We start from the raw sequence: 72,089 nt of genomic DNA, 5'->3' as shown, positions 1-72,089 counted from the left end.
ATACAGCCGGCACTTTGCCGAAATTTTGAAAAAAAATTTTATAACACCAGATTTTAATCGATGATTTAAATTGCACGAAATTGTTTTAAAATCCCTTGTAGTACATCTAATGGGTTATCGGTAGGCGAAGTACGGTAATTCATTAGGTGTACTACGGGATCATGTTACATCTTACAGAGGAGTAGGGTGTGACAAACATGCTTGATTTTATTCACTTATTTGTTAATTACAAGTGTAACTTAGCTACTTAAACATAAATTCAAAGAGAGAATGAAGGAAGAATACCAACCTTAAGTGAGCAGAATTTTTCTATCCAAATCTTCAAACTTTGCTTGATTTATTTACTCCCAACCTTCTTATCAAAGCTCAAACACAAGTTTTAGTTAAGGGATGTAGAGATTTCATGGCAAAATTTAGGGTTTAAGGGAGCTTTAGGTGGGCTTCAATGGAGATTTCTTGAAGGAAATGAAAGGGATGGGAGAGAGAGAGTGGACGGCATTGAAGATAAAGAAGAAGACCAAATTTTTTCTTTTCTCTTTTTGTCTTTTTAATTGTTAGAGATTATCCCAAAATTTCAATTTTTTAAAAATAAAAATTTATTGCATCATGCTTATGTCACCACATGATGTCATTACCTTCTCAACTTTTCTTTTTCTTTTTTTTATTTATTTTTCTATTAATTCTTTAATTTAATTCCCGACTCTGAAATTTTCTTTTCTTCGATTTTATTTGACAGTTAGGTCAGGAGTCAGCTCTCAGGGTCAATTGACCAAATTGCCCCTCGCCGTTTCAACCCAATTTGCAAATAATTCAATATATCTTCCGGCTCCCTGACCTAATTATTTGACTGACTTAACAATTCTTTTTCGTGATTTTCTCTTTTTCACTGTGTTCGTAATAGTCTTAAGGACCGCAGCGTCACATTTTATGGTTCGAAATTTGAGTTTAAATTGACTTCGCAGTTCTTCCTGAGAAGGTCACCCATCGTTGTGACTCTCGGCTCGTTTAACTTCTTATATTCTACTTTTCTTATTTATACTTAACTAATTGACAATTACTAATTATTTGTGTTTATGGCTTATCTACTTGTCTTAAGTGTGGTTCTAATCCCCTTAATTATCCGGACTGACTCCGATCACCGGAATAGTGAAATATACTAGGCTATGCAAATAGGGGTGTTACAATTCTCCCCCCCCCCCCTTAAATAAATTTCGTCTCGAAATTTTACCTGGTATCGATCTCTGAACAGCTGTGGGTGCTGTCTCCTCATGTCCTCCTCTCGTTCCCAAGTAGCCTCCTGGCCCAAATGATGGTTCCACAGCACTTTTACCAACGGTATGTGCTTGTTCCATAGCTGCTTCACCTCATAAGCCAGAATCTCTATGGGTTCTTCCTCATATGTGAGGTCTGGATTCACTTCAATTTCCTCTACTGGTAGTACATGAGATGGGTCTGTTCGATACCTCCTCAACATAGACACATGGAAAACGTTATGTATCTTCTCCAACTCTGGAGGTAGTGCCAAATGATATGCCAAAGGACCCACTCTTTCCAGAATCTCATATGGCCCAATGAAACGAGGACTCAGTTTCCCTTTCTTGCTGAATCTCATAATTCTCTTCCAAGGAGAAACCTTGAGGAATACTTTCTCACCCACTGCATACTCAATATCCCTTCTCTTCAGATCAATGTAGGACTTCTGACAGTCTAATGCAGTCTTAAGTCGATCTCTGATCACCCTGATTTTCTCTTTAGTTCGCTGAACAATTGCGGGTCCAATCATCTTTCTTTCACCCACGTCATCTCAACACAATGGGGTTCTACATTTTTTGCCATACAAAGCTTCATATGGAGGCATCCGAATGCTTGATTGGTAGCTATTGTTGTAGGCAAACTCAATCAAAGGCAAGTGTGTATCCAACTGCCCTCAAACTCAATCACACAAGCCCGTAGTGTAACACCCCTCACCCGACTACAGTGTAGCCGAGCAAGGCATGCTACAATCGGTGCCGAAGCACCTTATCTTATCTTATTTTATTCCTTTCATAATTTGATCTCGTTATATTTTAATATTAATTATTTTTCGACGGAGAAACCAACGGAGTTTCCCCTATTTTATTACCAGTTGACGTATTTTACTATTTACCTGTTTGAAAGTTTCAACAATATTTTCAGAATAAAGTCTTATCCATGCTAATCATAATTATCTCATCAATCATTCTCATAATTTTCTCATATTTCAAATCTCATTCATACATTTCAATTTCATAATCATTTCCATGCATACTCAATTCATATGTAAACATTCTCAAATTACATAAGCAAAATTTTCAAATTTCCTTAATTTACATAATTTACAAAATAATTACAAAATTTCATAATTTACATCATAATACAATATCTAGCATTTTATACAAAATACAAAATATGATCTATATGGGCCCTATCTACATGCATTGCTGAGGAGGTGACAACCTTGAATACTCCAGCCACTTCGCAGATCCGACTCTAAAAATCTTAGTCAAAGTACCTGCGCGAGGAAACAAATCCATCGCGCTAAGCATTGCTGCTTAGTGGTGCAATAATAGAATAAGAAAATAAAATATACAAATAAAGAAAGAACGAAGCATAATTTGAATATTTAATAATCAATTTAATTTAATACAATGTGTCTAATATTAATTATCTTTTGTTCTAATTTGTTCCGCTTTGGAAGCGTTTAATTCCGAAATTCACAGGGATAATGTACAACATACAGAATTAATAAAAATACTCAGTTTATATTTATATGGCAATAGAAGGTACATTTAAAATATTTAGTTAAGTTATACCTATTTTTGCAACTCTTTTATCATTTTACTTAACAATTTTTATGTGGTTTGGATCATTTCATAATTGTAACTAATTCTTTTGAAGTCTTATTAACTCATTTATTTGATTTCTAATATTTTTAATTACTAATAGTCTTAATTTATTTTAATAAATTACACTGCCCAAGTAACCTACGACAGGCTGACTAAATCGATAAACGGTCGTTGACTTGGACACCGCGTGCCTCGGGCCGTCATACCATGGGACGCAACGTCAACCACGATGCAAATGATGGCTAAAAAGCCATGATATCACATAATCGGGCATAAAAGCCATGAATACGGGCATAAAAGCCATGAATACGGGCATAGAGCTATGAATATAGGCATAAAGCCTTTTTGCAGTACTGCTAAAACAATACCCTATTGGCATGCCAAACTATCCAATCTGACACACATGTCTAGGCAATACAAGGGAACATAATATCATTAAATATTAATATATTGTATTTTATGACTTCATTATTTCATGATAAATTTCAATTATAATTCATACATTCATTTGATCATTTATATGATCACAATTCATATCAATTATCCTTTTATACCATTGTACTCAAAATACTTCTCCTCTCTACAATAATGAGAACTAATGTCTCATTCATTCATTAATATGGTTCATTTATTCATTCATTATGTTATTCATATTAATCACAATTCTAAACAATGGTTCACATGTACCATTGTATTCAAAACATTTTCCCTTTTCTCATTTATACATTCAAGAATCTACTTATGTAATTACAAATTTTATATTTCAAGTTGAATTATTAATATTTTATGAATTCCATTTGTGATGGGCATATAAGCCCTAACTATCTATTCATATCAATTAGGTGACTTATTTTCCATGTTTCAAGTAATCCATAAATATTTCATGGATTTCAAATTTATGGCCTTAATTTCTTTTTAACAATTTTGACTAGGATGCATAGTCCATATTTGTCATACAATTCTAAGCATTTAAACTTAGAATTGATTCTAGGTCTTCATCTTAATTTACTAATCGTTTTGATTACTATTCACCTTACTAGTCAACCAAAATATTGACTTTTTTATACTTAATGGATATATTAATTCTAATTACACCAAGATCCCACATTTTGAGTTTTACATTTGCTAGTATTAATTGCCAATTGCAATTTAAAGTCCCCTAAATGCATTTCTAATTTCACATTTGAATTTCAAGTTTTGGTATCACTATTCACCTCATTGGTCAACAAAAATGTTTACTTTTGGATAGAAAATAGGTACATTGGTTTTGACACTCCAAACATGCCACATTTTGCATTTAAAACTTGTTGGAAGTGATCACCATTACCATTTCTAAGCCTAACACTAAGTGGCAGAATTTTCAGTTTTTGTACCATAAGTTTACTGTTCTATTAGGGACTGTTACAGTGGAAATTTGAGGAAATGGTAAACATGAAAGTTGTTCCTTATTTTGTCTAGTTGAATTTCTTTTTTTGAATCACTCCATTTGGAGTTTTGTAGCTCCAGATATGGTCCAAAAACCACAGCTGGCCGGATTTCAATTCTCTGCGAATTACCAAATCTGATTCATGAACAAAGGATGTGACTGCCATTTTGATTAAGTTATGGTCATAATTTGGGGTTGCTATAAAAATTTCAGGTCAATTGACCATTTCTACAGTGAGTTATGGCCAACTGAACAGTTACTGTTCATTTGGTCATTTTGCATAATTGGCTTACAGGGTACCCGGATTGGGGCCAACTTTTGGTCCACTTGCTTTGGTCTTTTGGGCATGGTTTCTTCAGCAAAAATGTGCCATTATAAGTCTAGTTTCATGTCCAATTGGCCAAACACCAATTGAACCTACACAGCCAAAGTTATGGCTGTCCAAGTGGGCTGGAATCACAGCCACCCTGCTGCTGTCACTAGGCAGCCTATCAATTCAGTGTGTAACACTCTAATGCACTTCATTTTATGGTCAACTTCCCTCAAATGGTCATTAATTGACCATTAAAATGTTCACTCACCATTTCACAAGCAAAGTCCAAGTTCTCTCCAAAACCCTAACCCTAATTGACCAAGCCTCCAATTCATGCATCCCACTCTTAATTTGCTATACTAATCATATAATTTATAAGAGGGGCAGCAATATGTCACTTTAAACCAAAGATTTCTCCTAACCCTAACTCATGTCAAGGCTGCCAAAACTTCATGGAATATAACCATGCTTTATTAATTCAATTTTTGTCAAATTTTTAACTTAACTTAGCTCAAATTCATGATTAGAAAGATGTAAAAGCAAAGGTTATGGCACTAACCTCTTTGCTGATTTTCTAAGCTTGTTCACACCTCACTTTCTTCCACTTTCTCTTCTTCTAATTGCTGCCCAAGTCTTGCTCTAGTGGTAAGGGAAATTTTTAGTGAAGGGAGGACAAGGTTTTGAGGTGGTTTGAAGTGGGAAATGAAGCTTAAGGGAGCTTTAATGGTGGAACCTCTTCTCTCTCTCTCTCTCAACGTTTTTTAGGCTGCCCAAAGGTTGAAGATGCAGATTGGTTTTTCAAATTTTTGGTCACTTTTATCTCTTTTAATGAGTTTAACAAATTGTGATTGGTGGATAGGTTTTTAATGACATCATATGATGTCATTATTAGGTATTTTCTTTCATTTTCTTTTCTTTTCATCTCTACTCATTTTCAATTTAATTTTTAGTAATGTTTATTCATATTTTATGTCATAATAATTATTTACTCAACTGAACATTTACTTAACGGGTCAAAATTGTCTGTACCGATTGAAAAATTTTTCTAAATATTTTCTTGGCATTCTAATGCCATAGGAACCTCAATGAACATTCTCTGGAGTCCCAAAAATTATTTTATGAATTTTTCCCCGGGTCTAGGGCTCCTCGTTGTGAGAACCGCAACTTCCCTCTGGTTACCCATCGCTTGGGCACCGGCTCGTTTAACTTGGTTGTATTTTATTTCTAAAATTTTTCCTAAATTTTTCTTATTAATATTTGAGTTAATTATGGTTCCTGACTTTAGTCTAATTATTTTTCCAGACGTTCTAACTGTTCGGACTGTCACCGGTCACCAGAACAGTAGAATGTACAGAGTTGCTACCGGGAGGGTGTTACAAGTCTTTCCCTCTAATTTAAATTTCGTCCTCGAAATTTACTGGGTGTTTTAGGTTCTGAGATAATTCTTTTACCTTTCTATTACTCCATCTGTCTACTTCTTTTGTATATGTGGTACTATTTAATTTTTTTTTTTTTTTGAATCTATTAATATACACTTAGGCATATCATAAGGGAAAGATACTTTACCTCAAATTCACATTTGGGGCTTCTTGTTCCTCTCCGACTTGGGTGACATTACTGTTGTACTTGGTCCTTCCACGACCTCTGTCTGGGTCTGTGGTAAATTCCTCTTAGGACAATCTTTCAGATGATGGTCTATGGCCCCACATCTATAACAGGCTCCAGTCAATCCCCTACATTCACATTTATGCCACTTGTTACAATGGCCACATTTTCTTGCTAATCCTGGCGCACTCACTACTTGTGTTTCTGGTTGATCTCTTCTGGGTCTAGATCTCCTACTTTGATCAGATGTCTGACTTAACTGTTCTCTCGGCCTCTTATTACTAGATTGTCCAAATTTCCTCTTTTGCTGATCACCAGTCCTCTTCTGTTCCTCTTCATGAACACAGCTAATATATTTCTTTCTGAACTCTATCAGAAAGAATTCCCAAGTTACGTCGGTTGGTTGCACTGCCTTGGTTACAACATCCCACCATCGATATGCAGCTTCTTGTAACAATGAAACTGCACACTCCAAACTCTGTTCTGGTGTGCAATGGAGCTGCTGTAAGACTCTTTCAGTCCTTTCTAACCAATACTCAGCCGCTGCAGAATCGTCTTCCTTTCTACCATTGAAATCTACAGCTCTATATTTCCTAATTTTTCCTATAGGTGATTTCCGCTGAGGCAGTAGTGGAATAACCCCAGTCATCTGTTGAAAGAATTCAGTCATCTGCTCAAACAAGGCATGTTGGGGTTGTACAGGCACCTCTTGCACTGGTGGAGCAGGATTTCCCCGATTTCCAATATCACTCCCAGTCGGGATACGGCTTACTACTTCTTCTTCTATTGCCCTCTGCGATTCTGAGTCCATACCTTAACCTAAAATAACCACGAAAATAGATCTGCAATAGTGTCACCTCGACTCATGTGAATGCAATGCATGTCATGCACACAATCTTATTTTATCTATCTATGCCAAGGAACGCCTAAACCGCGCTCTGATACCAATAAATGTAACACCCTTCACCCGACTACAGTGTAGCCGAGCAAGGCGTGCTACAATCGGTGCCGAAGCACCTTATCTTATCTTATTTTATTCCTTTCATAATTTGATCTCGTTATATTTTAATATTAATTATTTTTCGACGGAGAAACCAACGGAGTTTCCCCTATTTTATTACCAGTTGACGTATTTTACTATTTACCTGTTTGAAAGTTTCAACAATATTTTCAGAATAAAGTCTTATCCATGCTAATCATAATTATCTCATCAATCATTCTCATAATTTTCTCATATTTCAAATCTCATTCATACATTTCAATTTCATAATCATTTCCATGCATACTCAATTCATATGTAAACATTCTCAAATTACATAAGCAAAATTTTCAAATTTCCTTAATTTACATAATTTACAAAATAATTACAAAATTTCATAATTTACATCATAATACAATATCTAGCATTTTATACAAAATACAAAATATGATCTATATGGGCCCTATCTACATGCATTGCTGAGGAGGTGACAACCTTGAATACTCCAGCCACTTCTGCAGATCTGGACTCCAAAAATCTTAGTCAAAGTACCTGCGCGAGAAAACAAATCCATCGCGCTAAGCATTGCTGCTTAGTGGTGCAATAATAGAACAAGAAAATAAAATATACAAATAAAGAAAGAACGAAGCATAATTTGAATATTTAAGAATCAATTTAATTTAATACAATGTGTCTAATATTAATTATCTTTTGTTCTAATTTGTTCCTCTTTGGAAGCGTTTAATTCCGAAATTCACAGGGATAATGTACAACATACAGAATTAATAAAAATACTCAGTTTATATTTATATGGCAATAGAAGGTACATTTAAAATATTTAGTTAAGTTATACCTATTTTTGCAACTCTTTTATCATTTTACTTAACAATTTTTATGTGGTTTGGATCATTTCATAATTGTAACTAATTCTTTTGAAGTCTTATTAACTCATTTATTTGATTTCTAATATTTTTAATTACTAATAGTCTTAATTTATTTTAATAAATTACACTGCCCAAGTAACCTACGACAGGCTGACTAAACTGGATAACGGGTCGTTGGCTCTGGACACCGCGGTGCCTCGGGCCGTCATACCATGGGACGCAGAACGTCAACCACGTATGCAGTCAGTATGGCTAAAAAGCCATGATATCACATAATCGGGCATAAAAGCCATGAATACGGGCATAAGAGCCATGAATACGGGCATAGAGCTATGAATATAGGCATAAAGCCTTTTGCAGTACTGCTAAAACAATACCCTATTGGCATGCCAAACTATCCAATCTGACACACATGTCTAGGCAATACAAGGGCACATAATATCATTAAATATTAATATATTGTATTTTATGACTTCATTATTTCATGATAAATTTCAATTATAATTCATACATTCATTTGATCATTTATATGATCACAATTCACATCAATTATCCTTTTATACCATTGTACTCAAAATACTTCTCCTCTCAACAATAATGAGAACTAATGTCTCATTCATACATTAATATGGTTCATTTATTCATTCATTATGTTATTCATATTAATCACAATTCTAAACAATGGTTCACATGTACCATTGTATTCAAAACATTTTCCCTTTTCTCATTTATACATTCAAGAATCTACTTATGTAATTACAAATTTTATATTTCAAGTTGAATTATTAATATTTTATAAATTCCATTTGTGATGGGCATATAAGCCCTAACTATCTATTCATATCAATTAGGTGACTTATTTTCCATGTTTCAAGTAATCCATAAATATTTTATGGATTTCAAATTTATGGCCTTAATTTCTTTTTAACAATTTTGACTAGGATGCATAGTCCACATTTGTCATACAATTCTAAGCATTTAAACTTAGAATTGGTTCTAGGTCTTCATCTTAATTTACTAATTATTTTAATTACTATTCACCTTACTAGTCAACCAAAATATTGACTTTTTTATACTTAATGGATATATTAATTCTAATTACACCAAGATCCCACATTTTGAGTTTTACATTTGCTAGTATTAATTGCCAATTGCAATTTAAAGTCCCCTAAATGCATTTCTAATTTCACATTTGAATTTCAAGTTTTGGTGTCACTATTCACCTCATTGGTCAACAAAAATGTTTACTTTTGGATAGAAAATAGGTACATTGGTTTTGACACTCCAAACATACCACATTTTGCATTTAAAACTTGTTGGAAGTGATCACCATTACCATTTCTAAGCCTAACACTAAGTGGCAAAATTTTTAGTTTTTGTACCATAAGTTTACTGTTCTATTAGGGACTGTTACAGTGGAAATTTGAGGAAATGGTAAACATGGAAGTTGTTCCTTATTTTGTCTAGTTGAATATCTTTTTTTGAATCACTCCATTTGGAGTTTTGTAGCTCCAGATATGGTCCAAAAACCACAGCTGGCCGGATTTCAATTCTGCAGAATTTACCAAATCTACAGTATCATGAACAGTGACTGTGACTGCCATTTTGATTAAGTTATGGTCTAATGCACTTCATTTTATGGTCAACTTCCCTCAAATGGTCATTAATTGAGCATTAAAATGTTCACTCACCATTTCACAAGCAAAGTCCAAGTTTCTCTCCAAAACCCTAACCCTAATTGACCAAGCCTCCAATTCATGCATCCCACTCTTAATTTGCTATACTAATCATATAATTTATAAGAGGGGCAGCAATATGTCACTTTAAACCAAAGATTTCTCCTAACCCTAACTCATGTCAAGGCTGCCAAAACTTCATGGAATATAACCATGCTTTATTAATTCAATTTTTGTCAAATTTTTAACTTAACTTAGCTCAAATTCATGATTAGAAAGATGTAAAAGCAAAGGTTATGGCACTAACATCTTTGCTAATTTTCTAAGCTTGTTCACACCTCACTTTCTTCCACTTTCTCTTCTTCTAATTGCTGCCCAAGTCTTGCTCTAGTGGTAAGGGAAATTTTTAGTGAAGGGAGGACAAGGTTTTGAGGTGGTTTGAAGTGGGAAATGAAGCTTAAGGGAGCTTTAATGGTGGAACCTCTTCTCTCTCTCTCTCTCAACGTTTTTTAGGCTACCCAAAGGTTGAAGATGCAGATTGGTTTTTCAAATTTTTGGTCACTTTTATCTCTTTTAATGAGTTTAACAAATTGTGATTGGTGGATAGGTTTTTAATGACATCATATGATGTCATTATTAGGTATTTTCTTTCATTTTCTTTTCTTTTCATCTCTACTCATTTTCAATTTAATTTTTAGTAATGTTTATTCATATTTTATGTCATAATAATTATTTACTCAACTGGACAAGTCGGCCAAAAATCACCTCTGAAGGCGAAATGACCAAAATGCCCTCCGTTTGGCTTAACAGGTCAAAATTGTCTGTACCAATTGAAAAATTTTTCTAAATATTTTCTTGGCATTATAATGCCATAGGAACCTCAATGACCCTTCTCTGGAGTTCCAAAAATTATTTTTTGAATTTTTCCCCGGGTCTAGGGCTCCTCGTTGTGAGAACCGCAACTTCCCTCTGGTTACCCATCGCTTGGGCACCGGCTCGTTTAACTTGGTTGTATTTTATTTCTAAAATTTTTCCTAAATTTTTCTTATTAATATTTGAGTTAATTATGGTTCCTGACTTTAGTCTAATTATTTTTCCAGACGTTCTAACTGTCCGGACCGTCACCGGTCACCGGAACAGTAGAATGTACGGAGTTGCTACCGGGAGGGTGTTACACGTAGCATGTCCTCCAAGATCTGAATTACCCTCTCAGACTGGCCATCTGTCTGTGGGTGGAATGCAGTACTGAAGTTCAATCTAATTCCTAGGGCTCTCTGAAGACTACCCCAGAATCTAGAAGTGAACCTAGGATCTCTGTCTGATACGATGGATGCTGGCACTCCATGCAGTCTCACAATCTCATCAATGTACAACTTGGCCAATCTTTCTAAACTGTAGTCCATTCGGACTGGCAGAAAATGAGCAGACTTGGTCAATCTGTCAACAATGACCCAAACTGCATCATGACTTTTCTGTGTCCTCGGAAGTCCCATTACAAAATCCATCGTTATTCTCTCCCATTTCCATTCTGGTACTGGTAGTGGATTTAACAACCCAGTGGGTACTTGATGCTCTACCTTCACTTACTGACAAGTTAGGCATTTGGAAATAAACTCTGCCACTTCTCGTTTTATACCCATCCACCAATAATGCTCCTTTAGCCCTCTATACATTTTTGTGCCACTAGGGTGCATGGCAAAAGGAGATTCATGTGCTTCCTTCAAAATGATCTGCCTCAAATCAACATTATTAGGAACACACATTCTGCCCTGGTGTAGCAATAGACCATCATCTGTTATTGAGAATTATGGTTTCTTGCCCTGCCGGACTTCTTCCAACAGGCTCTGATACTTCTGATCATTTTGAGCAGCCATTCTGATCTGATCAATCAACACTAGTTGCACATGCCATGCAACTGCTGTTTGCCCCTCATCATTAATCTCTAAGCTGGCATGTAACGATTTCAACTCATGTACCATAGACAAAGGAGTAACCCGTAGACTTGCCATAGTCTTGTGACTTAAGGTGTCAGCCACCACATTAGCTTTCCCTGGCTGATAGTCTATCAGACAATCATAGTCTTTTATCAACTCTAACCATCTTCTCTGTCTCAAATTCAACTCCTTCTGAGTGCCCAAATGCTTCAAACTCTTATGATCTGTGTAGATGTAGCACTTTTCCTCATACAAATAGTGTCTCCAGATCTTAAGAGCAAACACAATAGCTGCAAGCTCCAAATCATGTGTCAAATAATTCCTCTCATGTGGTTTCAGCTGGCGTGATGTATAGGCAATGACATTTTGATCTTGCATCAATACACAGCCTAACCCATTGTGAGAAGCATTACTATAAACTGTATATTCTTTACCGGTGTAGGTAAAGTCAGAACTGGAGCTTCAGTCAAACATTTCTTCAATTCATCAAAACTCTGTTGGCATTTATCCGTCCACTGAAATTTCACATCTTTTTTAAGTAGGTTGGTCAATAGAGATGCCAACATGGAGAATCCCTTCATAAATCGACGGTAGTATCCAGCTAAACCTAGAAAACTATGAATCTCTGTGATATTTCTGGGTGGCCTCCAATTAAGGACAGCTTCTATCTTACTTGGATCTACCTTGATGCCCTCTTCTAATAGTACATGAACCAAGAAAGATATTTCCTTCAGCCAAAATTCACATTTCGATAATTTGGCATATAGTTGTTTCTCCCTCAAAGTCTGTAGTACAATTCGCAGATGTCTATCATGCTCTTCTGCACTCCTGGAATAGACCAATATATCATCTATAAATACCACAACAAATTGGTCGAGGTATGGTTTGAAGATAGTGTTCATCAGATCTATAAAAGCAGCTGGAGCATTAGTTAACCTGAATGGCATAACCAAGATCTCATAATGACCATAGCGGGTTCTGAAGGCAGTTATAGAAATACTCTGCTCTTGTACTTTCAGCTGATAATAACCTGATCTCAGGTCAATTTTAGAGAACACAGTTGCACCCCTCAACTGATCAAACAAGTCATCAATGCGGGGCAATGGATATCTATTCTTTATTGTCACCTTATTCAACTGCCGATATTCAATACACAAGCGGAGAGTGCCATCCTTCTTCTTTACAAACAACACCGGTGCTCCCCAAGGTGACACACTAGGGCGGATAAAGCCCTTGTCAAGCAATTCTTGCAACTGTACTTTCAACTCTTTCAATTCTGTAGGTGCCATTCTATATGGTGCTATGGAGATTGGGTCCACACTAGGCATAACATCAATCTCAAACTGCACCTCTCTTTCTGGAGGTAATCCTGGCAATTCATCAGGAAATACATCCGGAAAGTCACATCTGATAGGGATGTCCTCGATCTTTGGACTCCCCACTTGGGTGTCTATCACATGTGCCAAGTATACTTCATACCCCTTTCTGATCATCCTTCTGGCTAGTGCAGCTGAAATGATGTTTGATGGCAGTAAATGCCTCTCCCTATGTATTACCACATCACTGTACAGAGGGAGACCAAAAGTGACTGTCTTCAGTCTACAGTCATTCATAGTGTGATGCCTGGCTAACCAATCCATGCCCAAGATAATATCATAATCTATGAAGGGCATTTCAATCAAATCTAACAGGAAAACATGTCCTTAGATCACCAAAGGACAGTCTCTATAAATTTTGTTGACCCGAACCTCTTGTCCTAACGGACTGGTTACTAGCACTTCAAAACCCATTTGGACACATGAAACAGCAAGTGAACTGACTATGCTAGCACTAACATATGAATGGGTTGAACCTGGATCAAACAACACAAATACTTCTTGATCAGAGATAGAAAATGTACCAGCTACAACATCAGAAGTCTCAGCCTCTTCTCGTTGTCTTATCGTGTAAACTCTGGCTGAAGCACTTCCTTGTGCTGACTGACCAACCGTACCCTGACTGCCAGAAGTAGTGCATCTACCTCTGCCTCTTCCTCTGCCAACAAGTTGTGAACCTCTGGGAGCAAGACTCTAAATAGATCCTTCTGCAGTCGTAGGAGCTAGACCGTATCTAGGAGCACTAGTGCAGTCTTTAGCAAGATGGCCCGTGCCTCCACAGTTAAAACAAGCTCCAGTGGCCCAATAGCATTCCCCCCCATGAATCTTGCCACAAGTCTCACAGTGAGGCAAAGATGAACCCCGCTCATTGCGACTGCACCAAAGGGGTCTCTGTCCAGAGAATTGGCCCCTTCCAAATCTTCCACCTTGACCTCTGCTAGGTCCACCAAATTTCTTTCTCTTCCCAGAAGTACCACCAGAACTTTGTTCAACTAATTTTTCCCCCTTGTCTTTCTCTGATTTTTCAACTTTTTCTAATTTTTCTTTTGTTGGGGTCACTTCTGATTCAATCCTTTCAAACTCAAGTGCTTGAGACATGAGTTCTGAAAAATTGTTGTGTCTGAATCCCACTACTTGCATTCTCAAACTGGGCTTCAAACCCGTCTCAAATCTCTTGCACCGTTGCTTGCTGGTAGAAAGGAGACTCCCAGCATAGTGGCTTAAGCAGGAGAACTCCCTCTCATATTCTGCCACTGATTTACTCCCTTGCTTCAGACTCAGAAATTGTTGCAACTTTTGATCCACATATGTGTCTGGGACGTATTTTTGTCTGAATTCTCTGATGAAGTCATCCCAAGTCAGTACTGGTGGTTCAGCTAAGCTGTGGGGGATGGTCTTCCACCAATCATACGCATCCCCTTGTAGTAGCGACACAGAATATTCAAACTTCAGTTCATCTTGGCAGTGCAGCTTCTTAAATACTCTATCCATCCTTTCAAGCCATTGCTCTGCCTCTAAAGGGTCCACTGTACCCTTAAATTCTGTAGCCCCATACTTCAATAACTTATCATACTGTCTGGCTGGAGGCAGTGGTTGTGCCACAGGTGTCTGGGGTGGAGCTTGAGCAGGCATACCCCCAGCCATTTGTTGAAATATCACAGCCATCTGCTGTGCAAACTATGTAAGGAACTGCGGTATTTGTGGGGCTGGTGCTACTGATCCACTAACATTCTGTAGAGCTGGGGCTTCCCCTTGTGTCTCAGCTTCAACAGATTGCTGGACTGAGAAATTCCCTTCTTCCATTTCAGTCTGAAGTTAGGGTATCTCCTGAACAAATAACACAAGGAGATTTCCCTCCGTTAGTTCATATTTATGATGTAATGCACTGTATGTAACAAATATGGATATTGAGCAGTTGTACTTAACAAGGAAAGACACAAATTCTCAAGTTAAAACATACTTCAAAAATTTGCTCTGATACCACAAAAACATGTCACACCTTACCCTTCTATAAGGCATAACATGATCTCGTAGAATACCTAATGAACTACCGAACTTCATCTACCAATAACTCATTAAGTACCCTACTAGGGATTTTAAAACAAATTTCTTACTTTTGATAAGTGGTGAGCATTTTCTAATAGGTATTAAAACATTTAATTAAAGTTAAAAACTAGTTAAAATTTTTGACCCATTTTATTTTTTCTCAAATTTTATAAAAATTTTGGCAGAGTGCCGTCTGTATTTTGAGAAAACAGTTCTTCAAATACCTGAAAAAAAGCACTTCAAATAATTTTTCTCAACAATTTCTTCAAATTCACAATCAATTCCAACCAATTTCTCAAGTTTCAAAATTCAACAATCTTCATTTCTCAATTTCCAAAAATTCAGTAATCATCAAATAACTATCAATCAATTTCATTCCAATTAAAATAAAATATTTCTATTCATATTTCATTAAAGACAAAATAATTTATATACATCATTACAAAAATTTACATTAAGAGAAATTTGAACTAAAATTTATTACAAACTTTATATAAGCTTTATACAAGCTGCTCAAGACCAATTTACATGTCCATACATTTATGTGCATTACATACATTAAAATAAATATTTACAGTCAAGGTATAAATTATACCTGATAACTTCAAGCAGGTAGCTCCTCTGTCCTCAGCAGCTCACTCTGCTGCTTTTCTAGTCTCTATATCTGTGATAGCAATAACAGCTATCGCTGAATACTAGGACTCAGTGGTGCACAACATACTAAAATAATCTTTATGTAGAATTTAAATCACATTTCTTCAAAAATTAGACTAAACATGAGAATTAAATACAAAACATGAATTATGAGATTTTAATTCAAACAAGTTCATTTCAAAGTGTCAAAACCAATTTCATAAAATCCACAGTTATATCATGCCATTCAAAACAAATATAATCTCAATAGCCAGAGGCTAAGGAGAAGTCACATCACAAGGCTAGCTAGCTCAAATATATGGATATCCATTCAATTTCTTCTTCTACTGGCACACACCTCAACACTTCAACCAGAGAATGAAACAAAATTCTCAACTGATTACCCCCACTAGTCATGCTAGTGAGGTGTTCAAATATATGGTCATGACACTGTGGTTTCAAAACTTATCTTAACAATTTACTAAACATTGCCATTCCAAATATACACAAATAACTTTCAACAATTTAAATCAAAAGCATCATAAAAACTTCATCATAGTAATGTCACAATTCAATATTTCAAATTATTCAAAACAATATGTAGAAGATAATTTACAAAAATTACACGTTGTGCACAAACCTTAAGCGAGTCGCCTCTTGGGCTTGACTTGATTCCTCGGGTTCTTTCCCAGTGTTCTTTTCCACTAAAACATACAGTTTCACTGTGTTTCAGTATCATAACTCATCATTAATCCAAAAATAAATTTACATTCACTTATACCTAGCTCTAATGTGCTAAACTTGATGTTCTTTAAATTTTGTGTTTCGGGGTTACTATTCACTATACTATTCAAGTCAATTTGTTGACTTTCTAAGGCTTAATAGGTATGAGAATCCCAACTTTACCCACATATCACATTTTGGTCACTAAATTTGTTGGTTTTGGTTGTTTACTCAAATTCTAAGACTTTTAGGCAAATTTACAAATTTTCAGTTTTGGTGTCTTAAGTTGCACTGTTCCATTGGTCATTTTCCTGTTAGAATTTGGCAAATCTTTCTTCATAGAAAATGTTCCCTATTGTCTTAACTTTACTCTTCTTTTTGGATCACTCTAATTGGAGTTTTGTAGCTCAAGTTATAGCCATTTGAACCATGGCTGCCGGATTAGACTTAACCCAGATTTCTGGGCAAATTCTGGTTCTGGCAATTTTAGGTTACCGAATTTGGGTGGCCAAATGACTTGGTTAATGGCATAATTTGGGTTTGTGTTCTTCAATGGAAGTTTTAGGTCTATATCTCAACTGTCCACTGGTAAAATTTCAAGTCATTTAGACCTGCTTAGCTCAAGTTATGGCCAAATGAACAAACACTATTCATTTGGTCATTTTGTACAGGTCAGACTGAGAAATCCGGATTTGGTCAATTTGTTCACTAGGTTTTGGTCACTTTTTGGGCATGATTCCTGAATAAAAAAATGTGTCATTTTGTGTCTATTTTCATTCCCAATTGGTCTCATACCAATTAGACTTGTAAATTTTCAGTTTTGGTCCCTCAAAGGGACCTTGGTCCTACTGCCTGCAGCATGACCACATTCAATCCGAATTTAATCTCAATTCCAACACTTCCAACACACTTCATTTGGTCACAAATGACCATGTCTCACCTCAAACTAGGTCAAACACATCACTTCACCATTTCTCCAAATTTTGTCTCCCAAACCCTAGGTCCAAAACCCTAACTTCCATGTTTAGCTCATTTGTTGAATTCTAAATTCATATTTATTATTTTTACACTCATTCACACTTAACTAATTCATAATTTGTATCAAAATTATCCATCCTCAAACCTAAACCCTAGCTGCCCAAATTTCCATTTGGTCCACCATGCTTGATTTTATTCACTTATTTGTTAATTATAAGTGTAACTTAGCTACTTAAACATAAATTCAAAGAGAGAATGAAGGAAGAATACCAACCTTAAGTGAGCAGAATTTTTCTCTCCAAATCTTTAAACTTTGCTTGATTTATTTACTCCCAACCTTCTTATCAAAGCTCAAACACAAGTTTTAGTTAAGGGATGTAGAGATTTCATGGCAAAATTTAGGGTTTAAGGGAGTTTTAGGTGGCCTTCAATGGAGGATTCATGAAGGAAATGAAAGGGATGGGAAAGAGAGAGTGGGCGGCAATGAAGATAAAGAAGAAGACCAAATTTTTTCTTTTCTCTTTTTGTCTTTTTAATTATTAGAAATTATCCCAAAATTTCAATTTTTTAAAAATAAAAATTTATTGCATCATGCTTATGTCACCACATGATGTCATTACCTTTTCAACTTTTTTTTTCTTTTTTTTTCATTTATTTTTCTATTAGTTCTTTAATTTAATTCCCGACTCTGAAATTTTCTTTTCTCCAATTTTATTTAACAGTTAGGTCAGGAGTCAGCTCTCGGGGCCAATTGACCAAATTGCCCCTCGCCGGTTCAACCTGGTTTGCAAATAATTCAATATTTCTTCTGGCTCCCTGACCTAATTATTTGACTAACTTAACAATTCTTTTTCGTGATTTTCTCTTTTTCACTGTTCGTAATAGTCTTAAGGACCGCGGCATCACATTCTACGATTCTAAATTTGAGTTTAAATCGACTTCGCAGTCCTTTCCGAGAAGGTCACCCATCGCTGTGACTCTCGACTCGTTTAACTTCTTATGTTCTGTTTTTCTTATTTATACTTAACTAATTGACAATTACTAATTATTTGTGTTTATGGCTTATCTACTTATCTTAAGTGTGGTTCTAATCTCCTTAATTGTCCGGACCGACTCCGGTCACCGAAATAGTGAAATATACTAGACTATGCAAATAGAGGTGTTACAATTATTCTGCCTCCAATGGGTCCACTGTACCCTTAAACTCTATTGCCTCATACTTCATTAACTTTTTATACTGTCTGGCTAAAGATGGTGGTTGCATTGGAGGTACTTGTACTGGAGCTTGGACTGGTATATTGCTAGCCTTTTGTTAAAATAGTGCAGCCATCTGCTGAGCGAACTGAGCAGAAAACTGCATGGGCGGGATGGGTGCAGCTGACCCACTGGCATTCTGAGGAGCTGGGGCCTCCCCCTATACCTCAGCTGCTACGGATTGCTCTACTGTGTGATCCCTCTCTTCCATACCGAAGCACAAAGAATTCTACTCCCTGGACAACCAACACAAGTAGATTTCCCTCCATTAGTCCATATTTATGATGTAATGCACTATATGTATCAATTAATAACAATTGAGCAGTTGTACTTATCAAAATTTTTCAAATATGCAATCTCAAAACATGTATGAAAACCAAAGCTCTTATACCACTAAAACATGTCACACCTCATCCCTTGTAACGCATGACATGTTCCCGTAGCATACCTAATGAATTACTGAACTACACCTACCAATAATCCATTAATTATGCCACAAGGGATTTTAAACAAATTATAACTTTTTATCTTATCAATTTTTTTGTGGAAAACTGCATGGGAATAGTTAAATTTCAATTACATATCAAGTAGACATTCATTAGAGGAAATAAACTTATTATTACAAAAGATACATTTTGCATAAGTCTCAAAATAAAATACAAATAGTTACAAACTCAAAATGTGATAGCAATGTAATGCTTTTAAATACAAACTACTCAATGTCCGTACATACATACATATAGGTACAAAATATATCAAAATGAAATTACAGGGATATACCTATGATATATACCCACAATCAAAACCAAAATGCTACTTCCAAGTCTCTCACTCGGCAGCCTTCTCCTTTCCCTTACCTGCGATAGTATAAATAAGCTATCGCTGAGTATATTACTTAGTGGTGCACAACTAATAACTTTAAAACTTAAAGTTAAGTGAAACTTGTCAAAGCATAATAAATCACATTTTTCTTAAGCATGAAAACTTCACAATAGTTCTAAGTCCATAAGAGCCATTTATTAGAATAACATTTCAAATGAGAAATTACACGTCATAAATCATAATTCACAAAGCATTAGTGTTGCCAACATCAACACACAATTCAGGCCATGACATAAAATTTCACGATGAGTGCTGTGTTGTACACCATGACAAAACAATCTCAACCTCACTAACCATTACTAATGAGGGAAGGGCTAGCTAGCTAATGAGTACTCATGTAGTCTTACCCCACTAACCGTTATTAATGGGAGACATAATCAATATTCATTATCAACCCCAAGTAGCCATTACTACTAAGGAGTTTCGAAAGGGACTGTCATGCTAACTGTGGTTTCAAAACAATTTTCAAAAGTTTTCCACTCAACAATCACATTTATAAACCAATGAACACATTCAAATCATCATAATATCCATATAGAGGTGACAACACCTATATTTCTCAAAGGCAAGAAAAAAACCATATTTCAGTCAAAATAACTTGTTCAAAGCAAACTCATTCAAATCGACACATTCCAAACAATTTACAAGTTTAAAAATGAAGAAAAGGTTAGTTGTGCACAAACCTTCAATATTTCTTCTTTCTCGTTACTTACTTCTCCTTGCCCATTCTAACTTTTTTTTCTACTGAAAACACACAAATAGAATACCTCAATACTCATCTCAATTGCTACCAAGTACTCATTACATGAATGTCTAATGCATCCTAAGTTAGCTTTGTAAATTTTAAAGAATTTTGGATTTTGGACAACTTAGTGCCCTAATCTTTGAAATCAATTTTTACCTAGTTCCAATCATAATTTGGTGAGATTTTCCTCATGAAAATTGTCCTTCTAGGTCTCATCTTTATTTCTCTTTTTGAATCACCTCATTTGGAGTTGTGTAGCCAAAGTTATAGTCAAATGAATTTTACTATTCACATGGGGCTGATTTTGGCAGGTTTGATGACTTAACTTTGGCTAACAATTTCATTGGGTTAAGTTTATAATTTGGCTTTAAGTTCTTCATATAAAATGTTCTAAAATATTTTTGATTTCCATCAGTTCAAGAATCAGCTAAATCGGAGTTTTTTAGAGAGAGTTATTGCCATTTAAAGTTTACTATTTTTGTTACTGTTCATGTGATGGCAGATTCATCTGTTCAACTTTGCTCAGCAATTTGGTTGGGTTAAGTTCATAATTTGGCTTCGAGTTCTTCATATGAAATGTTTTACTATATTTTAAGTTTCCATCGGTTCAAAAATCACCTAAATCGGAATTTTTTAGAGAGAGTTATGACCATGCAAAATTTACTGTTTATATAGTCAATTTGTGCAGATTCAGATTTTGGCAGATTTGGTGACTCACATTTGCTTAGAAATTTGATCGAGTTAAGTCCATAATTTGGCCTGCCATTCTTCATATAAAATGTTCTACTATATTTTATGTTTCCAGCGGTTTAAGAATCACCTAAATCAGAGTTTTTTAGAGAGAGTTATGTTTTTGCAAATTTTATTGTTCATATTAGCACACTGCAGATTCTAGAATTTCATCTCCTGGTTCAAGTCAAGTTTTAGGCAATTTCTGAGAAGTTTCTAGGTTAGGTCTCTTCATGAAAATTCTAACCCTATGTCTTAAGTTTCATTTCTAAGTGGTTTCACACTAATTGGAGTTGTGTATCTCAACTTATGAGCTATTAAACACACTAGACTCAGTGTGTAAAATTCTGCCCTAGGTTAAATTTTTATTTCTTCAATTACTTTCACTAACCAACCTCAATTCACATTTAATTCACCCCAAATGACCATAATGTAACTTTAAACACATCAATGGCACTTCTTAGCATAAAACCCCTAATTTTCCAACACCCAAGTTTGCAATTTTCCGTAAGCCATGCCATTCCATTAATTCCTTCCACCAATTAACATCAACCCACATTCAATTCATGCTAAGTAGTCATAATTTAACATTACATACATCAATTTCACTCTCTAGCACAAAAGCTCTAATTTCTCCATAAACCCTAATCTTTCATTTTCCAATTTATGCAAATCTCATGAAATTTCACCATCCCAAACATGTTTACCACTTCAATTAAACTTGAATCCATCATCAATTTAACTAAAGCACATCAAAACCCTAATTTTTCTCAAAGTGGACCAAAATTCCTATCTCTAGTGTTATGCATGATTTTTTCTATTTTCTTAAGTTAAATTTCCATAATTAACCTTAATCTCATGCATACCCAATGAATTAACTAGAGAAATAACTTACCTTTAAGGAAGTTTTTCCCAAACTTGAATTTACTCCACTCTTTACTTATTCTTTTTCCTCCCAATCTTCACATTGATACTTAATTAGGGTTTTTTTCTATTAATTTGGTGGAAGATTAATGGAAGAAATGTGGGGAATTAATGGTTGAGGAGGTTTGTGTAACACCCCTGTTTGCATAGCCTGGTATATGTTACTGTTCCAGTGACCGGTGTTGGTCCGGACAATTAAGAGAATTAGAACCACATCTAAGAAACCTAGATAAGCCCTGAACAAAAATAATTAGTAATTGTCAAATAGTTAAGTATAAATAAGGAAACAGAACACAAGAAGTTAAATAAGCCTGGAGTCATAATGATGAGTGACCTTCTCAGAAATGACTGTGAGGTTAGTCTAAACTCAAATTTCGAACCGTAAAATGTGACGCTGTGGTCCTTAGGACTATTACGAACACAGTGGAAAAGAGAAAATCATGAAAAAGAGTTGTCAAGCAGGTCAAATAATTAGGTTAGGGATCCAAAAGAAATATCGAATAACTTACAAATCGGATTGAACAAGCGAGGGGCAATTTGATCAATTCACCCCTAGAGCTGACTCCTGACCTAACTATCCAATAAAATTGGAGAAAAGAAAATTTCGGGATCAATAATTAAATTATAAAACTAATGAAAAAATAAATGAAAAAGAAAAAGCGAAAAGAAAAAAAAGTTTATTTACATCATGCATGACATAAGCATGATGCAATAAATCAAATATTTAAAAATTGAAATTGTGGATAATTATGTATTAATAAAGTTAAAAAAAAATTCAAAAGAAAAAAAAAAGAGTTTCTTCTTCATTTAGCCGTCCATCTCTCCTCTCTCTCTCTTCTCTCCTTAGTTCCTCCATAGCCATGAAAATTCAAGCTTTCAAAGCTTGAATCAACCCCATAAATGCCACAATTTTCTTGTATAAATCTTATTGTTGGATCTTGGCAAGCTTATTGAGAACAAAAAGGAAGAAGAAATTAGAAGAATTGGAGCTTTTGGAAAAACTTCAATTGAGGTAAGTTGATCCAACCTTTTCTTTAAGTAGAAATGTTTGAATTAGAGTAGAAATGGATGGAATAACATGAAAAATTGAGAAAATTATGTATGAGAACAAAGGTGTAAATTTCAGCCAGCCATGGGGTTGTGCAGTGTTGATATGTTTTAGTTCAAGTAAATGTGTATGCAAGCCTAATTGAGCATGTAGATGTGATTGGCACACTTTAATTTGATGAATTTTGATAAATTGGAAATTAGGGTTTATGGCACTTAGGGTTTGGGTGAAAAAAAAATTGTACAAAATGATCACTTGATGCAAATGACCTCATTTGAGTTGAAAAATAGTCAATTGTGACCATTTGTGGTGTGTATAAATTGTTGGAACTAAGTTTCAATTCGGATTGGTTGAGGTCAATCTGCAGGCAGCTTGACTTAGGTCCCTTTCAGAGATCAAAACTGAAAATTTACCAACCCAATTGGTGTGAGGCCAATTGGGAATGAAACTAGACACAAAATGGCACATTTTTCATTCAGGAATCATTCCCAAAAAGTGACCATAACTTAGTGAACAATTAAGCCAAATCTGGAATTGGGCACACTGCCTTGTACAAAAATGACCAAATAAATAGTAGTTACATAAATGACCATAACTTGGTCTAGGAAGGTCCAAATGACCTGAATTTTATACCGATAGAAAGCTAAGATATAGACCTACAACTTTTATGAAGTCAACAAACTCAAATTTTGACCATAACCTATCTGAAAACTCACCTGCAGTCAACCCACAAAAATTGCCAAAATCTAGGAAATGCCCAGAATTCTTGGTAATACCAAATCCGGCCAGCCATGTTCAAATGGCTATAACTAGGGCTACAAAACTCCAAATGGAGTGATTCAAAAAGGTAAATAAAGTTAAGACAATAAGGAACAACTTCTATGAAGAAAACTTGGCAAAATTCTAACAGCAACATGACCAATGGAGCAATACAAAATAGGATACCAAATCTGGAAAATTTGAAATTTTGTCTAGGATATCTAAAAATCTAAGGAACAACTAAAACCAACAAAATTGGTAACCAAAATGTGGTATGTGGGTGAAATTAGAATCCCTATACCTATTAAGCATGAGAAAATAAAAAAATTGACTTGAATAGTATCATGAATAGTAACTCTAAAATGAAAATTTCCAAGAACATTAGTTTAAGCATATTGGGGCTAGAATTAAGTATATATAAATTAAGTATTGGATTTATTGTGAGATAAGATACTGAAGCACTATTAATTGCGTGTTTCAGCTGAAAAAGACCTAGAAAAGGATAGGGCAAACTGAGTCAAGGCCTAGAGGCGACTCACATCAGGTTTGAGCACAATAACTTTAAATTATCATTTTCCTATTGAAAACTTGATTAGTATGCTTTGTGTTAATTATGAGTTTCGATAACTACTATGTTGCCACTTTGTGAATGGAAAATTGACTTTAGAAATTGATTGTGTTTTGTATGAAATATCTGAATAACTTATTTTAAATTGATTTTGGATTCACACTTGGCATTGCAGTCTCTTAATATGTTCCTCCTTCATTTGTGGGGTTGAGTTTGATATTTGATCACTTTCCTCCCTCTCTGGCTTGCCAGTCTGAGTTGAGTTTGGATGAGTACTCATTAGCTAGCTAGCCACCTCCCTCCTTGATTTCGATTAGTGGGGTGAGTTTGCCTTGTCATGGTGTACAACACGGCATGTTTGGAAATTTTGTGGCATGGCCTAAGTTGTGTTATTGATTGGCAACACTGTGTTTATTAAATTGCTTGATCAAATTGTGTTATATTAAGCTTTGAAAATTGTGAAATATTTAAATTGTGATTTGTTATAAAGGTGATTTGAAAAATTATGAAATGTGATTGTGAAATATTTGAACTGTGAATTGATAACAAATATTTTATATTTTGCAATTTTCATTTTATTGTGCACCACTGAGTATTTTTATAGTCAGCGATAGCTTTCTTTGCTGTCGCAGATAGAGGCAAGGAAAAAGCAGTAGAGTGAGCAACTGATTATTGGGACTACACAGAGGCTTTTGTATAGGTATTTAGTTATACCCTTATAGTTTATTTTGATGTAAATAGTTTAGTATTATATGTGTTAATGTAAAATTGAGCAGTTGTACATTAAAGTTGTAATAATATTAATTTTTTATTTTTCTTTTGTAAATTAAGATTTCTGTATGTAAGTTTAATTTAATGCAATGTTTATGAATTATCGAATTGTTTTGAACAATTTTTATGTTTTGAAATTTGAGTTGAGATTTGGTTGAATTGTATTGATTTGAGGATATATTGGCGGTTGGGGTTGAGAAATGAAATGAATTATTTAGAAGTGTTTTTTACAGGTATTTGAAAACTGTTTTTCCCAAATATAGATGGCATGCTACCAAAAATTTTCTAAAATTTGCATAAAAATAAAAATGTACAAAAATTTTTACTAGTCTTTAAACTTCAAGTAAAAGTTTTTAATTCCCATCAAAAGTGCTCGCCACCTTCGAAAAGTAAGAAAATTGTTTTAAAATCCCTTGCAGTATATTTTATGGGTTACCGGTAGGTGAAGGACTGTAATTCATTAGATGTACTATGAGATCATATTACATCTTACTAAAGGGTAGGGTGTGACAGTTTGTTAATGGAAGAGTGAAGAAAAAGAGAGAAAAAGAGAGAGGAAGAGAGAGAACTATGGGGCGCCACAATGGGGAAAAGAAAAAGGAAAATGGCCTTTTTTATTTTTTGTTAACTGTCTTGCCTCTTATATATTTATCCCAAAAAATTAATTTATTTAAATTAAAATTTTAATTGTGTCATAAAAGTAATTAAACTTAAATTTTTACTCCTTTTCTTTTCTTTTTACATTCACACTTAATTTTTCCATTAAATTTCCTCAAATTTTAATATATAATTTTTCATTTTATTTAATTTACATTTTGGTCAAAAGTCAACTCTTGAAGTAAATTGACCAAAATGCCCCTCATCGGGTCATAATCCCTTTTTTTTAATATACCTAGTGAGTCCTTGTATTTTTGGGTCACTTTAATTTTATTGTGTCTATCTCAACAAATTTTCATTTATTTTTAGTCCTCAAGGTGTCTTTGAATAGTACAAGTCATAAACTAAAAATAGTACTATTCGGAGCTTGGAGGTTCGAGGTATTTCAATTAGGTCCCTTAGGCAAATCCCACATCGGCAAAGCACAAAGATGGTCTTGGGTTCAAAAACTAATGATATATAAAATGAGGGAACTAATCATTAGAGGCTCCTTTTGGTGGAATGGCCTGGAGAGTTGGAAGAACTCTAGGGTTAAGTGTGCTCGCTTAAGAGAAATCCTAGGATGGATGACCTCCTGGGAAGTTTTCCATTCCACCTATGGGACAAAACCGTGAGGCTTACAGCCAAAGCGGACAATTCCTCTAGTGGTTAGAGTCTGACCGTTACAATTGGTATCAGAGCCGCTCGCGTGTCCTCTTGGGCGATGGTGGGGAAAATCTCAGCGAGGACGCTAAGTCCCGAAAGGGGGGGAGAAAGGTCCCTTAGGCAAATCCCACATCGGCAAAGCACGGAGATGGTCTTGGGTTCAAAAAGTAATGATATATAAAATGGGGGAACTAATCATTAGAGGCGCCTTTTGGTGGAAAGACCTAGAGAGTTTGAAGAACTCCAGGGTTAAGCATGTTCACTTAAGAGAAATCCTAGGATGGGTGACCTCCTGAAAAGTTCTCCATTCCACCTGTGGGACAAAACCGTGAGGCTTACGGTGAAAGTGGATAATTCCTCTAGTAGTTAGCATCTGACCGTTACACTGTTTGAATATTATATGGGTGTGTGAGTGCTCCAAATTATCTTTTTTATTGTTTATGATGTGATTTGTATGAAAACTATGAAGGTTTTGCATTCCTCTCTTTAGGATTCATTAGCTTTAGATAGCTATAGAAATTGTACTTAAAATCGATATTTTACTCTCTGAGTTAAACGCTGGCTCTTGTTCACCTATTTTTCTAGGATATAGGAGGTCCTTTATTGAGTTTAACCTGCTCTCTTCTTCGTAGGTCTACTATCGGCATTTAATTGTATTTTGTTCTTTTATTCTATTCTAAAACTCCAGATGTATTATTATTATTAGTGATGTATTCATTTGGATATATTATGTATGTATCAACTGGAATTGCAAGCATGATATATGAGAAAGCATGGATGATTATTGGGTTGAATGAGAGAGCTGAGCTCCCATTTGAAATAGTATTATTATGAGTATATGGAGGGTGAGCTGAGCTCCCCAAATTGTTATATATATTGTGCTTATAGTTCAGGTGAGTCAAAAACTCTCCGTTGGATTGTCTATGTTATGGCTAGACTTTGTCCGGTTGATTTCTTGAAATTGGGCTCAATATGGGCCTTAGACTTGGATTAAGGAATAGTTAGGTTTACTAGGAGTCTCGAGAGCTTTAGGCTGGCCCAGATTCTAGTGCTGGTCCTGCCCATTGGTTGGGTCGTGACAATACCCTAATTATTCAAATGAATTTATAAAGTTTAACAATATTTTATTGATAATTTAATTTTAATAATTGGATTTATAAGAAAATTTGAGTATTATTTTATATAATTGAAATAATTAAAGTGGTTATTATTATTGTTATTATTATTATTATTATTATTATTATTAGGAAAAGAATAAGTGTGTTGTTATTTTATTATAAAACTCAATTATATTATAACATGAGTTTAGTACAAAGTACGTAAGATATTCTAATATTTTAATCTATTATAAGTTAAAATATCAATATTATATTGTAAAAAAGTTAAAAAAAAAAAAATTCAGCCAATCAGCTGAAGCGAGAGAGAGCCCAACCCATTTTCACGTGCTCCTTCCTCTTCCCCCACGTTCTCTTCTACTAGCACTAACCCATCATAAATGATGACCAGGACTCGACTAGCATAGCAACAAGATGAGGGTATGAAAACACACAAGAAGGAACCCAAAATCTTTACAACACCGAATCTTCACCGTCTAGCCACATCTAGGGCAAATGTTGGGCCCAATCGACTCACCAGGGGATGGCAAGTGTCCTTGGACTAATGGCTGGTACTATCAATGCTAGCAACTTATGAATTAAGAACAAGAAGATATGTGGGTTTTTGAAACTTTCCAGTCTAATTTTGGCCAATCTAATTATCGATTTGGTGATTTTAGGCCACTAATGGATTTTACCCTTTGAGACCTTCAAAATACCTTGTTTTGATCGAACACCATTTGAAAAAATCAACCTTTGGATAGCCTAAATCAATTAGTGAGATTTTCGAGCTCCTTCAATCATCATTTTTTTATAAATAATTATATTATAGTCATTAACATATTTAGGTGTGTTTGGATCAACGTAAGCCTTTCGTCGACGAGACCACATTTCTGACATGTACAAGCTACTCAGTGGACCATCCTGAAAGATAGTCAATACTGTACTCTATGCTAGTATTTTCAGACATTTTAAACGTGTTCTAAGTAGCAAAATCGACATCGATATTTCCAGTCCTTACTTAAGTGGTTTTATCTAAAACTAAGATTGCATATTTAATTAAAAAAATAGTTCTGGCTTAATGAAATGTAATAAAATGAACTTATAAGGACTTAAAGGTAATGTAAAAGATTTTCTAATAATATTTTTTGTAATTTTTAGAACAATGGATGTAATTAAACAGACTATAGAAGGGTTAGGGAACTAGAGAATTGAGTAATTGGACTTAAATTAGGATTTTGTAGGCCTCAAATGAGCATTGTGATATTGTTGTGGGCTTAAGGCTATGTTGTTGAGTTTGCTTCATAGGGGAATAGGTACAAATACATAGAAGACTCTACTGAATTTTTGCAAGATAATTAAGTTAATGATGTAATTCTAATAAGTTAATGGTCAATGTCTATTAAATGGTCAATGTGTCTTTATAGGTTAGTCAAACTACCACTATCAATAGACCCAATAGGACTAGTAATAGCTAATGGGTCAACTAGTTAGTGAGTAGAACCTACTTAAATAGTTTTAAATGAATATTTAAATTTTTTTTATTATATCCTATGCATGTTCATGAATCATGATAGTTATTTGATTCAATTTTATTATTATAATTTGATAATTATTTTCTTGTATTACTAAGTATTGCATAATCATGAAGGTACTGCATATTTACTTGTGATGAGCTGGTAGTTTATGAATGATTCATTGGTTCCTAATGGCAAACAAATGAAAAGTAAAATAATGCAATATGAGCTAACAATAAAATGATGTAAGGATGCCAGGTATGGCCATTTCATGTCTCTAATATCAATAGTATATATGAATGTTAAAAGGAAGTCCTGAGGAGCTCCCATAGAGGGTCAGGCACATTGGACATAATATGATATGATATGGATGGGGGAACCACTAGTGACATGAACTACCTTGATGTGATTTGTTTGTGTTGTGAAAATCCTTATGATTGTTACGTTCTCATGTGCTAGAATTATTTGTATTTAATTATAGGTTTATTCCCTAAGTAAGTTTTTACTCACTAAGCCCATAACTCACTCCCTTCTTTTGTCTCTCCCTTCAAGGACAAGTGTAAAAGACACAATCAACAGATTTTGCTTATCTAAGTTCAAGAGATTATTGTTGTAACACCTCATGCCTAGGGGAGACAAAATCTATACCAGGAGAGGGAATGTTTCATTAAGCATCAAAGGAAATAAAGCATAAAAGAAGTGGAGAGGATGGAGAAAGAGTAAGAAAAAGGGGTTTAAGTGTAAATAGCATGTCAAAAAAAGTTCAGCTATCGAAGTTGGTCTAGGACAGAATATAAAACTTGAAACTAGGGAAGTCTCACTAGCCCACTATCTCATTTTCTCTGTTTCTTTCCCTCTTCTTCCCTCTCCCTCTATTCCCTCTCCCCTATGTTCCCTCTAACCCATAGCCCTAGAAAAATCATCCTAAACCTCTCAAAAAGGTAAAGAGTACCTTTTCCCTTCCTCCCTCAAGTGAGTTGAAGAAGAAGAAAAAGAAGAAGAAGAAATTTATCCTTTGGAAGCCATTGTAAATGAAGTGAGCTTCCTTCTCCTTCTTCTTAGTTTGATCAATGGTTCTAGGGTAGCACCTTATAAAAGAAATGGTTTGGAATTGACTTTAAGGTTGTTTTAGTTTTTGGTAATGGATTATGAGATTTTAAGTTAAAATGAAGAGATCTAGGTTAATAATCAATGTTTATAAAGGTTTAAAGTCTTAAATGATATAGGGAATCTAAAATAAGAAATTTAGGACATGATATTAGGATTTAAGAGTTGAAACCCTAACTTTGGCATTATGGACGGATTTTGGGTGAACCTTCGGCTGGTAATTCTTGTGAACAGTCACATAAATAGTGCATGGCAGCCTTCAGCAGCTGAAGTTCAAGACTTTAGATGTCGAACTTGCACTAACTAAGAATCCCAATTCTAATCAATAATTTTTAAGTCCTAAACTAAGATTCATTATAACCCTTCCCTTATGGACTTGAATAAAGAGCATAGAGGACCTAAAGGGTTTTAAGGGCTATCTAAAAGTAAGTAGAAGAGTCCAGCAACTCTAGGTGAGTAGAACCTCCTAAACTTTTTAATAAATGTTTTCTTAATGGATACATATGCATCATGATATATGGTACTAGTTATAAATGCTTTCTTAGGGGTTATTATATAAATGTATATTATATGCCACAAATATGATGCATAATATAATTATGTTGATTTGGAAATCTAGGGATGATCTCATAGTTCTCATTGGGAATGGAAAGTAAAGTAAAAGAAATGGCATGCATGTAAATAAGCTCATTATGAAAGTAAAGGAAAGGGGATGTCAGGTAAGGCAATTCTGTGTCTCTGACATTTAGATTCCAGGGATTATAGGATCCACCTTAGGTAATTCATGAATTTTGTATCCTTGATATCCATTATGTATTATTTTAAGAGGAAGTCTTGAGGAGCTCCTTAATGGGCCAAGCACATTAGACATTTATGATGGTTGGCGAACCACTAGTGACATGAATCATCGTTATGTAATTTATTTGGTTTGTGAAAACATCATATGGTTATTGCATTGCATAAGTATATATGTAAATATTTTAATATATATATTTTTTCCCTAAAGTAGACCTTTACTCACTAAGCCCTAAGCTCTATCCCCTTTCTCTATCCTCCCTTTCAAGGAGAAAAATTAAAGTTACTATCAATATGATTTAGGTTATAAGTCCCAGAGGCTATTGCCTCATCTATAAAAGGTATATGTAAGGATTATGGAACAATTTAATAAGATGTAAATATATAAGGATTTATTGTGCTTATGATTAAATGTTTTTATAAATAAATGAATTGTTTTACATATTTAAATAACCCTTGCGATATTTATAAAAGTGATGTTTAGACAAGCTAAGGGCTTATGATGCTTCTTGCCTACTCATTCCATTAGCATTGGTAGCGGTTTTGGATTGGGCTGTTACAATTGCCTTAATTTTGCTTCAGGTATATGTATACATTTTGAGGAACTTCTTCTGTAATGACATGTGATTTTGTTGTTATACATCTTACTATGCTTACTACTTAATGAATTTGTAATGTTAAAATTGAATCATGTTTTATGTTAAATGAAGTATTTTCATTATCTATATGGGCCCTAAATGAGATCAAGATGCATCTTAGGCTTGTTATGAGCTTTAGGGGGCCTTATGCTAACCTAAGTTCTAGCACCAATAATAGTCTCGAATTTGCATTGTTATAGTAGAAATCAAGGGGAAATTGCTTGCACATTTGATCATCTTGTTGAAGAGCAATTGGTTAAAATGAGCATTTGATTTTAGGGTAAAAAGTAAAAATGGCATACTATAAGAAGTGATAGCAGCTGAGGAAATTTTAAAAATAGATAAGTGGGTTGAGGTAAGGGTAAAGAGCATGTTAAAAAGTTTGGTTAGCTTGCTATGATTAGTGAGCAATTCTCTCTATAATTAACTTAAGTTAGTGACTAATAGTATCTCAATCATTTTTAGACCTCTAGTCATCTTTCATTTATTTGCAATTTTATTGGGTTGAGTTTGTGGGATTATTAATTGGTTTGATTATAAATTGATTTGATTAATTATAAACTTGTATAACATGTCCTCATTCAATCACAATAGCTAAATTAATAAGTACACAGTATATAAAAACTTGTTATAATAAAAATGAGATTATTCAAATTCACTAGAGAGTAAGTGGACATTGTCATTCAATTAAAAGAGCATTACACCATTGTTCTTCGTACATAAATAAAATGAACAAAATGATATCATAAACCAAACATTAGCCTCTAAGTATATTGTAGTTCCTAAAGGAACTTGAATATCAATGCAATTCATGTTCCCTATGGAAATGTCATGCTCAAAAAAAAAAAAAAACAAAAAAAACAAAAAGAAAGGCTAATTAGCCAACAACAAATGTACTTAAGTTAATTATAACCAAGAAATTATTCAAAATCAACAAAACATAAATATAAACATAATAGGAATGCCAACTACATTACTAAGTATCTTCACTATTACCTAGCTTTTTGAATTTCTTCATCAAGCTTTCAATTGTACTCTTTTTCCATTGCTTAAGTGACCTCATTATCACTGAGGCACTCCCTCCCTAATTAAGACCATTAGTAGCAAATCCTTAGTCTGATGGATGGTTGCCAACAAAGTCCTCTAATGATAAGACAATCTTCCTTTTCAGACTATAAGTTGATTTTCAATTGTTTTGGAAAAAAAATTTAACAAAAAATTATTAATAGCATTACATTCTCAATTCTCAAATACATTGAATAATATACCTTATTTTATGTCCTCTTTCTTGTGCTCTCATTAATAAGGCATCCCATTAGCCATCAAACTAGAATCTATTTAAACCAAACTAATAGTCAATTATCATATATTGTAAATTGAACAAATAACAAAAAAATTATAGTGCTTCATTTAACCTACACATGATGTACTTTAAGCTATGGCATGAAGGTAGACATTGGTGATTTTGAATTATTGGGAATAGATGCCTGAATTGGATTGGCATTAGATGTTGTGGAACTACCCTTACTATCTACACTCAAGCTATCTGTAGACTAGGTTATATGCCTCTTAATGAAAGTATATTTGTAAAAACTATAAAGAACCCTATGATGAAAGTACCATTGGATGGCGAAGGGTACTGAAAAACTTTGAAAATTATGGAATGATTAGAAAATTAATAACATAAAATAATTTGTCATTTTAGGAAAATAAAAACTGTATTTTTCAATTTTAGAAATTTATAAATTAATTTCACAAAGGAATTAATTAAAAATACATTTTTGAAGGTTAAAAAATTAATTAAATTTAATCTCAAAAAAATAAATTTATTTTGTTACTTAATTAGACCTGGACAAGGCTTATAGCCTATGCTACTTAGTTAAGCTTAGCCCCTAAGGCCTCCAATGGGCTTCGAGGAGACATAGGCTAAGCTAGACTAGGTAACAAACCTCACTAGGCTCAATTTTAAGTTTAGGAGAGCTAACTGAGCACATAGGATTAGTGACCCCTTTTAATTAGTAAAAGCCTTTCAACCTTAATTAAAAAAATAAAAAAGAGGAAGGAATCTCCCTTATGGCTAAAAATCCTTAGGGATTTATTCCCTCTTTTCTTTCTTTTTTTTCTTCCTAAATAGTTTTTGAATTCTAAATTGGAAGTCATTTTAACTCTTCTTGCAAATACCTAGCTACAGTTAGTGTTTACGAGAGACAAAAATTGGTTACTAAAGTTAAAAGAAACCTAGGCTTTTCTCTCTCATTTTGATATGTGACAGGCTACTCCATAGTAGTTCTTCCTTTACTCCAATTGCACATACACACTTCCTTACACTTTCACAAACCTTCTCACCTAGTTTCTCTTAGTTCTAGGCTTAATTAATCTAAGTAATCATTAAAATATTTTAGGTCATTACAATTTTGTTGTTCCATTACCTCCAAAGGTGCCAAAGAAGTCTCCCAAGTCTAAGAGATATGTTAGTAGTATGCCCTAGAGCATATCATTTTGTATGTATCTTATACATATTTTATTAATAAAAGGTAATTACACTTTTTTTATTTTCATAATTTATTTATGTGTAATTAAAAAGGTCCATTGATATTTTGTTAAAAAAATACTATTCTTAAGTTGTTAAGAATATGAGTGACAGTATTTTTAGCACAAAGTATCATAAATTGGTTCACAATCGAGGATACTTCACAAAGGACATGACTTATCAAGAAAGATTATAATCATGTCTGTTCCCAAAGTATTAATATGAGATATAAATAAGTTGAAGTGGTGAGTCTCATGCCACATAACAAACATGATAGGCACTTATAGATGATAAGTAGGCCAAACCAGTGACGCTTATAACAAGCAGGAGGAGTTTACTCTTATCAATGCATTGTCATATATCGTATCAGTGCATATAATCTTTAGACCTGAGACAACACAGTTATCTTGTATATAGGTGGTTAGAGTTTGATACTGCTTTCATACTCGTACTGTGTATGGGTATACGAGCATGTGTTGGCTCCTACTAGTTATATATGGAGATAGGTATTGATCAAGATGGGATCCGTTACCCTAAGTAAATAGGGATAAAATCCTATGTTCATTTAATTATTCTTGATGATTCAAGTTCCTGGCCAAGACAGATAGACTTAAACAGAAAGGTATTTCTGATAGGAAAGTCTAATTAATCAAGAACTGGAATTAAAAGAGAACATAAGATTCATAGCAAATGGAGTTTGACATTAACCATGACTCCAGCTAGAATTGGGATTTTGTAACGAAAAGATTTTAGTGCATAGTAACATATAATTAAAAGTTCATTTAAGGTATTCCTTATTACTGATTGGGTGGTCATGGCATGCTATGCTAGGTGTTAACCATGGTCTATGAGATGCCTAAAATGATTTAGAGAAATCATTTACGGTAAGAAAGAGTTCTAATGATATTAAGAGTTGATATCATTTCTCATTGCCAATTAGTAATGAGCCTAGTAAGTCACACATATACACAAGTTAATCACCAAGTAAAAGATTATTTAATTGATTAATTAAAGAGTTTAATTAATTAATTAATTAGGTTTAGTTTGCAATGAGATTGCAAAGTCCCTAGCATGATTTGAAACCAAATCTAAGTTATTATTCGTATAATATAAATTAGATTTATATTTAAAGAGTTTAAATATTAATCACATGGTGAAATTAATTAATAGAGATTAATTAATTAATTAATTTATATGTGATATAAATTAATTTAAAGGAGAAAATATAATTTTAGATTGAGAACTCAAAATTGCAAACAAGGGGCAAATTGGTAATTTTACATGGTGACACGTGGCACCCATGTGAGTATGCCACTTGTCTTCCTATGATGGAAGACAACTTTATGATGATTTAATCAAGCTTTAACACTTGTCTTAATGAGTTTGAGATAGATAAAAGGAAGATTAAATCATGGCTTGACATGTGGCACCAATTAGTTGGATTTTGTCTCTTGTATATAAATGCAAGATAAAAGGAAAAAGCAATCTTCTTTTTCCTCTTCTTGTTGGCCAGCACACTAGCTTTCTCTCCCTTCTCTATTTTCTTCCATTGATAGCTAAGAGAAAGCTTTCTTTTCTTAGTGGTTGGCAAGCTTCAAGAGATGATTAGGGCTACAATTTGATGATCCTTGGTGAGCTTGCGGTGGACAAGCTAGAGGAGCTACAATTGGAGCTCTTGGAAACTCCCAAAGGCAATGAAGAAGGTTGATTTAGCACCTTGGAGGTTAGTTGAACTTCATCCCTCTTTTAATTAGGGTTAAATGTGATTAAATACTAAACACCAATCCTTAATGTCAAATGAACTAATAAAACATGCTAAAAGGTGTTTTGGCACACCCATGGGCATAAGAGGTTGGCTAGGTTCATAAGCTACTATGGTATGCTAGCATGTAACCCAAGATAAAATTTTGAAATCCAACCTACCAATGGCCCAAACCCATGCTTCCCAAGCCATCAAGATCAACTTCTAAAAAGGTACGTTCTAAATGGGCACCTACATCTCCAAACATGTTATTTATGCAAATTTTCATTTTTCATGATTTTCAACATGTGCAATTCATTACTAGCTTGTTTTAATTGTTTACATTGATTTACTGGGTGTTTTCATATAAAGTAGCCTTTTGAATCACCCAAAAAATATTTTTTCTACAATTTTCTATATTTTTTAATATTTTGACTTGTTCGGTAAAGCTTAATGCAAATACCCAAAATTGTAAATTTATTTTAGTATTAAGTCTTACTAGTTTATTTCCATTCTTTTTTCTAGTGATATTTTAATATATTCTCTAAATGTCTATCATTTAAGTTTTGCCATATTCTTTGTGGTTAATAAGAAATAAATTTTAAAAAATAAGTCATTGATTTTGTCTAGAAAACATGAACTAATTACGATTTAATTGCATACTAATTCAAAGGAGATTTGTGCTATTTCTTTTTGCCATGTTAGCTTGTTTCTAGTAAAGCTTTATAATTTTCAATGAAATTTTTGGTTATTTCTTCCTATTTTTGTAAGTTTACTACTCATTTTTGGGAATTATGCATAATAATGGGTTTTGGTCATTTTTACACGTTGTAATGTTGCACAAATTTGGTGTTTCATTTTCCTATATTCTAGTGTGTTGTCTTAGGAAGCTCCACATGATTTTTAGAATTGATTTATTGCCTAAACCAATTTTTTCCTTTTTGGAGCACAATTCTGCCAATTTCACAAATTTGATATTTAGGTACTTACGAAATTATTTGTATTCCTATTTAATAATGTGTTTTTTATTCCTATTTAGTACTAAAGTGTTTCCTTATATTTTTATGTAAATTTAGAATTTAAAATAGGTTGAAATAAGGTAAAAGATGTAGAGATTGAGATGGAGATTCTCCCTTGGCCGAAAAGGAAGGCTAATGGATACCAAATCCAAGTTAAACTTGAAAATTGACTTAACTCTATTTTTCACCTATTCTTATGCATTTATTCCTTATTTGTTTATTATACCTTTTCTTCCTATTTTAGCTTTAATTTTTAGCATATTTAGACTATTTTAATTAATAATTTAAGCAAATTTAGTAATTTAATTAATTCAAGTCAAAGAAAGCCCAATAAGACCATACCATGCACATGAAAGCAGTAAGAAGAACCCATGGAGGATCAAGCCCAATTCAAAACTTATGATGGAGCTCCAAAACCTCTTGCATAAGGTTATTAGGCATAGTAATAGTTATATGACATTTTAATGAGTTGTAAGTATTAAAATTGCATTTCTCATTCCTTTTATTTAGCATAGGCTTTTATTTAAACTTATAATTATATTGAATATGTTCATATCCAACCTAAGCATGAATAATAACCTAGTAATAAAGCATTTAAGGAAATAAGCTTCATGACTTATAGACAAGGCATATTAGGACAGACCCCTTAGGCACATGGCCCTGTTGAAGCACCTTTGTGATCTTTTCTTTGTACTTAACATTTTCCAATATGCTCTTCAAGAGGTAAATGAAGGTTGTATGTAAATAACTTAGCTTAAACAACATGCTAGAGCAAGATGGTAAGTGTGATAACATGAATTAACATAGAAACCAGGCATGCTTAAGGAACTCATGCATATGAACATGGTTGAGCTATATGAACAATTTTTATGTGTAATTATTAGCTTTTCATAACTATGTGTTTAGAGGATTGAATAAATAAAATAATAAGAAAAATTTTAGGAAACAATTAGTTGAGACTGGCTTTTGTTCTAACGTAAGCATATGTGGAGAGGATGCCTAATAGTTTTCCTCTCTTGTACCCACTATCTTGAACCTACGTGTATTAGGCTCATGGTTAAGAAGGGTAGTGGACCTCTATAATGGGCAAGCTATAACCCATGCCCCTTCTATTTAATTTATCTTTTTTATCATTCTGGTGGTGACACCTTCTTTTCACCCTAATGGCATTAACGTATAAGCATCTTAGTAGTATTATGGGAAAACAATGCATAGGCCCTTAAGGTTGGCTGTCGCACTATCATCAATACACAAATCAATTACACTCAGACCTTTTTTTTGGCTACTTATCCTTTCTAGTATTATCCCTTACATTATATTTGCTCCCCTCAATAGTAGTTCCATCCACCCCAATAATAATCATGTCATTAATGACATTTTCATCTAATATATCAATATTCATACTACCCTTCGTGCCCAATAAATTCTCAAACCTAATTAGTTCATCAACCTTAACTACCACACTCTTAAATACAGAGGCATTATACATATTAGATCCAGGGTCTAAATTACTAGCAATGTCAATCAAAGAAGGAAACTCATCACTAACAAGTCTTCGAATACTAACCCCATGTTCAACATCAATGTGTAATTCCTAAACCAATCCCATACACTAACCTACAAAACTATATAAAATGTCATCATCCAATAAAATTAACCCTCCTTTGAGTGGCTTAAATATTTGAATAAGCCAAAATTTTGCCACATTCCTATAGTTCAAATGATTTTCCAATGTATCAACAATGTCCCAAAGGCACGAGAAATATGGGACCATGTTTTCAGCAACATGTACATCCCTGCTATGCAAAATCTCACAAGTGCATGAATCTTAACAAGTAATATAATAGTGAATGAGTATCATTCCCATAAGAAACTTGGTGAATAGTAAACTAAATAGCAATTATAACTATCTAGACTGTCGAATGTGATGATGAGAAATTTTAATTAAAACTAAAATAATTAAGGCAAATAAAGTAAAGGTAAACAAAGTAGATTGATTTAAAAAATGCAATTAATGAAAGAAATTCCAGAATTAGGGGTTCACACTTTAACCCATTATCGATCTAATCTCATTTATTTAATAAATTGCAAAGTTGTTACTTTGAAGGAAATTAATCCTAACCTATCTTAAGTCCTCTCTCAAGGCACTCAAGATGTATCTCAATTAACTTAAACCCTACTTTCGTGATAATTAATCTTAATTAAGATCTTTTAAGCTCTTTGATTAATTATACACTCCACATAAAATTTGAGCCTATCTTTAGGTCAAAACCCTAAGTTTAATATCTTGATTTTTAAATATTATTCTTCATCTTTCAGTACTTTAATTAAGTGCGACTCTACACAAAGCATGCATTAAGATCACAAGAAATTGAATCAAAGGATAAGATTTCAAATTTATTAAATAAAATCAATGTAAATTCATAATAGAATTGAAAGTGTTACATCCCTAATCCTAGAATTAAGAAAACTACTCACTCATGGTGAGTTTAACAATCAACATAAAAATAAAATAATAATGATAAAACATCCGAAGAAATAAAGCAAAGAAACCCAAGTAGAAGACTCTGTAGCTTTGGACTTTGGAACTTCAGCTGCGAATCTCTCCTTTGAATATCGTATAAATCTCTTCAAATTGTTGAAAAACTAGGTTAAAATGTAAAGAATGCGATCCTTGGCTTGCTCCTAGCTTCCTGTATTTATATATGGTATAAAAGCCTTCAATTCAAAGTCCTGGAGGTCATAGAAGTCTATCCTAATTGAGCAAAATAGAGTTCGGATCAATTTGAAGCCTAAGCTGGGGCATTTTACACGGTCCATGCTTCATTACATGGGTTAGGCCATGTAAAGCTTTGAAGCTCTTCAAAAGTCATCAAAACTTGGTTGGCAGAAGGTTATACAGGCTAGGGACCTTTATAGGGGTCCCTTTACATGACCCATGCACTTGTTTTCTTCAACAATCTTTCTCGCAGACAATTACACGGGCCAAGGAACCTAGTGCACAGCCTGTGTAATTCTTCACACTGTAGATTCTACTCCTTTTGACTCTCTAACTTGTTCAAATGTGTTCTATGCCTCAGAATCCATAAATTCACCTACTAAAATATAGAATCATGGAATTAGGCTAGGGTAACTTAAAATCCTAAAAGCAATGAAAATAATAAGAATGAATGTGATTGACTGACTAAATGCTTATGAAATGCAGTAAAATGTACTTTAAAATGCTTATATAATACAAGCATATCAAATACCCCCAAACTCAAACATTTTCTTATCCTCAAGCAAATTGGAACTTAAAAACACATTAGGGATTCTTGCTTTCCTAAAATTACTAAAAATTCAACTTTTGCGTGTAATTGAACTCCCAATAACCACATTCCAATTCCTTTCCTTTAAGACATAAAAGCATCAGTGATTACTTGTTAGAATCCCACTTCCCTCATGAAGTGATAACCAATCATTCCAATTACAAGATTATTAATAAGTTACAAGGAAATTGTCTCTTGAGGATAGATTTAAGAAGTAATCACTCACTTAATATGCCTCTATCATGAATTAATTGTATATAAGATGGATTATGTTCCCAACCCTATAGGCATACATCAAATCTCTATCTCCACTAATGTAGCATACACTTTTCTAAGGATCAAAAGGTCTTTGATAAGGTTATAATGGGGCTAAGGGTGATAAATGTGGCTATCAATGAAAAAAGGCTTAAGGAATGCAAAGTATGAGAAGGAACATGTTGCAGAAGATCAATGCACACTAGATTTTGACTTTCCTCTTTACACATGGAGTAAAATGAACCTTTTTACAATTTTGAAGTTTAGCTCTAAGTATGATATTCTTTTGTGCTTTGGTAGGGACTTTTTCATTTAATTTGATTTTTTGCTTATACTCTTTGTCTCATTTTGGTGCTTACCCCCAAACTCATTCCTTTACTAGCTTAAAAGTGCACTTTTCTCTCTTCTCCCTTCATATCTCTCTCTCTCTCTCTCTCTCTCTCTCTCTCTCTCTCTCTCTCTCTCTCTCTCTATATATATATATATATATATATATATATATATATATATATATATATATATATATTTATATACACTTGAACACTAACTCTTTTCCTCTTCTCTTTGTATACTTAATGTGCTTTCACTTCGCAGGATAAGTGTTTAGGCTAAGGTCTAGGTTATTATTATGGGTTAACAAGGAACATATAGAGGTAAAATTATAGGCTCAAATTAGTCGTAAGGAGTACTTTTGATTAAGGGTGGCTAAGGAGTACTTTTAATGAGGTTAAAAGAAAGAATGCTTAAATCATCTCTTTCTCAAGTGCATTATAGGATTTCACCTTGATAGATCAAAAAATTTGTTCTAAGGTTGTGAAGCATACTTAAGCTCATTCATATTCCAAAAATTTTCTCCTAGCTTTACAAATTCGATGTGACAAACTAATAGTTATGATTTAGTTTGATAGTTTTGCCATAAAAAATTTTTGAAAATTTGGAGAATTTTCAAAATTTTTCTAGAGTTTGATATACAAGTATAGTAAAGGCATAAAAAGGTATTGTAAATGCAAATATTAACTACAATGCAAGAAATGTAGAAAATTGCATACACGTCCCCCAATCTCACACTTGACATTGTCCTCAATGGTAATATACTATAATATGCAAGCCATGAAAATTAATAGAGCACAATATATATATATATATATATATATATATATATATATATATATATAGAGAGAGAGAGAGAGAGAGAGAGAGAGAGAGAGAGAGAGAGAGAGGAATGTACTGAAGTTTAACAAAATAGACTAGATTTAGGCCCATCCCTATACAAAATCCATAATGTGACCTAATTAAAGCATCCTAGTCTAGAAAGTCTCTAAAAGTGAGGAGGGTCCACTCTCATCATGTCTCTCTAAGAGCATATCTAGTTTGTTATGTGCTTCCTAGAGGCTATCCTCTAGATCTCTAAAGCGCTAAGTGAATGTGTGCTCCATCCTTTAAAGGTATGCAAGGACAGGATCAGCAGGGGGTTGCGTGAAGGGTGGGACTCAGGCTAATGATGCTTGGAGTATTAGGTTTGAACCCTCATATTGCTGCTGCTTCATAGGTTGCTCCTCCTTTGGCTGTTATTGTGCTCCTGATTACTCGCCTTGCTCTTGTAGCTGTGTTCTTAGCACTACATTCCCATGTTTGTCTACAAAGAGGCATGTGTCCTATAGATTCCCATGGAGATGCAAATGATTATGCCTATCCTATTTATCCCTATGATATGATGCCACCGTACATGAGCGAGAATGATGCCGTAATGCATTGCTATGGTAGTCATGAGGCCGCCATTCACTATATGTTTAGTGGTCTAGTGAGATATTCTTCTGAAGTGCGTGCAACGAAAATATCCAATGTTGCATCTCTACCCATGAACAATGCACCAGAGAAAGAATAACTCATCAGTGTTCACCAAACCTAGGCTGCCTCCTTACCAAATAACTCATTGGCATTCACCACACCTAGGTTATCTCCTCACCCCATAATGGTATGAGCCACGAAGTGATAAAGGCATTACAGTGCTGGGTTTGTGAGCCCTAAATATTTGTAGTAGCTCGAATGGTACTCTGGTGCATTTGGGGCAATGGTCCTGCAAAAGGTGATGTTGTTGTAGACTGCCCTATTGAGTGGGATTTCTTGGAGGCCGGTACTATCAAACCCAAATATGGCATTGAATTCATATGTGTTCAATGCCCAGCCCACTCTTAGTAGCTAAAACTAGATTTTTCCTCTATCCATAGCCCATAAGTTGGCTCGGAAGCTCCCTAAAATTTCTAATGTGAGGTCGTAGTAGTTGGGGAATCACAATGTCACAAATCATTCCCATCCTATGTTGAGTAAATTGGTATCTACCTGCGCCCTTATCCCCATTTGCTCTAAGATACCATCATCAAGATATTTTGCAGAGGTTATCTTACTTTCTGAAAGTTGAAAGGTAAGAGCTTTGGGGTGTGCATCTTTGAATGGCCATCCCAATTCAAAGTCTTGACACAATGGTGTTTGTGGTTATTATTATTGTGGCTGGGGTTGTGGTTGCTCCTCCTCCCTTCTTTCTTATCTTGTTCTTGGGCATGATGGAAGGAAGGGTGAATTGTTTCTTGCATGAGAGGAAGAGGGATGGTGAGCCACTCTTTTCACTAGAGCCATGGACAAGGGATGTGATTCTTAAATCTAAGGTTTAGAAGAGGGTTTTATGTGGGAAAGGGATTTGAGAGAATTTAGAGGGGTAGACAAGTATATATGTAACGTTTGGGAAGGGCTTTGGGGTTTAAATAAGGACTTTAGGTCAGTTTGGGGTTGGGACATAAATTTTCATGCGAAATGATGCAAATTTAAAATGGGGCTGGGACATTTTACATGGGGCCATGTAACATTACACGTGTTACCCCATAACTTTTTGTCTATTATATATATTTTTTTTGTTATTTTCTCGATAAATTACACAGGTCTTGTAATGTTACATAGGTCACCCTATGTAACTTTTGGAACCCTTATTTTAAATTTTCTTTTTGACCCTAAGGTTACATGGGGTGTGCATGCACGCACGAGGTACTTGTGTAACTTTTTGTAGTGCCTTTCCCCTTTGTTCTTTGAGTTTTCTAGGTTACACGAGGCATGCTTTGATGTATGAAGTGCCTCGTGTAACTCACTGGACTTGGAATTTTCAATTTTTCACAGTCCTCCTAGTTATGTTAGGTTGTATTTTACTACCTAGCTACTGAAAACTCTCTAAAATGGCACTTAGGATGTATAATGATATCCTATTTAATTTCCATCCCTATGCTAATTCAATAAGGAAACTCAGTATGTCAATGTAACACAGAATTAGCAAGTAAGGAAACTTCACTGATTATAATTCACTTCTCTTGCGTGGTTTTGTTCTCTTATTCTAGTCTAGTTTTCATTTAGATTCGTGCTTCTCCTCTTTCCTCTAGCTCTCTTTAAGTCGAAGTTTTATATTTTTATTACCCAACAAGCCTTTTGTTCAAGCTTGTCAGGGAGGTGACATAGTTTCTTGAAGACTAAGCGAAAAGGGGTAGGTCCAATAGGTGTTTTGATGGCTATTTAGTAGGCCCACAACGCATCATCAAGTTTCAAGGACCAATCTTTTCTTGAGCAATTCATTGTTTTCTCAAGTATTCTCTCAACTCCTTATTTGAAATCTCTACTTGCCTACTTGCTTGTAGGTGGTATGGTGTTATCACTTTATAAGTCCCTCCATATTTCTTGAGTAATGCTTCGAATTGGCTATTATAGAAGTAACTTCCCCCATCACTGATTATGGCTTTTGGCATTCCACACCTTGTAAAGATGTACTTTTTGGAATTCAAAGACCACTCTTGCATTATTGGTTGGTGAGGCTATTGCTTCCACCCATTTGGATACATAGTCCACACCAACTAGGACACACTTGTTCCCAAGTGAAGATAGGAATGGACCTATAAAGTCTACTACATCAAAAAGCTCAACTTCAAGTATTCGTTATAGGGCATCTCATTCCTTCTTGATGTATTCTCGATCTTTTAGCATTGACTGCATGTAAGTACAAAGTTTCTTATATCTTTAAACAAGGATGGCCAATAAAAACCTACTTACAATATTTTTGCCAAAGTCTTTTTATGCTGAAGTATCCTCCATAAGGTGAGGAATGACAATGCTGGAGTATGCTTTCTATTTCCTACTCTGGAATGCATCTTCTAATAAAACCATCATTGCATCTCTTATGTAGCAGAGGCTCTTCCCAAGTATAGTCCTTTATATCATATAAGAACTTCTTTCTCTGCTAATAGGACATATTTGGTGGTAGCACCCTACATACAAGATAATTGACCATATCTACATACCATGGGGTTTAAATTATGGATAAGAGATGCTCATTTGGGAAGGAGTCATCTATTGGTGAATCTTTATTCATGTCTCCCCTTTCTTCTTGCTTCAGCCTAAAGAGATGATTAGCTATTACATTTTTGGCTCCCTTTTGTCTTTAATTTCCACGTCAAATTCCTATAGGAAAAGTATCCACTGGATTAGCCTTGGTTATGCCTCTTTCTTGTTTAAGAGATACTGAAGAGCTGCATGGTTTGTGTATACAATGACTTTTAATCCAATTCGGTTGGGTCTAAATTTGTTAATTGCAATACAACAATCAAAAACTCATTTTTTATAGTTACATAATTAACTTGTGCATTGTCAAGCGTTTTACTGGCATAGTAAATAGCATGGACCTTCTTGTCTTTTCTTTGTCTAAGAATTGTTCCTACTGTATAGCCACTTGCATCACACATGATCTCAAATGGTAGCTCCTAGTCTAGAAATTGCATTATTGGCATTGAGATTAGTGCTTCCTTTATTCTGTAAAAAGAAGCAAGGTAGATTCTTCAAAATCAAATGGTACATTTTGATTTAGCAAGTTTATCAATGGCTTAGCTATTCTGGAGAAGTCTTTCGTGAATCTTCTATAGAATCATGCATGCCCCAAAAAGCTTCGCACTCCTTTGACTGATGTTAGAGGTGACATCTTCTCTATGATTTTAATTTTTGCTTTGTCCACTTCTATGCCTCTTTCTGATACCAAGTGACTAAAAACTATACCTTCTCTTACTATGAAGTGGCATTTCTTGTCACACCCTACCCCTCTGTAAGGCATAACATGATCCCGTAGTATACCTAATGAATTACCAACTCCGTCTACTGATAACCCATTAAATACACTACAAGGGATTTTAAAAACATTTCTTACTTCTTTTACAGTGGTGAGCACTATTTACAGGTGTGAAAGACTTTGGTGAACTGAAGTGAAACAACTAACTCATTTGATTTATTTGGAATATCTGTAAAATTTTTGGCAAGGTGTCATTTGTATTTTGGACAAAACAGTTCTTCAGAAAACCTGTAAAAAGCACTTCAAATCCACAGTGATTTTCAAAGACTAAGATACAAAAATATAACACAATTTTTACAAGCCAAATAACTCATAATTATTTTACAACTTTACTGTACAACTTAAATTTACAACTGCTCAAAACCAAGAACAAAATATACATACAGTGAATATACATTACAATACAAAATGCCACATATGGTATACTCACTATACCCAAAATCTCTCGCTGGCGGTACTAGCAGCCTAGTCTGCTGCCCTGTCTATCTCTCTACCTGCGACAGCAATAAAAAGCTATCGCTGAGACAATGTCTCAGTGGTGCACAACATTAACCAAATACAATTTTAAATCACAATTCATAAATCATATCATTAGTGGATACTTAAAACCATAGTTGATTTCAAGACAATGAATGTCATAAGGAATTTAAACTCCAATTCACAAATTATCAAAATTCATAATAACACAATTTAGTCAAATAGCTTAAGAATACCGTATTGCCAATTCATACACAATTTGATCAAATTATTGAATAACCCAGTTTTTCCAATCAATGACACAATTTGATCAAATAACTGAATAATACCTTTTTGCAAATCAATAACACAATTGATCAAATAACTGAAGAATACAGTGTTGCCAATCAATATCACAATTTAAGTCATGACACAATTTTTCCATATATGCCGTGTTGTACACCACGACAAGACATACTCACCCCAATAATCGAAATCAATGAGGGAGGAAGCTAGCTATATAATGAGTACTCATCCACACTCACCTCTGACTGACAAGTCAAAGAGGGAGGAACATAATCATACTCACCCCAGACTGATAAGTCAAAGAGGGAGGAATCATCACACTCACCCCATTAATGGAGGAGGAACATAGTATCAGTGTCATGCCAATTGCGAGTCAAAACAATTCCAAACATTTTATTCAAATGATCCGTAAGAATCCAATAAATTTCCAAAGTTATAATTTCATTCACAAAATGGCAACACAATTCGTAATTCACTTCAATTTCCACAAAAACCATTTACAGTGCTTTTCAATCAATAAGTATCCATCAATATCATTCAAACAATTTTTCACAGTTTCAAACCATTCACCATGTTTTTCAATCAATAAGTGTTCATCAAACACATTTCCACAATTTAAAACAATAATATACAAATAGTCAATATTTATTTCAATTGAAAAATTCCAAAAGAAATAGCCGTTGTGCACAAACCTCTGATGACTGTCCCCCTGATCTGGACTCAGTGTTTCCTTCCCCTTTCCTGAGTCTTTGGTAACTGAGAAACACAATTTGAAGTGTTTCAGTACTAATTTAAACTGTCTCTATCGATGGTGTTTGGTAAATAATGCACTGAGCTCAATTATTCACTTAATCACCTAATATACCGACCCTCGTTGCGTTTTAGGTAAATTAGGTTTTAGTGTCGTTAATATGTCACATTTGATAGGGTTTTAGGTTTGGTATATTTTACCAAAGTCATTTCCTTGTTTAGTGCATTTTAATGCAAATTGCTGGATTCCGGAACACTGGTTTGACCTAACCGGACGATCTAGTTCCCTTGGTTTTCGGGTCTCGGTCGAAACTACAAACTTGTAGATCTAGGTCTTATTGCACGCGGTGCAAAATTTCAGGTCAATCCGAGTTAAGTAGACCAAGTTATGGTCATTACACTATTGCTGGTCAAGTGGTACCATTTTAGGTCAATTTTAGGTCAAATTGGTCAATTCTGGTTCGGCCAGTTTTTGGACCCGAACTTGTGCAAGTTGTTTGACTTGCTTATGGTCATTTCTGGGCTTTGGTGTCTTCATAAGACTTGTAGGTATGGGTCTTAACTATTCTTGGTTAAAATTTCAGGTCAATTGGACCTGGTTTGAGTGAGTTATGGCCTAAACACTCACTGCTGCCCAATTGGTCATTTTTCAGGTCCTAATTGCACCTAATCCGAATTGGTCATTTTTTTAGGTCACCTTGCAAGCAGAATTTTGGTATGGTTTCTCAATGAAAGTTGGCACATTTTGTGCCTAGTTTCACCTCAAATTGGTCTCATACCAATTGAGATTACACATTTAAGGTTATAGGCTAAAATGTACACTGCCCTCACTATGCCTTTCACACCCCACTTCAAACACACATTTAACTTGCAAAGTTTACTTCCATACCCTATCAATCTGTTTTGGTACATTACCAAAAGCATTATCTACTTTACATTAACATTATTTTGGGCAGATTACCATTACTCTCAACACACCAAATATCATTCACAATTACAATTTCTAATTACCATTACAAATACACCTAACCATTACAAATTTTACATACACTTTACAATATCAATCTACATACATCTCATCAACCTTCTACGTCAATATTCTGCCCACACTTCCTTCAATATATACCATTACTCAAGTGTCCCCAAGCTGCCGCAAACCATTCTTCAACATTAAAGTGCCATCCAATTTACCAATTCCCATCCAAGTGCATAAATCACCATATAAACATGAAATAATTCACTAGGTTACTAATTCATCATGATCAACACCATTTCTCATCAATTATATGCACAAATATCTCATCAAAAACGTGACTCATGGCTGTCCAAAATGAAAACAACAATAACCCTTCAAACTCAAAATTTTCCTTCACCAAACCAACACCCATAACATGAACATAAACTTTAACAAAGAAATTCTCAAAAATGCAAACTTACCTTTAATTGTAACTTGCTAAACCTTCACCAAACTTCTCAAAATTGGTATCAATATCTTCCTTGTGATGTGTAGACCATTTTTCATAAAAGAACCTAAGTGTTTAGAGGTGGAATGGAGGGAGAGAATGAAGCTCATGCAAAACATCAATGGTGGTTCTCTTCTCTCTTGAATTCGGCCACTTTGAATCTAAAGGAGGAAGATGAATTGCAGATGGTGAGATGAGTGTACACCTGCCCCATTATGTCTTTAGTTTATTCCCTTAGTGGCCTACTCACATTATTTAACCATATTATAAGTTTAATGTTTTATTTACACCATTTCCACTCCATTTTTGGCTATTTATTTTAGGTACCACTAAACAAATTTTTCATTTCATTTTCTAAGTGTAATATTATTTATTTTTAATGGACATTTAGGTCAAAAGACACTTCGGGATGTCAAATGACCATAATGCCCCTGTTCGGGTGGCATTCCCGATTTTTCGGTATTACCGGGTTTTGTCTGTTTTTCGATTTCTCACTTTTCTTTGTACTAATTATTTAATTTTTCTTTGATCTTTCTAATGATATTTATTCTTCAATAAGGTTCTATTTATGTCATAAAAATGTTTTCCAGGGTTCCCCGCAGTCCAGGGCCAGTCAACGGTCCACGCCGTGACTTCCCGGTGCGGTCACCCATCGCTAGGTTTCCTGGCTCACTTACTCGGTTACATTTCTTTGCTATGATTTTTCCTTTGTTTTTCTTGTATTTTCTTTTCTTGTATTTCAATATTTATGTCTCCTCTCTCATATCAAGGTACGGTTCTAGGCATCCTAGCTGTCCGGACAACACTGGTCACTGGAGCAGTAGAACGCACTACCGAACTTAGGGGTGTTACAATTCTCCCCCCCTTAAATAAATTTCGTCCACGAAATTTTACCCAGTAGTCATCTTACAATAGTCATACGTTTATTTTCTCCTTTCTATATGATCGTATAATCTTCTTTTCCTCAAATTTGTATAAGTCTTTTAACAATCTAATACAATGTTTGATTTGTTTGGATAACACCAATCTCCTCTTACTATTATGCTGTCTAATATTTCGGTTCACGTTGCTTCTTGAATGACCCTTGAGGTCATGTTAGAATCATTCATCAGTCATTGGTCCTCTGACCATTCTAATCCATAGTCTTCCTCACATTCGTAATATTTCTTTGTTACATATGAATCAACTGTTCAAATCTCTACTTAGTAACTCTTTTTATCTCACAATATTCTATAACTTACTTCCTTTTGTACGAATCAGAACCTTTCGATATTCCAACTTTTGAGTTTTAGATCCCTAAGTAGGATTTTCAAACTTATTTCTAACAATTAAATTCTCATGGCATAACTATACCAAATGTATGCCGTTGGCAACTATTCTTATCTAGGTGTACTATCGGGTAGTACGAAGCTCTACACAATAATCTCAAGTCGATCAGAATCCTGCTTACAAAGATAAACATCAAGAACATTGCATAGTTACTACGATACATCCCAATAGATCAAACTTTGTTATCTTTTATTCTTTTTGAATTCACTGATATTCGAATCTTATTCTGATTACAATATCCATTAGCAATTTCTAACAGTAACCTCCTTGCCCTCATCTAGAGCAATTCCATTACTGCATCTTACTTTTACGTCCTCTTGCCTTACATTAAGTAGGCTCGCCAATTAGCTTATAATTTTATGGTGTGTCAGCAAATACTTTTCGCCGATAAACTCTTCCAAAACTAATTTCACTTGTTATCACAATCCTTATCCTAAAGGACTAGTCACTAATGCATCAAAATTTATTTCCCTGACCTCCTGTACAATAATACAAGGAGATTTCCTCCCGTTAGTGCATATTTATAATGTAATGTACTGTATGTATCAAACATTTGAGCAGTTGTAGTTACCGACAAAAAGATTTCAAATTCACAGTTCGAAATTCACTTTAAAACCATTGCTCTGATACCACTAAAACATGTCACACCCTACCCCTCTGTAAGGCATAACATGATCCCGTAGTATACCTAATGAATTACCAACTCCATCTACTGATAACCCATTAAATACACTACAAGGGATTTTAAAAACATTTCTTACTTCTTTTCTGATGGTGAGCACTATTTACAGTGTGAAAGACTTTCGTGAACTGAAGTGAAACAACTAACTCATTTTTTGTATTTGGAATATCTGTATTATTTTTGGCAAGGTGCCATTTGTATTTTGGACAAAACAGTTCTTCAGAAAACCTGTAAAAAGCACTTCAAATCCACAGTGATTTTCAAAGACTAAGATACAAAAATATAACACAATTTTTACAAGCCAAATAACTCATAATTATTTTACAACTTTACTGTACAACTTAAATTTACAACTGCTCAAAACCAAGAACAAAATATACATACAGTGAATATACATTACAGTACAAAATGCCACATGTGGTATACTCACTATACCCAAAATCTCTCATTGGCGGTACTAGCGACCTAGTCTGCCGCCTGTCTATCTCTCTACTGCGACGGAATAAAAGCTATCACGAGACAATGTCTCGATGGTGCACAACATTAACCAAATACAATTTTAAATCACAATTCATAAATCATATCATTAGTGGATACTTAAAACCATAGTTGATTTCAAGACAATGAATGTCATAAGGAATTTAAACTCCAATTCACAAATTATCAAAATTCATAATAACACAATTTAGTCAAATAGCTTAAGAATACCGTATTGCCAATTCATACACAATTTGATCAAATTATTGAATAACCCAGTTTTTCCAATCAATGACACAATTTGATCAAATAACTGAATAATACCTTTTTGCAAATCAATAACACAATTGATCAAATAACTGAAGAATACAGTGTTGCCAATCAATATCACAATTTAAGTCATGACACAATTTTTCCATATATGCCGTGTTGTACACCACGACAAGACATACTCACCCCAATAATCGAAATCAATGAGGGAGGAAGCTAGCTATATAATGAGTACTCATCCACACTCACCTCTGACTGACAAGTCAAAGAGGGAGGAACATAATCATACTCACCCTGTGATAAGTCAAAGAGGAGGAATCATCACACTCACCCCATTAATGGAGGAGGAACATAGTATCGATGTCATGCCAATTGCGAGTCAAAACAATTCCAAACATTTTATTCAAATGATCGTAAGAATCCAATAAATTTCCAAAGTTATAATTTCATTCACAAAATGGCAACACAATTCGTAATTCACTTCAATTTCCACAAAAACCATTTCTGATGCTTTTCAATCAATAAGTATCCATCAATATCATTCAAACAATTTTTCACAGTTTCAAACCATTCACCATGTTTTTCAATCAATAAGTGTTCATCAAACACATTTCCACAATTTAAAACAATAATATACAAATAGTCAATATTTATTTCAATTGAAAAATTCCAAAAGAAATAGCCGTTGTGCACAAACCTCTGATGACTGTCCCCCTGATCTGGACTCAGTGTTTCCTTCCCCTTTCCTGAGTCTTTGGTAACTGAGAAACACAATTTGAAGTGTTTCAGTACTAATTTAAACTGTCTCTATCGATGGTGTTTGGTAAATAATGCACTGAGCTCAATTATTCACTTAATCACCTAATATACCGACCCTCGTTGCGTTTTAGGTAAATTAGGTTTTAGTGTCGTTAATATGTCACATTTGATAGGGTTTTAGGTTTGGTATATTTTACCAAAGTCATTTCCTTGTTTAGTGCATTTTAATGCAAATTGCTGGATTCCGGAACACTGGTTTGACCTAACCGGACGATCTAGTTCCCTTGGTTTTCGGGTCTCGGTCAAAACTACAAACTTGTAGATCTAGGTCTTATTGCACGCGGTGCAAAATTTCAGGTCAATCCGAGTTAAGTAGACCAAGTTATGGTCATTACACTATTGCTGGTCAAGTGGTACCATTTTAGGTCAATTTTAGGTCAAATTGGTCAATTCTGGTTCGGCCAGTTTTTGGACCCGAACTTGTGCAAGTTGTTTGACTTGCTTATGGTCATTTCTGGGCTTTGGTGTCTTCATAAGACTTGTAGGTATGGGTCTTAACTATTCTTGGTTAAAATTTCAGGTCAATTGGACCTGGTTTGAGTGAGTTATGGCCTAAACACTCACTGCTGCCCAATTGGTCATTTTTCAGGTCCTAATTGCACCTAATCCGAATTGGTCATTTTTTTAGGTCACCTTGCAAGCAGAATTTTGGTATGGTTTCTCAATGAAAGTTGGCACATTTTGTGCCTAGTTTCACCTCAAATTGGTCTCATACCAATTGAGATTACACATTTAAGGTTATAGGCTAAAATGTACACTGCCCTCACTATGCCTTTCACACCCCACTTCAAACACACATTTAACTTGCAAAGTTTACTTCCATACCCTATCAATCTGTTTTGGTACATTACCAAAAGCATTATCTACTTTACATTAACATTATTTTGGGCAGATTACCATTACTCTCAACACACCAAATATCATTCACAATTACAATTTCTAATTACCATTACAAATACACCTAACCATTACAAATTTTACATACACTTTACAATATCAATCTACATACATCTCATCAACCTTCTACGTCAATATTCTGCCCACACTTCCTTCAATATATACCATTACTCAAGTGTCCCCAAGCTGCATAAACCATTCTTCAACATTAAAGTGCCATCCAATTTACCAATTCCCATCCAAGTGCATAAATCACCATATAAACATGAAATAATTCACTAGGTTACTAATTCATCATGATCAACACCATTTCTCATCAATTATATGCACAAATATCTCATCAAAAACGTGACTCATGGCTGTCCAAAATGAAAACAACAATAACCCTTCAAACTCAAAATTTTCCTTCACCAAACCAACACCCATAACATGAACATAAACTTTAACAAAGAAATTCTCAAAAATGCAAACTTACCTTTAATTGTAACTTGCTAAACCTTCACCAAACTTCTCAAAATTGGTATCAATATCTTCCTTGTGATGTGTAGACCATTTTTCATAAAAGAACCTAAGTGTTTAGAGGTGGAATGGAGGGAGAGAATGAAGCTCATGCAAAACATCAATGGTGGTTCTCTTCTCTCTTGAATTCGGCCACTTTGAATCTAAAGGAGGAAGATGAATTGCAGATGGTGAGATGAGTGTACACCTGCCCCATTATGTCTTTAGTTTATTCCCTTAGTGGCCCACTCACATTATTTAACCATATTATAAGTTTAATGTTTTATTTACACCATTTCCACTCCATTTTTGGCTATTTATTTTAGGTACCACTAAACAAATTTTTCATTTCATTTTCTAAGTGTAATATTATTTATTTTTAATGGACATTTAGGTCAAAAGACACTTCGGGATGTCAAATGACCATAATGCCCCTGTTCGGGTGGCATTCCCGATTTTTCGGTATTACCGGGTTTTGTCTGTTTTTCGATTTCTCACTTTTCTTTGTACTAATTATTTAATTTTTCTTTGATCTTTCTAATGATATTTATTCTTCAATAAGGTTCTATTTATGTCATAAAAATGTTTTCCAGGGTTCCCATGATCGAGGCAGTCAACGGTCCACGCCGTGACTTCCCGGTGCGGTCACCCATCGCTAGGTTTCCTGGCTCACTTACTCGGTTACATTTCTTTGCTATGATTTTTCCTTTGTTTTTCTTGTATTTTCTTTTCTTGTATTTCAATATTTATGTCTCCTCTCTCATATCAAGGTACAGTTCTAGGCATCCTAGCTGTCCGGACAACACTGGTCACTGGAGCAGTAGAACGCACTACCGAACTTAGGGGTGTTACATTTCTCGCAATTAAGTACTAAGTATGATTCTTCAAATCTTTGAAACACTTTAGAAAGATTAGCCAGCAATCATCAAAAGTAGAGCCATAGATAGACAAATCATCCATAAATACCTCCATTATATTTTTAATAGAAACTGAAAGATAGTCGTTATGCATTTTTGAAAAGTAACTAGGGCATTACATAGACCAAAAGGCATTCTCTCATATGCAAAAATGCCATAGGAGCATGTGAAAGTGGTCTTTTCCTAGTCTTTTGGGTGATTTGAGATTTGGAAAAATCCCAAGTACCTATCTAGGTAATAGAAATTAGAATGCTTGGCTAGTCTTTCAAGCATTTAGTCAATAAATGGAAGAGGGAAATAGTCTTTTCAGGTGGCACTATTCAGTTTTCTATAGTCAATGCACATTCGCCAACTAGTGAAAGTCTTAGTAAGGATTAACTCATTATTTTCATTTTTAATTACAATCATCCTTCCTTTCTTAGGTACTATATGTACTAGACTAACCCATCTACTATCAAAGATAGGGTAAATTACTCCTGCATCTAATAGTTTTAAGATTTCTTCCTTTACCACTTCTTTTATGTTTGGGTTAAGTCTCCTTTGGTGCTCTATGGTAGGTCTACTATTTTCTTCCATAGGTATCCTATGAATAAAAATAGAAGGGCTAATCCCTTTTAAGTCCTCTATTTTATGCCTCATACTTTTCTTATGGGTTCTTAATTCTCTCAATAATTTTTCTTCCTCTTACTCAATTAGATTAGCACTAATTATTATAGGATAAATAGAGTTTGAGCTAAGAAATGCATAACTAAGAGTGGAAGGAAGAGGTTTCAGTTCTACTTGTTGTGCTACCTCTTTGCCATTTAGTGTTGACATGATTGGAGTTTGCTTTAACTCCTCAACTTGAAGTGCTTGAGCCAATGGTAACAGTGGGCTAGCTTCTAGTGATTGTGCAAATGTTACTATTTACCTTGTTCTCACTTTTATAGTACCATTTTGCATAATACAAGCTTCTACAGGGTCTTTTAGATATCTCTTATTGAACTCCTCTTCAATTAGCTCATTAATTACATCAACTTTTAGACATTTACCCATGTCTTACTTTTGTTTTATGGCATAAAACAGGTTGAATTCCACTTCTTTTTTTCCCAATTTAAGAGTCAACTGCACTTTTTTAATATATATGATTGCTCAACTAGTTGTTAAGAAAGGTCTTCCTAAGATTATGAAAATTTGAACATCCTCCTCAATCTCTAGAATAACAAAGCTGACTGGTATAAAGAATTTGCTAACCCTTATAGGGATGTTCTCTAAAATTCCTATTGGATATTTAACAAATCTGTCTGCCAGTTACAAAGAGATTGTAGTCTGTTTGAGTTCTCTAACATTCAGCTTTTGGCAGATAGACAAGGGCATCAGACTAACACTAGCTCCCAAGTAACAAAGGGCCTTGTCAATGTTCATGTTTCCAATAAAATAAGGTATTGAGAAGCTTCCAGGGTCTTTTAGCTTTGGAAGCAGTTTGTTTTGTAAGATTGCACTGCATTCCTCTATGAGAGCTATTGTCTGATAGTCATCAAGCTTCGTTTTGTTTGAAAGTATCTTCTTTAAGAATTTAGCATATGATGGATTTTGAGATAGAGCGTCTGTGAAGGGAATGCTGATATAGAGTTTCTATAAAACTTCTAAAAATTTTCCAATTTGCTTATCTAGCTTTGCTTTCTAAAATCTTTGAGGAAAAGGTAATGGTGATTAGTAGGGCTTTGGTAGCTCCTTTTCTTTTTTTTCTTATTCTCTTTTCTCTCATTGTTTATGTTTGCTTGTGCTTTATCTCCTTTTGCTTGAGTTTTGATTTCTTCAGGGGCCTCTTTTATTATTTTTTTGGTTTAGTTCTAGCCTTTTGTCTTTTAGTATGCTACCACCCATCAAGATAACTACCTTACAGTGCTCCTTTGGGTTCATCTTTGGCTAACTAGGTAGTTTACCAATGGTTTTACTTGAGAAATTAGCTTGCTGAGCAATCTATGTAACACCCTCACTTTAGCAATTCTGTATATTCTACTGTTCTGGTGATCGGTGTCAGTCCGGACAGCTAAAACGTCTGGAAAAATATTGAAACTAAAGTGAGGAACCATAATTAGCTCAAATAACTAAAAAAAAATCTAGGAAAAATTTTAGAAATAAAATACAACCAAGTTAAATGAGCCAGTGCCCTAACGATGGGTAACCCAGTGGGAAGTTGCGGTTCTCGCAACTAGGAGCCCTAGACCAGAGGAAAAATTTATAAAATAATTTTTGGGACTCCAGAGAAGGGTCATTGAGGTTTCAATGACATTAGAATGCCAAGAAAATGCTTAGAAAAATTTTTCTATCGGTACAGATGATTTTGGCTCAATAAGCCAAACAGAGGGCATTTTGGTTATTTCGTCTTCAGAGATAATTTTTGGTCTACTTGTCCAGTTAAGTAAATAATTATTATGATATAAAATGTAAATAAATATTGTTAAAAATTTAATTAGAAATGAGTAAAAGAAATAAGAAAAGAAATTGAAATTAAATGAGGTTTATGATGTAAGCATGATGTCATAAATAACCAAATAAAAATTTTCAACCAATGGGAATTTACCAAACATTTTAAAGGGATAAAGACCAAATTAATTCACCAAAAATTTCACTCATCATCTTCCTCCTCTCTTGTGGCCGAAATTTATCTCTCTTCCTCCATAGCTTTTTCTTTCTTTAAGCTTTGATTTCCTTCAATTTCCCTCATAAAACCTCTTAAACCTTTCATAAAAAATTGTCTTTGCACCTTGGGCAAGGTTAAGGCAGCAAAAAGAAGTGACAAAGAATGGCTTTTGCAAGCTTGAAAAGTGACTCCATTAGAGGTTAGTGACCAAACTTACTAATTTTTCTTTTAATTCATGTTAAAGGAGTGAATTGAATGCAAAATTTATAAGAAAATGGAATAAATATCATGTGTATGCCCATCCAAATTTTCGGCAGCCTTGGATGTGGTAAGGTTTTGAGGATTTCATGGAACTAAAATGGTAGCATGGCTACCCTTAGTACTAATCTCTTGAGTGGGATAATGAAATGTAAGTTAAATGCATGATTTGAGATGGTTGAGTTAGGGTTTGGGTATGAAATTGAGACTTTGATCTTGCAAGGGTGAAAGTAAGTTTTAATGGTCAATTAGTGACCATTTGGTTATGTGTGAATGAGAAATGAAGTGGTTTGTTTAGTGGGAATTGAAGCTAGTGTTGCTGCCCTTGGTGACCTACAGAACTGGGCATGAGTCCAGCAGGCTTGGGCAGCAATAACTAAAGCTGTAGAGGTTCAATTGGTGTAAGGACAAATGGACATAAAACTAGACACAAAATGGCACAACTTTGGTGAAGAAACCATGCTCAGAAAACTAAACCAAGTTGACCTAAAAATTGCCCTAATCCAGGTGACCTGCATTCTCCTTGGGTAAAATGATCAAATAAACAGTGTTTATTCATTTGGTCATAACTCAGTGTAGAAAGGTCCAATTGACCTAAACTTTTACCTGCAAATATATGAGACATAGACCTACAACTTTCATGAAGAAACCTAACCCAAATTTTGATCATAACATATTCAAAAGGTGACCTGAAATCACTATACAAAATACTATAGATTTGGTCAGTCCAGAAAATCTGGAAAGTTGGCAATCCGGCCAGTCATGGTATTTAGGCCATAACTTGAGCTAAAAAACTCCAAATTGAGTGATTCAAAAAAGGAAGTGTAATTAGACACAATAAGGAACAACTTTCGTGTTGACAACTTTGCTAAATTCCCACTGTAAAAATGACTAATGGAACAGTAAATACAAGGCTTAAAATCTGAAAATTTTGAACAACTAACATTAAGCTTGGAAATGGTATTGGCAACCAATACCAACAATTTAGAATGTAAAATGTGGTATGTTGGGAGTATTAAAACCAATGTACCTATTGTCTATGCAAAATTCAACAATTTTGTTGACTAAAGAAATGAATAGTAACACCTAAACTTAAATTTCAAGAATTGTACAATTTAAGAGTGTAACATGCCCTAGTACACCTAACAAGATTGGTTTGGATAGGTTGACAGGCCAATAGGGCTCTGTTAGTAGTACTGCATATGGCTTCATGCCATTCTGTATTTTATGGCCTCACGTGCCATTCTGTGTTATAATAGCCTTAGGCTATGTTGATTGAGTTGTTATACTTGGGTTTTATCCCTGATAATTATTCTGACTTATTAGTCGCTCATTGCCTGCCAAGGAGACACAATGTGACCGATGGTGTGATGGTCCGAGGTACTTGGTACCCAGTGCCTGTTTACCTATTTATCTAGTCCAGACAACTAGTATGGGTTACTCGAGCAATGAAAATAAATCTTATCAAATTTTAATCGAATAATACTGCAATAAATGCCAGAAATTAAGTCTACCTAAAATGTAAACATACATTCTGCATATTTATGTTATTTTAGTTATTTTATTTTATATTGTCACCACTAAGTAGAATTGCTTAGCGCGTCGCTTTTACCATGCGCAGGTACTGGAGACATAGCTGGGGAGTCCAGCAAACCTCAGACCGGGTGAACTTTCATATCTACACACAGAGTCCAGAGTCACCTCATATTTGCAGTGCATTGGTAGGACATTAGGCTACTTTTGATATTTTGTATTTTGTAAACTTGTGTAATCAGACCTTTATTTTGTCATGTATATTATAAACTCAAGTAATTATGTTTTGATGTAATTATCTATGAATCATGTTTAGTAATAAATTTGAGTATTTCTTATTGAGTTGAGTATGACATGAAATGAATTGAAATTATTGAAGTCATTTGAGAAATTGTGGAAATATGTTGGTGATTGACTGAGATTGATAATATGATTATATTAGAAGTGTTTTTAACATATTCAGAAGAACTATTTTTCCAATTTACAGCCAGCACTCTACCGAATTTTCTATAAAATTTATGAAAAATTCATATTAATCAAAATTATAAATAAATGAATTAAAAAAGGGTAAATTGTAATGGAAATATGATTTTGTGCTTCGGCACACTGTGTGGCATATCCTGCTCGGCTACACTGTAGACGGGTAAGGGGTGTCACAATCTAGTTCTTAAGCATTTTGTTGTGGATAGCCCATTGGTCCATTCTGGAGGTTAGCTATTTAATCATCTTATTTTATTGTTGCTGAGCTACTAAGAAACTTTCCATCATAGATTCCATAGTCAACTTTAGTTCAAGTTGTTAAGGTTGAGGAGGTGGCAATGGTTGTGCTGTGTTTTGACTTCTATTCTAAAAACCTAGTAATGCTGGTCTATATCCTTATTATTTGTTTATTAGTTGATTTTGTTGGTTCTTCAAGTTTGACTATAAGAAATTTGAGTGGTTCCTCCATCCGAGATTGTAAGTGTTGGAATAGGGATTATTGGCTGCCCTTTAACTGAAGTTCCCACTATTGTTCACATAGTTGATTTGTTCTGTGGATGGTTCACTATAGTTATTGCATTCTGAGCTTAGGTGGTTTCCTCCACAATGTACACAAGTACTGGTATTGGTTCCAAATACATTGGCTTGCATTCTATCAAGCCTCTTTAAAAGTTGGTCAAATTGTGCATTAATCATGCTAAGAGCATCCAATTCTAGTACTTCAACTAATTTTTTTGTATCCCTTCTTTCATTTGACTACTCATAATTATGATATGCAACTCTCTCCAGAAGTTCAAGAGCTTCTGTGGTTGTCTTCTCCATCACGTCTCCACAAACTGCTAAATCTACTATGCTCCTTTTTTATGGTAATAAAACAATATAGAAGTTTTGAATTAGGAGCCAATCCTGAATGCCATGGTGTGGGCACTCCTTTTAAAGGTCTTTATACCTTTCCCATGCATCATAGAGTGATTTAGTGCCCCTTTGCTTGAATGTGTTCAATTTAGTTCTCAATTTAGTAGTCTTCGCAAGTAAGAAGTATCTTGCTAAAAAGGTTTGTGAAAGGTCTACCTAGTTAGTGAATAATCTTGCTGGTTGAAATAGGAACCATTTTATTACTTTGTCTCTAAGAGAGAATAGAAATGCTCTAAGTCTAATTGGATCCTCAGAAACACTGTTCATCTTGAATATGCTGCATAAAGCAAGAAAACATTAGAGGTGATAGTGTGGATCTTCCATTGGTGATCCTCCATGTAACACCCCTATGTTCGGTAATGCATTCTACTGTTCCGATGACCAGTGTCTGTCTGAACAGCTAGGATGCTTGGAATTATATTTAAATATTAGTGTGGAGATATAAGGTAGCGAAATACAAGAAAAGAAAATACAAGAAAAACAAAGGAAAAATAATAGCAATGAAATGAAACTAAGTTAAACAAGCCAGCACCGCAGCGATGGGTGATCACACGGGGAAGTTACGGCGCAGGCAATAGCCAACCCCAGGATTGTAGGGAACCCTCAAAATTTAGTTTCGAGACATAATTAAAGACTTATTGAAGTATAAATGTCATTAGAAATATTAAAGAAAAATTAATTAATTAGTACAAAGAAAAACGAGAAATCGAGAAAACAACAAAACTCGGTGTTACCGAAAAATTGGGAATACAATCCGAATAGGGGCATTGTGGTCATTTGACACCTAGAGTTGGCTTTTGACCTAAATGTCAATGAAAAATAAATGGTATTACATTTGGGAAAATCAAATGAAAAATGAAATTAAAGATAAAATGTAATTTAAGGGAATTTAAGGGCATAATTGCAATTAATGGAAACCTTAGTTATTATAATGTTTAATTAGAATGAGTGGAGCATTAAGTGGGATTATATAAACTATATAAAGACAGATTTTTCCACTAACACTTCATGAATCTTCTTCTCCCTCAAAATAACTTCATTTGGCCGAATGAAATTTCTTCCCAAAGTCCACCATTAACATCCACCTTTGAGCTCTCTCTCACCATGATCCAAGCTTCCATTTGTTAAAGTTCCTTCATTAAAGTTGGAGCGCACATCTTGGGCAATATTTTGGGAGCAAAAAAGGAGATATTTGAAGAGGTTTGATAAGTTCCATTTGAGGTACATGTCCCATTTTTCTTTATTTCTTTGTTAAAGTTTATGTTGGTGTTGTGGTGAGTTGATTTATGAAAGAAATTTGAAGAAATGGTTGAGTTATGGGACTGTCCATTTTTGGTAGCCATGAGAGTCAAAGATGTTGAGCTTTTCTTATACTAGATTGATGGGTAATGAAGTTAATTAGGCCAATTACATGTATTGGTAATTTAATGTTATGTGTATGCTTGAATTAGGTATTTGAAGTGAGGTTGTGAATTGAATATGGAAATTTGAAACATATGTACAATTGGGTAGTTTTGATGTATGTAAGAGAGCTTTAATTTCATGTATATTAATCTTGATTATGAGTTAATGGAATGTACATTAGTGGTTTTGATCAATGGATTAGGGTTTGAAGGTTTGTATAAGAGTTGGATATTGATTTCATTGAATTGAGTGTAATGGATGTTTACTTAAATAGAATAGCTGCTGGATGTTTAAGTGAATTGAGTATTGTTGGACATTTCATTTCATTAAACTGAGTTGTTGCTGGAAAAATTGACAAATTGAGTTGTGGTTGGACAATTTACCAAAATGAAATGTGAATGGTGTTCATTAGAAGTGCCAATTTTCAATGCAAAGTATGGTTAGTAAAAATAGTATACATTTTAGGTTATAAATGGAATTGTGTGACTCCAATTGGTATGAGACCAATTGGAAGTGAAAATAGGCACAAAAATTGCCAACTTTCATGAAGGAAGCTTACCTAAATTCTGCCTAGAAGGTGACTTGAAAAATGACCAATTCCGGATTAGTGACTTGAAAGCCTGAAAATTGACCATTTGAGCAGCAGTTAGTATTTTGACCATAACTTACTCAAAACAGGTCCAAATGACCTGAAAATTTTACCATGAATAGTTTAGACATAGATCTACAATTCTTATGAAGACACCAAAGCCCAGAAATGGCCAGAACCAAGCCAAATAGATTGCACAAGTTCGGATACCAAAACTGGCCGAACTAAAAGTGACCTAAAAATGACCTAAGCCTACCATTTTAGTGCATTCTATCCAGCATTGGTAAATTGACCATATCTTGGTCTACACAACTCAGAATGACTTGAAATTTTGCCCCGCGTGCAATAAGACATAGACCTACAAGTTTGTAGTTTGGACCAAAACCCGAAAATCGAGAGAACTAGGTCGTCCGACTAGGTCAAAATAGTACACCAAAATCTAGTCAATTGCAATAAAATGTAATACACTTGAAAATAAATTTGGTAACATATACCAACACTAAAGGGCTATAAAATGTGACATATTGATAACATTGAAATTGACTTAGAGTGCATCAAAGGTCAACATTATAAGTTGACTAATGAAATGAATTGAAGGGAATAGTACCAAGAAAATTTAAATATTGGATTTTATTGTTAGAAACAAATTCATTGAGTACTGAAACACTTTAAATTGTGTGTTTCAGTTGAAAAGGATATTGAGAAGCATGAGAAGCATAAGGAACACTGAGTCAGGGCCAAAAGACATTTATCAGAGGTTTGTGCATAATAATTTTGATTTCTCATTTTCTACTTAAAAATTTAATTGAACATTATAGTTTTAAATTGTGTCTGTGCATAAAACTTTTTATATTCACTACTTTTACAAAAAAATTTATTTGGAGAATTGAGTTATGAATAATTTTTTATTGTTTTAACTTTGGGAATTTTATTTGGAAACTATTATGTTGCCTACTTTGCAAATGGAAATTTTGAGATAAAATATGATTTGTGGTTTGTATGAAATATTTAAATATTGTGATTTGGAATTATTTTGATTTACACTTGGCATGACAATATTACTATTTTCCTCCTCCATTTATGGGGTGAGCGTGACTCTTTTCCTCCTCCATTTATGGGGTGAGTGTGATTATATTCCTCCCTCTTTGACTTGTCAGTCTGAGGTGAGTGTGGATGAGTTCTCATTATCTAGCTAGCTTCCTCCCTCATTGATTTCGATTAGTGGGGTGAGTGTGCCTTATCGTGATGTACACACGGCATGTTCGAAAAAGTTTGTGTCATGACCTAAATTGTGTTATTGATTGGCAAAACTATGTTATTTAGTTATTTGATCAAATTATGTTATTGATTGGCAAAACTGTGTTATTTAATTATTTGATCAAATTGTGTTATTGATTGACAACATTGTGTTATTTAATTATTTGATCAAATTTGTGTTATATAAGCTTTGAAAAATTATGAATTGTTTGGATTATAAATTGTCAACAAAAGTTTTACATACCGCATTTTAAATTGTTATTGTGCACCACTGAGTAAATTTTACTCAGCGATGGCTTTTCATTGCTGTCATAGGTAGACAGATTGACAGGACAGCAGACTAAGCTACTTGTACTATATTTTGAGATTTCACCGGGTATATTGAGTATACCATACTTTATAGTTTTTGTTGTAATGTATTTGCACTGTATGTATATATTGTACTTGGTCTTGAGCAGTTGTAAACTAAAATTGTAAATTATTTTGGCTTGTAAAAATATTGTGGCATATTATCTTATCTCAGTTTTTGGAAACACTGAAAAATTGATAATGTTGAGAAATTTATTGTGTTGAACAAATTTATTGGAGTTTGGGATTAAGAAATATATTGGAAGTGTTTTTTACAGATTTTTGAAGAACTGTTTTATTCAAAATACAGATGGCACTCTGCCAAAATTTTTACAGAAATTATTAATTCTTCAAATGTGTTATTTGGTTTCACTTTAGTAAAAAAAAATTTTTAACACCTGTCAATAGTACTCACCACTATAAAAAGAAGTAAGAAAAGTTTTAAAATCCCTTGTAGTGTATTTAATGGGTTATCAGTAGACGAAGTTGGTAATTCATTAGGTATACTACGGGATCATGTTATGCCTTACGGAGGGGTAGGGTGTGACACTCCAAATTGTTGCTGTTGAATTATCTGGAGCCATGTTGATTTAAGCTCAAAATTATTGGCATCTATTACAAGTCTTGTGACACTCAGTTGGAATCCTCGAATAGTTGGGGCTCTATAGTCCCTTAAGGGTCTTAGCCTATTGTCTGCCATGGTTGAAGTTTCGATTTCCTGTTGCTTTTTTCCCCTCTTGATAGCTCTAAGGGTTTATCTATCTTCGAATCCAATCCAAGTATATCTTCAGGTTTAGTTTTGGTCATAAACTAAATTGAAAGCTTGAAATAGAAGTAAGGTAAACAAAATAAAATAACTAATAAAAATAAAATTAAATAATATGTTTAAATTAGCTAAATTGTCTATCATCTAATATCAATAATAGTTCCCAGCAATGGTGGCAAAAACTTATTGTGGAAAAATCTGCAAGTGCACGAGTCGTAGTAAGTAATACATTAGTGAGTGAGTATTGTTCCTATGAGAAACTTGGCAACTACTAAACTAAACAACAATTATAACTATCTAGACTATAAAATGTGATTGCGAGAAATTTTAAAACCAAAATAACTAAAGCTAATAAAGTAAGGGTAAACAAAACAGAGTGAATGAAAGTAATTCCAGAATTAGGGATTCACACTTCAACCTATTATCGATCTAATCTCATTTATTCAATAAATTGGAAAGTTGTTACTTTGAAGGAAATTAATCATGAACTATCTTAATTCTTCTCTCAAGGCACTCAAGGTGTACCTTAATTAACCTAAACCGTGGCGATCAATCTTAATTAAGATTCTTTAAGCTATTTGATTAATTGTACACTCCACATAGAAAGCCTATCTCTAGATCAAAAACGCTAAGTTCAATATCTTGAATTTCTTATATTAATCTTCACCTTTTATTCCTTCAATTAATATCAAGAATCATAACTAAGTGGAGCTCTACACGAAGCATGCATTAATATCATAAGAAATTAAATTAAAGAATAAGATTCCAAATTTATTAAATAAAATCAATGTAAATCTATAATGGAATTGAAAGTGTTATATCCCTAATCATAGAATTAAGAAAACTACTCACTTATGATAAGTTTAACAATCAACATAAAAATAAAATAACAATCATAAAACATCCGAAGAAATAAAACAAAGGTAGGAGACTCTACAACTTTGGACTTTTGGAACTTCGGCTGTGAATCTTTCCTTTTAATCTTGTACAAATCTTTCCAAATTGTTAAAAAACTAGGTTAGAATGTAAAGAATGCAATCCTTGGCTTGTTCCTAATTTCCTGTAACCCCTCCCTGTAGTAACTCCGTACATTCTACTATTCCGGTGACCAGTGTCGATTCGGATAGCTAGAACATCCGGAAAAATATTTAAACTAAAGTAAGGAACCATAATTAACTCAAATATTAATAAGAAAAATTTAGGAAAAATTTTAGAAATAAAATACAACCAAGTTAAATGAGTCGGTGCCCTAGCGATGGGTAACCCATTTGGAAGTTGCGATTCTCACAACTAAGAGCCCTAAACCCAGGGGAAAATACATAAAATAATTTTTGGGACTCTAGAGAAGGGTTATTGAGGTTCCTATAGCATTAGAATGCCAAGAAAATGCTTAGAAAAATTTTTCAATCTGTACAGACAATTTTGGTCTGTTAAGCCAAACGAAGGGCTTTTTGGTCATTTTGCCTTAGAGGTGATTTTTGGCCGACTTGTCCAATTAAGTAAATAATTATTATGACACAAAATGTGAATAAACATTGCTAAAAATTAAATTTAAATTAAGTAGACAAAAAAAGAAAAGAAAATGAAAGAAATTGAAATTATGACATCATTATGATGTCATTAAACATCCTCCTACCCAATCAAACTTTGACACATGGCATTAACTTATTTACAATGACTAAATGGGCAGGAAAAAAAAATCAGTTCTTCTCCTTCCCCATTTCCAGCCGTTTCCTCTCCTAGCCCAAAACCACCATTAAAGCTTATATAAGCTTTCTAACTCACCAAATCTCACTTGAAACCCTAAGTCCACTTCAATAAAATTTGTCTATACAACTTGGCAAGGTGATTGGCTGCCAAGAAAAGCCAAGAAACTGAAGTTTGTGAAGGGTGAAAATTCTGCTCCAAGTTTTAAGTGACCATACTCTTGCTATTTTTAGTTTAATTCATGTTTAATGGCATGATATGTGTAGGAAATGTAAGAAAATGAAACAAACAAGTGTGTGTGTGCACCCCACAAGTTTAGGCAGCTAGGGTTAGTTGGGGTTGGTGATTTTTCTTGATAGCATAGTGTTGATGAGTAGCCTTTAGTGCTAAATGCATGATTGAACTTAGTTGTGTAGGTGAAATGCAAAGATTAGGCATGTATGAACATGGAAAAATATGAACACTTAACAACATTAGGGTTTGCTCATGTGATGGTTCATTAACCTTGTAACGGTCAATTAGTGATCATTTGAATGTGTAAGACGAGGAAAGGAAGTGAGTTGAGGCTTGGCATTTGTGTATGGGTGAGCTACCTTGGCTGACCTGCAGGACTGAGCATGAGTCCAGTAGGTTTGGACAGTTATAAATGGAGTTGCAGAGGTTCAATTGGTGCAAAGCTAATTGGACATGAACTTAGACACATAATAGCACAACTTTGGTATAGAAACCCTGCCCAGAAATGTAACACCCTCCCGGTAGCAACTCCGTACATTCTACTGTTCCGGTGACCGGTGTCAGTCCGGACAGCTAGAACGTCCGGAAAAATATTTAAACTAAAGTCAAGAACCAAAATTAACTCAAAATATTAATCAGAAAAATTTAGGAAAAATTTTAGAAATAAAATACAACCAAGTCAAATGAGCCGGTGCCCAAGCGATGGGTAACCCAGAGGGAAGTTGCGGTTCTCGCAACGAGGAGCCCTAGACCCGGGAAAAAATTCATAAAACAATTTTTGGGACTCCAGAGAAGGGTCATTGAGGTTCCTATGGCATTAGAATGCCAAGAAAATATTTAGAAAAATTTTACAATCGGTACAGACAATTTTGACCCGTTAAGCCAAACGGAGGGCATTTTGGTCATTTCGCCTTCAGAGACGATTTTTGGCCGACTTGTCCAGTTGAGTAAATAATTATTATGACATAAAATATGAATTAATATTGATGAAAAATTAATTGAAAGTTAGTAGAAAAGAAAAGAAAAGAAAATGCAATAAAATGCCAAATATGACATATTGTGATGTCATTTAAAAAGCTTCCTCCAATCACAATTAAACAACCCTTTAATTAACTAATAAAAGAGACCAAAGGAGACCAAAAATTCTGGTCATCTTCTTCTTCTTCTTCAGCCAAAACGTGACCTCCCCTTTTCCATAACCCTTCATGAAAGTTTCCTTTAATTTCTTCCATTTCCCATGAAATTCCACTACTAAACCCTAAGTCACCTTCACTAAAACTTGTCCCCACATCACAAGGCAACTCTAGGCAGCCACAAAGAGGAGAAATTCTAGAGTTTTCACAAGCTCAATAAGTTGAGCAAAGAGGTTAGTGCTTAATTATGCATGTATATCTCTTGTTCCATGTTAAGGACTTAAAAATGAGTATGAAATTGTGGATTAAATGAATGAAACTTATGGGTATGTATGCCATGGATTTCGGCTGCCCTAAGGAAGGAATAGGATTGAGTTTTTGTGATGGACTTGGAGTGAACTAGAAACCATGTTTAAAGTGTATAAATATAAGGATAATGAACTAGTAGTTAATTAAGGTAAGTTGTGAAAATTCATAATGGGAATTAGGGTTTTAAGGGTGAAAATTGGACTTGGCATTTGAATTGATTAATGGACATTCTAGTGGTCAATTAGTGACCATTTAAGGCAAGTTAATCATAATTTGAAGTGAGTTAATGCATGGCAAAGTGAATGTGTGTAGGTGCTAGAGACAAGCAGGTGGTGATCAAATTTCAGTCCACTTAGACTGCCATATCTTTGGCTGTGTTGGCCCAATTGGTGTTTGGTCAATTGGACATGAAACTAGGCTTATAATGGCATATTTTTTCTGAAGAAACCATGCCAAAAGACCAAAGCAAGTGGACTAAAAGTTGGCCCCAATCCGTCGGATACCCTGCAACAGCACCTGCAGAAATGACCAAATGAACCTGTTCATTTGGCCATAACTCACTGTAGATAAGGTCAATTGACCTGAAATTTTTACAGCAACAAGTTAAGACATAGACAAACAACTTTCATGAAGAAACCTACCCCAAATATTGACCAGAACCTAACCCAAATGGCAGTGGCAGTCACTGTTCATGTTACTGTAGATATGGTAATTTCTGCAGAATGGAAATCCGGCCAGCTGTGGTTTTTTGACCATATCTGGAGCTACAAAACTCCAAATGGAGTGATTCAAAAAAGGAAATTCAATTAGACAAAATAAGGAACAACTTTCATGTTTACCATTTCCTCAAATTCCCACTGCAACAGTGCTTAATGGAACAGTAAATTTAGGCTTCAAAAACTGAAAATTCTGCCCTCTTGGTTTTAAGTTTAGAAATGGTATGGGTGCTCAATTCCAACAAGTTTTAAATGTAAAATGTGGTGCATTGGGAGTGTTAAAACCAATGTACCTATTTTCCATCCAAAAGTCAACATTTTTGTTGACCAATGAGGTGAATAGTGACACCAAAACTTGAAATTCAAAATTTGAAAAATTTAAAAGTATCAAATGCCCTAGTATACCTAACTAGATTGGTTTGGATAGTTTGGCATGCCAATAGGGTATTGTTTTAGCAGTACTGTGAAAGGAAAGGCTTTGTGCCTGTATTCATGGCTTTATGCCCGTATCCATGGCTTTTATGCCCGTATTCATGGCTTTTATGCCCGATTATGTGATATCATAGCTTTTAGCTATATTGACTGCATACGTGGTTGATGTTCTGCGTCCCATGGTATGACGGCCCGAGGCACCGCGGTGCCCAGTGCCAACGACCCGTTATCCAGTCCAGTCATCCAGTATAGGTTACTTGGGCAACCAAATGAATGGAAAAGTATAACTGTGAACTGATTATTAAAGAAAATACGAAAATTAAGTATCAGGAATGATTACAAAAATACAAGGAAGCTCAAGACCATGAAAAAAAAAAAATTAACGAAATGCATGAAGAAGTTAATATCATAAAACATGATTAGCCCTCGACTAAACAATAAGTTAGTAATTACTCATTTCTTATGAACACAATAGCAAGGAAATTATTATTTTTATTTGCATATTATATTTTCTTGTATTATTGGCACCACTAAGCTTTATGCTTAGCGCGTCGCTTTTGCAACACGTAGGTACTGAAGATTTGGATAGAGGGCCCAGTAGACCACAGATTCGGTAAGGCAGTTCACGATTACGCATAGTGTCCGTGTCACCTCACCGTCTACAGTGCATTGGTAGGACACTAGGCTTCATTTTGGTATTTTGTAATTGATTTTTATTTTCCTTTGTGTAAATGAAACTTATGTAATGTATTTTGATTTTCATGTAAATAATGCAAAATTGTGTTTGTAAATGGAAAAGTGAATATTGATCTGTGACTGTTACATGACTATCAAATGTGATGAATGATTGAGAAACGAATGGTTGAAAAATATTGAGATTTTGATATTGGAGTTTGTGAATAGATGAATATGATTATTAGAAGTGTTTTTCACAGGTTCCGAAGAACTGTTTTCTCCATTTTTAGCCGGTACTCCGCCGGATTTTCTTTAAAATTTTCGGAACCTCAAATAAATTACAATTTCAATAAATGAATTATATTTCACAAGTTATATTCAAAACTACGATAAAAATGAATTAAGATAAAATAGAGTGCTCCGGCACACTGAGTGGCATAACTTGCTCGGCTACACTGTAGTCGGGTAAGGGGTGTCACATTTAGTGGTATCAGAGCACGGTTTAGGCGTTTCTGGGCCTAGATTGAGTCCATACCATGCATTGCATTTGTAAGAGTCGAGGTGACACTAATGCAGATCTGTTTATCTTTGTTATTTTGAATAGGATATGGACCCTACATCTCAGAGGGCAGTCGAGGAGGAAGTGGAGAGTCATGCTCCACCTGCAGCAGATGAGACTGGGGGCATGGGAGAACCTACTCCGCCAGCTCAAGCAGAGCCTGCTCAGCCTCCACAGGCCATGTTCTAGCAAATGGCCTATTTCTTCAGACAAATGGCGGGGGTAATGCCAACACCACCACCACCAGCAGCTCCACAGCAGAAATCACACCTGGAAAGTCTAAGAAAATTTGGAGCAGTGGATTTCTTTGGCAAGAGAAGATGATTACATTGCGAGCGAGAATTGGTTGAGCAGAGCAGTAATTCTAAAACAACTCCATTGCACTCCGAGCAAAACTTGGAATCTCTTTGTATCTCTGCTGCAAAGCGATGCATATGAATGGTGGGACAACTGTGTCCGATGAAGTGCAGCGGAAATAGTGACATGGGACTTCTTTCTCTCCGAATTTAAGAAGAAATATGTGGATCTTGTATACCTAGAAGAGAGAAGAAGAGAGTTTATTAACACGAGAGGCAGGTTGTCGGTGGTAGAGTATGAGAAGGAATTCGTAAGATTGAGCCGCTATGGAAGGGAGATAGTCCCTAATGAAGCTGAAAGGTGTAAGAGATTTGAAGAGGGATTAAATGATAATATAAAGATCATGATCACTGCCTTGGGGATCACAGACTTCGCCAAGTTAGTGGAAGCTGCATTAAAAGTGGAGAAAGTGAGAATAAATGAACAAAATAGGAAAGATAGGCAGCGTAAGAGGGAATTTGGACCAGGACAGTCAAGTATACCAACTGATAGTAAGAAGTTTAAGGGTTCTAGTTCACAAGATCAGACACAGGGCCACAGAGGCCATATTGGAATATCTATAGCTAGTTCCCCGGGCACAATAACAAGGGGATCAACCCCAGTGCCTGAATGTATGCATTGTGGTAGAAGACACAGAGGGGAGTGTCGATTGTTAACTGGAGAGTGTTTCAAGTGTGGGGCTACGGATCATTTCATAAGTGATTGCCCTCAGAGGAGTGGTTCAATAGCTCCTGTACAAGTTGATAGACCTTTCCCTATAGTTCAAAGGGGTAAAAGATCGGGTAGAGCAGAAATGGCTGACATTTCACAGAAGATTGTTTCTGAGACAGTTGAAAAGCCCGAAGTCAGGGTGGCACCACAAGTATATGCTATGGAAGCTCAGGAAGAGCCAAACCCAGACACTGATGAGGCGATACAAGGAAGTGAAGAAACAAGAAGGTAGCAACTCCCCGATTACTTAAGTCAGGTAAATTTCGAGGACGAAATTTAAATTAGAGGGGAAGAGTTGTAACACCCTCCCGGTAGCAACTCCGTACATTCTACTGTTCCGGTGACCGGTGTCGGTCCGGACAGCTAGAACGTCTGAAAAAATATTTAAACTAAAGTCAAGAACCAAAATTAACTCAAAATATTAATAAGAAAAATTTAGGAAAAATTTTAGAAATAAAATACAACCAAGTCAAATGAGCCGGTGCCCAAGCGATGGGTAACCCAGAGGGAAGTTGCGGTTCTCGCAACGAGGAGCCCTAGACCCGAGAAAAAATTCATAAAATAATTTTTGAGACTCCAGAGAATGGTCATTGAGGTTCCTATGGCATTAGAATGCCAAGAAAATATTTAGAAAAATTTTACAA

This window comes from Hevea brasiliensis, chromosome 15 (assembly GCF_030052815.1).
Source record: "Hevea brasiliensis isolate MT/VB/25A 57/8 chromosome 15, ASM3005281v1, whole genome shotgun sequence".
Lineage (NCBI taxonomy): Eukaryota > Viridiplantae > Streptophyta > Magnoliopsida > Malpighiales > Euphorbiaceae > Hevea > Hevea brasiliensis.
Note: the sequence above shows the minus strand (reverse complement) of the source record.